General features: G+C 43.5%; 1 long non-coding RNA gene across 3 annotated transcripts; it reads left to right on the top strand.

The window, feature by feature from the left end:
- Positions 1-2,660: 2,660 nt before the first annotated feature.
- Positions 2,661-34,773, top strand: LOC114016898 (uncharacterized). Of its 3 annotated transcripts, none has more exons than XR_008732991.1 (4): positions 2,661-2,782; positions 2,866-3,180; positions 26,433-26,569; positions 34,038-34,773. It is a non-coding gene; the product is annotated as an uncharacterized LOC114016898 (long non-coding RNA). The 3 variants fall into 3 exon arrangements; XR_003561664.2 differs by having other exon boundaries at positions 2,678-2,770; XR_003561663.2 differs by having other exon boundaries at positions 2,678-2,770; positions 27,723-34,773.
- The last annotated feature ends 28,480 nt before the right edge of the window (positions 34,774-63,253 follow it).

The following is a 63,253-nucleotide window of genomic DNA, read 5'->3' as shown; positions in this document are numbered from 1 at the left end:
CATGTGAAGGCAAAGTCCTCATCTCTCTCCAGAGGCCTCATGAGCAAACTGAATGGCTACTAATAAGAGCAACTTCCTTCAGCACATTCTGTACTGGGTATTTAGCCTGGCTGTGTCTTAGCAATGTGTTTCCCTGCACAAGATTGTAAGGAGGTGGTCAGCATCAGTATGCTGCATATAGTAGAAAGCAGGTGGATTTACTTAGCTTTTTGGGTGGCAAAAAGTGGGAGCATGTTATATTGTCCAGGCAGGAGTTAATATTAATGTATTTTTCACTGTCTTCCTTTGCATGTATCACAAAATCAGTCTGTGCGAGGAGGAGCAGGGGGAGGAGGAGGGAGAGAGAGATATGTCTAGAGCCAGTGCAGACGGGAGGCATGGCTGAGTAGTGAAGAGTGAAAAATGCTGACCAGGCTTAGGCCACACACAGAGGGTTGGCTGCCCTTCCTGACCCTCCCTAGCCGTGGAGAAAGACAGACCTCAACAGGGCTGCAGCTGGAAGGGAGCATGCTCTTTTCTGCTCACATCCATACGGGGGTACTGTGAAACTGCGGGGTCGGTGCCATCTTCCAGAAGAAATCTCCTGTTGACAAGGAGAAGTGGGTTTTGTTTGGCCCTGTATATAGTTGCTGGGAGTGTTGTGCTCCCTCTGCGGAGTTAGAAAGTTGGGTGGAAAGTCTTCCAGCTGCTGGACACCCACTGCTGGAGTAGCTGCACCTCCCCTGCTCAAGAAACCAGCCTGTCTTGGGGGTCCAACCCATGGGTGGAGACAGGCTCTCGTGGGCTGAAAATGATTCCAAAGCCTAAGCAACTTCTGCTGTGCTGAGGTATTACTGCTTTGTACAATTCATTTTTGAGCTCTTATTGACAATTACCCTAAATTAAAATGAATATGCTGCTGGCTGCACATATGATGATGGGTGAGAGGAAGGCACAGAGATGCTGTGTCCTGACCCAGACATCACTCCTGCTGCTTAACCTGGGTCTGCAGCAAGGAGAGGGGACAGCAGCGCTGCCCACCAGTGCTGCTCTGGACATCTTCAGGGTCTTAGTTGCTGCCCTATACCTAGCCCCTGTGCAGCCCAGGAGAGGACTTGATGTCCATAGGGACATCCACCCATGCTGGCCAGAGCAGACAAGGTGGCTTCTCAGTGTGCTCAGTTTGGATCTGAAGTCTTCAAAACAGCTGCAGCAGGGTGGAGGACCTGGCTGTGCTGACCTGGCCCTGGGGTGGTGCTGGGCTGCTGAGCCTTATTGTCATGCACGCTGCAGCCCCAGCTGTGCCCTGGGCCTGGCCAGTTCTCACAGGCAGATGGCATGGGGCGGAGGCGGGGGACAGAAGTCCAGTGGGTCTGCCTGAGGGGGCCTCTCTCGCCTGCGCTGACTCACTGGGCTCCACGCTGGATGTCTGGCAGGGAGCCTGCTGCCGTTTAGGAGAGAGGTAGTCATCCTCACGTGCCCGCATCTCTCCGGTGTTTGCACAACCACCTCATCCCCAGGCTGGGGGAGGTGAAGGCTGGACAAATGTGCCTGGACAGAGCTGTGGCATCCTGAGCTCAGGGCTGTGCTCCCAGGGGAGCTGCTCCATACCGTACTATTTAGGCACTTTCCATTGCCTAATTGGAGTTGCCAGGGATCGTGTGTGTCATCCAGCAGTGCATGAAGCGATGTGACGACAACTGTCACTTGTCTCTGGTATTCCCTATTCTCCCTGAAAGAAGTCTGGACAGAAGAGTACCTGGGTTTGTCATCCCACAGAACAGCACGTGCCAACATGTGTGCGCACACCCTTGATGGCACATGCTTAGGGGAGACACGGTCAGAGCTGTGCCCCTTGCGTGCAGACCGGCAGCAGCCCCTCTCTGCGGGAAGAGCTCGGGCTTGGAGGCAGCTCCAGCTTCATCCTGTTCCCCTGTGCTCTGCAGCCGGTGAGAATGAACACAGGGCGTGTGAGAACACCCAGCACAGGCCAGCATTTATTTGGTTTGCATGGTGGATTTTCCTGTTTTCTGAGAGCGGGAATGCTGCTTGCTTGTCTGCCTCCCCTAGCACAGCTGCACCTCTCTGTCCCAGCCTCAGCTGCCACAGCTTAGCTTTGCTTCAAAACACATTCTTGTGCTGGGTGCAGTGCCTCTGCGCTCTCGGATGGAGATTGGCTTTTAGCTGCCTCTGCCTGCATGGCATCTGCTTCCCTTTGCCTTTTTAATCCTCTGCATTTTCCGTAACCTAAAATAAACCAGTAACAAATCTGGGATGCACTTCTCCAGCCAAGGGGACAAATCTGGGGCTGTGGTGTTTTGCACCTACTGTAATTTCTGCAACGGTCCCTCTTCCTTTTTCTTTTATCTTTTTTCTTTTCATTACACAGAAGAATTGTGAGAAATGTATTCTTATGTCAGTAACATTCAAGAGCTAAAAGAAAAACTGCCAGAGAACCTTAAAAGTCTGACATATTATCATTCAGAGGAGAATTTTCAGTAGAATTATGCTGGAATTTTTCCAATAAATAAATTCTGCAGACTTTAAGGGAGAGCTTTTAGATTAATGGAAATATTACTTAAATTAAAATTCATCCCATTAAGCCATCAATTCCATTGTCATTGCAGCATTATGTGTTTAATGTTAATGACACGCACAAATAAAAAGGAAGAAACCTATTTGTTTTATTGTGCCAAAAGCTATGTATGGTCTGTTATGGGAAGTTAAATACAAGCTGGAGTGGGCACAAGGCAAGATCAACAGAGACATGGTTAAAATGCACTTGCAGAAGGTATATTGCGAGGTACTGTGTACGGAAATGCAAAGAAATATGTTTGGGCTTGTATTTTCAATGAACTGATTTTTTTTTTTTGCTTGATCTCTTAGTGACTTCAGGAGAAGGCCTTCTGCAGCTAACAAGCTCTGTCCCTTTGCGTTTGGACTCTCACAGAGAGGAAAGTGGATCTCAGACTCCAGCTGGGACAGGTCCCAGGCTCGCTCTTCTTGCACCAAGGAAACAGTGGGCAGCTTGGAGGGGAGCTGGCGAATTCAAACCCTGTCTTGAGCTCTCTCACTTCCAACATGACCTCTTGCAAGACTAGGTTTCATGGCACCTGCATCAGGACCTTCTGCTTCCAACCAGGCTGGACAGCTTCAGGGACAGTGCTCTGAGCCTTCTGGAGCCTCCACTTCGAGGGACAAGTGAGTAAGCAAAGGGGAAGAGCTGTCTTCTATGTCGTCTGCCTTTTGGTATGATTTATGCTAGACTAGAAGTGGGGAAGGCAGCAGAGAAGATTTCTGTGTTTTCTGGTGTGTCCCTTGTCAGCAGGTGACAGGGTTCTTGCCTGGGATGGATGGGAGCTTGACTGATCTCCCACTATAGGGGTGTTTGTTTTGCGCCACCCACCGTGGTGCAGGTGTGTGTTCTTGGGGGACATCCCAAGTGTGGGGTCTGCTTCTGGTGCCCTGGGGAGGGTGGATGGAAGAAGCCTGGAGAGGCAGTGGGGCTCCAGCAGACATGGACTGTGTCCCTTTTGGAAAGGGTGGCTCCTAGTAGCAGGGCTGCGGGAAGCAAAGACAAATTGGGCTAGCCCATGTGAGAGCTGCTGCATCACAGCCACTGGTGCTGTGTTACATCCTCACCCCAAGAGTCTGCTTGGCCTTCTCATGACAGCTGTTGTGTTGTGGTGACCAGGATCTCTCAAGGCTCTTCCCCATGTTGCTGTGGAGAGCCCAGCTGTCCTGGCATCCAGATGCAGATAACATCAGGGATTTTCCCTGCATTCTTGTTGGAAAGCAGGTGAGCTGCATAGGAAGGGGACAAGAGTCTAGCATTTAAAGCACCTTTTATAAACACAACCTTCACGAAGTTCAAGTTTAAGGGCTTTACATGGGCTTGAGAAGGATTTGAAGGCAACATCTAAATGTATCTAACTGCAGTGAAGCTATTTAGTGACTCAGTTCAGGCTCCAGCCCATAGGCTGAGGCATGCTATTCAACAGAATAAGCCAGCACAGAGATTGAAAGGTGAGAGGGATCATTGCCCATTGGTATCTTCCGTACCCATGTCAACACCCAAGGTCAGAATAGCTCCAGTAACAGCAATCTAGGTGATAGGTACCTTCCACCTTTCAGAAGACAGACCAGCTGCTGTTATTGCAGATGGAGGAGCTGCATCTCAGGAAACGCTCTGTCCACCCTGTGGAAAGGAGCGAGCAGGTTTATCTGGCTCTCAGGGCAGGGCTCTCCTTGCTGCATTTATCCTTGACTGAAGGTGAAAGGGTCTTTGGGCTGGAGGGCCAGTTCTCAGCAGAAGGCTACAGGTAAGGCCTTATCCTCCCCCAGACCTGGGAAGGTTTGACCTGGAACTTGTTCCAGTGTTCCCAACTTCTTGGTCTGGGCAGCAACTTGTTGGGAAAAGTATTGGATCAGATTTCATACCCCATGGGGCTTGGGAATGTTTGTAGCAAATGGAGAAATGACTCAATTTGAAGCTTGAGGTGAGTTTAAGTGAACAGAAAACCAAAGCAGGTCACTAGCACATCCCTGAGTTTCTCATGCCCTCTTCTCAGGCTTTGCTATGCAAAATGAACAACACTTTCCTTGCTGAGGTTAAGAACGCCTTCCAGGCCAAGTTCCAAGGTCAAGCCACCCATTTGGCCTTCTCCATCTATAAGAATTAACTGTCTTCAGCATGAGTTTGAAACAGTTGAAATGCCTCGTTGTTAGAGCATGTTTTGAGAACAGCTTCAGGAGCCCTGAACAGATCATTACTTGTACAGAGGCAAGGTTGCCAGACATTTAACTGCAATTGCTATTTAGACTCAGTTACCGCAGTGGCTTCCCAGTATTTCTCTTCTCCCCACGTCCCTATCCATACTCCTTCACCACAGAACAAGTATTTTTCACCAGTAGCGCAAGATGTATTTCCCTTGGATTCCCTTGAGTGTTCCTTGCTTGTGGTCAGTAAAAGAGAAGTTCACAGCAAGTCTGAATGCTACATATTGTTACGGCTACTTTTCCATAGCTCCATTTCTCTTTCTGCTGAGGTAGGGGTGGGCTTTCACTCAGGGGCACTCCTGAGTGTCCTTTCATACAGGAACACTCCATGTTCACTGGGTTTTGTTTGTTTGGTTTTTTGGGGTTTTTTTGTTTGTTTTTTTTTTTTACTTTAGCAAAAGTCTAAAGGACCTTCTCCACATTCTTACGAAATTGTTCTTGCTTTCATCTTCACCTTCTGCTCCTCTAGAATCCTCAGACATGGTTCAAGGCGACCTTGTGCCAGCAAACTTCTTCACATCTGGTGCAAACCAGGGACAATTCACTCCCAGAGAAAGAATGGGCAGTTTGTGCATTCCCATCATCACCAAGGATGTCCTGCAATGGAAAATAGTTTCCAAGGCTCCCTTCTCCCACAATAAAATTAGCCTGTGGGCAGATGTACAATCAGAACATCTCTATTTTTCTTGGCCGTGAGCCCTCTGCAGCGAGTATTGTCTTCTTTGGGAAACCAGTGAATTGCTTTGTATTACGCTCCGCTTCCCTGCACTCGGGACTGCTTTGCAGGACCCTGTATGCTTAATGCAGTCCCAGGGTGAATTTAGTTCTTTCCATTTCAGCAGAGTCTTTTCTCCATATGACCCCACCTTTTTGGCAATGGTTGCCATTTGCCACAGCCGTAGCCAAAGGCCTCTTTATAGGCCTGTATTGGTACAGACAGACATTTGAGAAATGGGCATGGCAATTCTTCTTAGGGGAATTCTGAAGAAAATGTTAAATTATCCTGACCTCTGGTCTGTATGATTAGTATATGTGATAACTTCCTACTGTCAGCCAGGTAGATGTATGTAGCAAGGCAGTGTAGGGTGTTAAGATGGCCCTTTTAGCTGTGGGACAACTCATCATTAACAAATGCTCGGTGGTCACGTTGACCTGAGAGCAGGGGCAGACCTTGTGCTTTCCTGGTTTGCCAGGAACACCCGCACAGTTTGAGATCAGGAAAATCTCTCTTGGTGGTCATCCAGAGGTGTGAGGCTAACATCCCATGGGGGAAGAGTTCAGACACCATCCAGTACATCTATACAGCAGTCACTTGTAATCATTGCTAATCTGATCAGAGTAATAAGTAGTTATGGTCTCCTGCATGGATTTATTGGTCTGAGGGGATACCACTGGCAGAGATAAAGCAATGGACAATATTTACCAGAAATAAATGTTGACATTTATGGAAACCTAGAGTGTGTATTCACATCTATTTTGAATGTTTTCATGAGAGCTACCTGGGAAGCCTCTTTTATGGGTATTTTCCTAAAGGGTAATAAGTTTTTCTCTTAAGATAATATTCTAAAGGGATAGATTAAATTAAAGGTTCATTAAAAAACTATTTCTTTTCTCCTGAAAGGTGAATAATGTTTTTCACTTACACTGCTGCAGCCCATCATAATGTGTTTATTTGCATGTGTAATTTGGTTATCTGGTATTACTTCAAACTCAGTATCGTTCATTTCTGATGAGTAAAGAACAATTTGAGCCCTGGTCCATTACATTAATCTCACAAATTAATCCCACTGAATAAAATCTTGCCCCCATTGATGTTGACAGCAAAACTGCCATGGACATTATTGGAGCCAGAGTTTCACCTGCTACTTGTATGCTTAAACACACATCTAAGGGTTTGCAAAGTCCACATTCTACTGAGCTGCTGTATGCCAGGGGCTTGCCTTGTGTTCAGGCAGCAACTCCTTTCCTCCCATAGTGATATGGAGACCCCAGGAGGACAATTCTGTTGAAAAAAATCAAAGAAGTCCTGTTGCAAAAATCCTGACCTGCTTTTCATCTTCCAAGAGTTGAACAGGTCAAAGGAGTGGAATCTAGACTGTCCACACCATTTGCACGTGGTGGTTACTCAGGGTCAGCGTCTCCCTGTGCAGTCAGGCAGGGATTGATTTTTGTTTGTATAGGTCTGTCTTGCAGCAACAGAGAAGGACGTTATAAACATGGGAAAATCTGATGTGGAAAAGCTGGCAAGGGAAACTGTTCAGTCTTTAGGACTAATATATGTGCATGCAACTAATGAACGGTATATTATGCAGCCCAGAAAAAAAAAATATTGAAACATACAAGAAATATGAAGTGAAACATTGGGCTATGGATGGATGGTGCTTCCTGACTTAATAAATATCCTTTCTGGTTGGCTTGGGTTTATTTTATCTCTTTATTTTTCACTCTCACTATTCAGTAGGGGGTTTTGGGTTTCCTAGACTCTGCAGAGGATCAGTCATTTTTTCCCTGTGGCATTCTCAGTGGAACATCTTCATCCTGTGCATATTTACAGATGACTGGGTGCACTGAAGTGCTCTTATTCTTTTTTTTTCCTGAAAAGCTTAGTTTTAGAGAGGAAAATCAGAGGGTCAGCTAACTGAGAAGGTCCCCGTAGGGAACTCCAGGACCTTGCTTTTGTTGAAATTCCTTGGAACTTCATAATGTTAATCTTTTCCACCTGATAAGTTAACCAGATACTAGAGGTCATGGTTAGTTTTTACAAAAAGAAGAAAATGGTTGGTTTCTGGGGGGTTTGGTTGGTTTGTTGGCTATTAATGCAGGATGGGCTTCTTTGCAAAAACATACAAATCCTGACCACAGCCAGAAACAAAGTGCAAGTGACAGTGTCTTTGCACTCAGCTTTCTGCCAGCACTAACTGGCTGTTTGTCTGGATTTCTTTTTTTTTTTAATTTTCTGGGGGTTTTTTGTGTGTGTGTGTCCTGGGCATAAATTCCCAGTTCTTGTTTCCTTTTTTTATGTTCTCTGCTTCCCTGGACTATTGCCACTCTGCTGCAGACACAAAGCAATAAGCAGATAAGCTCTCCCCTTTGCACCTGCATTTACTTGCCTGCCTTTAGAATGGAAGCGGGAAGAGTCCTTCGCAAGGGCTGTGCGTGAAGGACAGCAACTGCATCTAAACGGCAAGAGTCTCTGCGCACAAAGAGGAGATTGTCTTTCCTCCGCTTCCAATAGCACCTGCCTACTCTGCAAATTAATCTTTGGATGCCTGAAGATGGGTACCCAGAAAATGAGGTACAGACAGTGGCAGTGTGTGACAAATTTAGATTAGGAGCAGTCTGTCACAGCCAGAGATGGTATCCATTTCTGAACTCACGGGCAAGAAATACTCATTGACATTAGTGGGAGCACAATGGGGGCCCAGCTCGCCCACAGTTACTATATTAAATGACCTGTAACTCCAAAGGTCTTGGATGAAATTTATTATTCTGCACCCAGCACATCAGTTTGCAGTGACATTTAGATCAAGACAAACTCTGAAGAAGTGATAAGCTAGTGGGAAGGAAGGGAGGAAAAAACCCCAAGAATAAATTTAATCTAGGTAATTTTATTAATGATTTTTCAGTTTAAATACCTGTGGCTAATTTTGTTCCAATCCACAGAAACAGCCCCCTTTTGCAGAAGGAATTGCAGATCCTACAGTGTTTCGAAAACAAACCAGGCACTAGGAAGATTTTATCATGGAAACTGTTTTCATTGTCAAGTAGAGAAATTTCCTCTTATTTCTCATCATTGATACAGGTCTTTGGCTGATCTGCCACGGTTTCCTACTAGTCTGTTGATCTGTTCATGGTGCTAATCAAGAATATTGCCCCTTGTGCTATCTACAGGTACATGTCTGTGTTGACATGTATGTGAAATGGCTTCTTCAAACACTGTTCTATTGCTTCTTCAGTTTGGGAATTAAAATGGAAAACACTTTCACTCCTTAATGTAGAAAGAAGAATGGAAATGTTATTTTAAAATATTTAAAGTGGTTAAAATAGCAATCAGCACAAAGTGAGTTTCGTCCATTTTTTTAAAAGCAGCCCCCCAATGGCAGGTGAATTGCAGGCTGTTGTACCTGGATAGAGTCTCCCTTCACATTTTGATGAGATTTCATGGCTCTTTCATTCATTTATGGTAATGCATCAAATTACGCTTCAAGAAAGTCAGAAATGAGGAAAAGAGATGCCACTTGTTTAAAAGTATTTTGCATAAATACAGTGACTTAATTTGGGGTAATGCCAGAGGTTAATAATGCAGTCTAGAAGTGAATAAAATGCTGGCATATCCTTTGCAAGGTTTTCTTCCATTGTTAGATATCCTTGCTGCCACGGATATGTGCATCTTTGTCTAGCTTTTTCCAGCTGTGTGCTGTAGTACAGAGCAATCATTTTATTTTGGGGGCAGATAGAAGTCCTGAATGTATAGGCCAGTAATTTGTTATACTTAAGAGCCTGATAGAGATTTCTGAATGTTATGTGGCTTTATCAGGACAGGGCAAAGAGATTTGGACAGTCTGATGATCAAAATCAACATGTATAAGAGCACTCATTGTGTAGCATTTTGGTGTTGTTTTCTGGCCTGAATGTAGCTAGCACTTCAGATGTGTCTATAAGTAATAACTAAGACATGCCTTCATAACTGCAGATGGCAACCCTGCAAGGATTGTGCTGCACTTTTGGCAAATGAAGTTTTCTCCGAAAACAGTTGTTTAGAAAAATAATAAATTATTTAACTTGTGCTTCTACAAACTAAGGACTTTGAAACGACTACTTTCTCTTTTCATTTTTGTGCTTTGTTTAGGAGCCTATTTTTTGTGATATTCCTCCTTTTAACTCGGTTTGGTAAGTGTGTTACAATACCCTCCGTTTGACAAGTCTTCTACAGTACCCTTCAGAGAAATGGTGGCTAAAAGGAGCCTGGGAAAGTACTCAGTGCTGTGGGAGTGTTCTTCTTATTTGCTGGGCCTGCTTATCATGAGGAGTCGGGACAACAGGGGAGATTTCTCTTCCCTGGTCCTCTGCTCGCAGGTACTTTGAGAGTGCAGACAGAAGTGCTGCTGAGCCAGAGCAAAACCCCATTGCACAGGGGGGCACTAGGACTGAATCTGTCTATTCCCATGTGAAGATGTGGCCCCAGAAGCCTTGGATCAGCTTTTCAGGGGACAGTGAGATAACAGCTCAGCAGGAGCAATGGTGATGGCCAGGTCTGCAGAGCTGTCACACTCTCCGGTGGCCTGGGAGGTGCACACTCCCTGAGCCCCCACAAAACACTAGACCCAGCCAGGTGGGTTGGGAGGTTGGATGATCAGCATTCATGAAGGCTGGGTGATCAACATTCAAGTGCTGCTGGTGATGAAATGCTGCAACACCTTGAGGTCAGACAGTGACCTTCCAACCAGCAATAAGCTGAAGGTCTTAATGTACCACAACAGGGGGCCAGAGTGCATACCAGTGATTAAAAGCAAGTGTGGCTTGTGGTAGCTCAAAAATGTAACACTCGGCATCTTGCCCCCTCCTGGTAGACCTAGATACTGGGCAGTTTTAACTTGATTTTAATACTGGTATATCTATGAATGAAATTGTAATATTTATGCAGGGTAGTTTTTTAAAAAGCTTACTGGATGTGAAAACAAGTTTGTGTGTTTTCCCTTTTCATGGAAGCAAGCTGAAGGTCAGATTTACAACGTTTCAAGATACATTCTGTGCTCATTTACACAGCTGTAATCTTGAGTTATGCCACCGAGGACAAGCAATTGCTCCAGACTTACAGGGCTATAACTGACAGCAGAATTTAGCTTGGGGTTGCCAAAGCGCGACAGGAAAGAAGCTGTAAGGGTGGAATTTGGTGTTTGTGGAGTAGCTTGTCTATATTCAAAGAATGCAAGAACCCACAGATTTATTAGTAGTGTTTTAGAGCATTATTGAAATTAGGCTTAATTATCTGTGTAATTTACTGGAACCAGCATTTTAGCATTTTTGATCAAGTATATGCCATTAATTTTAAAAAGAGATGTACCAGGCTGCTCTCAAAAAGTGAAATAAGAAGATTTCAAAAGAAAGCCCATAATTTCTAAACTGCATGTTTCAAAAGCTTCGAAGGTTTTCGTTGGTTGGTTCTCTCCCCTCACTTTGCAAACAAACAGCCTGTTCGCAGTTTATTCATATGGAAGAAAGCTCATGTCGCCCCAGAGGGTTATCCCAGCAAGCAGGGAAAGGAAATGCCTCCTCGTTCCCAGGCTTGCCAAGCTCTGCCATCCCTCTCCCTCCCGTCCTCGCTCCAGCCCCACGAATACACCTGGAAACAGTGCTGGCCACCCTTGGAGGAAGGAGCAGAAGACATGGAGCTGTGAGCAGTAACCCACATGCTCCTTTGCAGCGATGAAAGTGCAAGGCTCCTGTTCAGACCTGTACCTTGTCCTCTCCATTCAGACACACTCCACAGGTACCGCTTGGTTTGGAGGTATCAGCCCCATGCCTAAACATCTGTTTCTGCACTGTCTTCTTGCCAGCCCTCTGGTGAGGTGTTGCCTGAGCTCCTGGCAGAGGGACGTTCTTGTGCTGAAAACAGCAGCCGCGCCAAGGTGCAGTGGACCTTGCTTTTCTGCTGGTTTCTGTGGAAACTTTGGAGAAGGTCCTTTAGCCATGGTCATGTATTAAATAGCAATAAAGATGCTTCCCTCTTTCTGAAAGAGTGCTTTGAGGATACAGACATTAATATGTATGAATAGCTTCAATCTTGCATGAACACTGTAATGTTGAGGGCCAGAGGAATGCCAACACAGCCAGGTTATTAGCTGCTGTTTTGCCAAACCTCTGCCCAAGCAAGCCTTTGTTTTCGAGACAGCTGCTGAGTGGTGTTTTTCTGTGGTCAGCACCTCTCTAGTTCAGATTTTCACTTTTTTCCCTGTATACTTTCTCACCCCTGCTTCCTTGTAGGTCTCCAGCAGCACTGAGGTGGTCAGCATGTAATTTTGAGAGGCAAGCAGTAAATACAAAGTATAGGATGTTGTTATGGAAATGTTCTATGTTCTGGCTCCAACGGCAGAGAAACATCAGCTCAGACTTTCCCAGTGAATGATTAACTTTTGTTTGCACAGAGGACAGAGCCACAGTAAGAATGCAATTAATTACACTGGCAGTCCAGCCAGGCCAGCAGTCAGCAGCGCTCTCACTTGCAGCTTCTCGCTCTTCAGGTCTGATTTGAGAGTAACTAATTAAACGCAGGTGCAGGCTAGAAGACTTGTTGAATTAATGCACAGTGTCTTTTTTCCTGTGTTCCCAGGCATTTTGTAGCTCACAAGAAAAGAGCAGGCGCTTGATGCTGCAAATAATAATAGAGTGCTGATGACGGAGGTAATTAATCCTTTATTATTCTGGTGCGATAGGCTGCTGCTAGGGCTGTCATTCAAGTACTTCTCATGCAAAAACATGTCTCAAAGGTGAAAGAACATGGAGTAGGTGAAAAACTGAATCGTGTTTTAATGGACTTTCTGGTGTAATGGGCATAGATATGTCTTCCAAGTTTTTTGGCAAGATTATCAAGACCTGGTAGTTAAAACTCAAGGCTGGACATTCACTGCGTTAAGTCCTGGGTTCTGTCTGACTCACCAAGGCAATTTTAGCTGGCAGGAGCTTGAAGTGAAAAGTCATGCTGGTTCAAATGACACATGGACATGGAAGAGCAATGCAAAGCTATAACTGTGGCTCACTGTGGGTTTTCTTCGCTCTTTTACTGCCTCCTGGACATCCTCTGTTGGCCGCTGTCAGTAACAGGCTACTGACTTCAGCGGATCTTAGATTAATCCCAGCACTGTTCCTCCTGATGGTGCATAAGGGTGACTGTCTTCCAGCGGATGTCTAAGGAGCTGCAAAAATAGAAAATACTATTTTGGTTATTTATTACCAACAATGAATACTGCCAAATGGTGTTTGTTGCTAGTAATTTTCTGTTCCCCAGATAAGGTTCCTTACTGATTCATATCAACCTCCAGGACTCAAATATCTTTCCCGGTTAAAATTAAGGATAAATTATGAAAATGTTGGCCTTCTGCTCTCTCTGTTGTCATCTACTTGCTTGTAATACCCCTTCCTCCCAGACACTGGAAATGTGTGATTTTACGAGATGGCAAGGAGGAAATAACCTTCTGCAGTAGAAGCCCCACAGAGTGCCAGGCACTAGGGGATCAGCCTCTACACAAGGAAAAAACCCAAAACGTAATGTATGTGTTTATTTTAAAGGCAGTAGTGGTTTCTTGCTCTTCTTGTTACTTCATGATGAAAATGGTCCAAAGCTATTAGGAATGTTTATAGTGAGAAAATAATGCCGAGTCTAATCAATGGATTGGGTAGGACAGACCATGTTTTATTCAGTGTGGGAACCAAACACTGCCATATTGTACAGATTTGCTGATCTGGAAGAATTGTACTTGCTTTACGGAATGCAGCTCAAAAGCCGAGCGCATGAATATGACAGAATTTTAAGACAGAAACATTGCTTGGAGAGTTTTCTAAGGGATTGTAATCAACTTACGTAAGTTCAAGAAATCAACAGTAATTTATTATCCTGCCATATTTTCCAGTGGCTTTTGTTTTCCTTGCGTGACAATTCTTAACCCATTAGAGGCAATTTGCATTCAAGTATTTAGATGAGGATTGTACTCTGCTACAGATTTTAACACTTAACTCCATGTTAAGGGAATAGCTGAGGGCAGTTCTTAAGGTGAGGACAATTCTTTTTGATTCTTCTTCTTTTGCTCTTGGCTAGTTTCATGTGGACCTGTGGGAAATTTTATGTGGTAGAATGTTTGTCCTCATTGGGTGCATAAAAAGTTTGAAAAAATGCTTTCCTACCACTGTTTGTATTTTACAACAGCAAGAAACCTCACTGCACTCCTGGATGTGGGTCCTGATGGGAAAGAGCTTGGGGAAGGGTGAGGCCCTAAATTACTGCTCAGGTCACAGGAAATTTAGTTGTAGTGTATGTGTGTGCATAACCATCTGTTGTGCCTGTAACAAGTATGATTTTTTTTTTCTGAAGACCATGCTTCTGAAATTTCCAGGAAGCTGCTCTTTGCTGCTGACAGTTGCTACAGAGGCGATGGCAGCAGTGAGGTGGTTTTTGTTCATGTCTTCTTGTTTTCATTTAATTTCCAGTGTGTCATTTTAGCCAAACATATGCAGTTGCTATTAACATGTTCAAAAGCATGATGCTGGCTAGGCAGCTATTTACGTGACAGTAAATATTTGATGAAGAGTTGTGTTATTTTTAGCCACAATCACAACATCATATTGGGATTTATAGGCCTGAAATATGTCACCTAACACATGACCATTTGTTACCTTTACTGTTTCCTGAGAGTTTCTTTCCATTTTCCTTCATAACTTCAGCTGGAAAGGTGGCGATTCAGAGAGTGTTGGTATGAAGTGTTGCACCTAAGCTACATAGTAGGGGGAAACGTCACGCTTAAAATCCCAGGTCCCATACCGATGGGGAGTGCTGCAGCCACTGAAGCAATAAACCCAGAAAGGCTGTGCAAATACGTGGATGTACAAATGGATCTCAAAGCTGTGATTTTCATATTCCAGCAATCACTGCCGTAGGAGTGCATGACTGACAGCAGAAAGGGCTTAGATTTACTGTAGAGAGATGTAAATTGATAAGCCAGTAGACAGCCATCATTTTTCTTTTATTCTCTCTCTGTATCCCATGTCTTTCTCTGCTGGCATAATCAAAGCTGACATAGTGCATGCTATACCAAGTTATGTTTTTTGTAATTATAAGACAGTACATGAGATGTGAGGGTGTTACTCAGGAAATGGCACAAAGCTCACTGAAATACAGGTTTTCAGAGTGATACTCTGATAATATTGTTTTTCACATAGATTCTTGATACTCAGACACTACATCTGTGTCTTTAAGCTGTCTGGGTGCTTTAAGAAGGGATAAGGACAGTGGAAAAAATGAGAGAGCTTTTCCTTTTACATAGAAGAAAATGTACAAAGTGTGAGATATTAGTTTTCTTTCCCCTCACTTTCAGCTGATTCTGAAGCATTTTGCTGCACCATATATGTTTCTTAAAAAAGGGAATGGGGGGCCAACTTAGGGGGAAGAGGCAAAGAAGTCAGGAAATCAAAACGTAGAGATCATCTGGAAAGACCCATAAGAGCAATCAGCCTTCCCCTTAACACTAACTGGTGTGGCACACCTCTCGTGTCTTGAGGCTGAAGGATCCTTTTCCACTCATCCATCTCATTAGGCTCAATTGCCTCTGACTTGAGCTGCAACATTATTAGATCTAAAAAGAACAGGCTATGAGACACAATAGTGTTGTTATGATGCAGATGCACTTGGAAATCTCATTTTTCCTCAGGTCTGAGAAAGTATGGTAAAATCTGAACACCAATATTGCAGCTCTTTGACCTGAAATACATACACTGAAAATTCAGATCCCATCTGGATTCAGTGAATGTGCAGCTTAGAAGAAGGTAAATGAATGAAGCTTTCCTCACTCTGAAGCTCCAGCAGGGAGGTACTCCAGATCTTCAGGGCAAATCCCACAGCTGTGAGTAATTTTTCATGTACTTTCACTTTAAAATTCTGTAGAATTTTTATTTGTTTAATCAAAAGAGCAAAGAGAAAATAAAATGACATTTGGATTTTTTAATTTAGTCATATTACGTTGAAAATAGTAGAGAAAATGGGATTATTTCACTTGATAAGGAAGAGATTATTACCTTCCATTCAAACACTGTTGTCTTTTTCCATGTCAGCCTCCCTCAGACTCACTTGCATTTCCAGAAACAAACTGAGAAACCTATAGCTATACTTCATGGATGTTTATGTGCAGGCCTTGTCTGCTCACTGGTGCACGGGTTTGCCACATGGGCAGGAAAACATATGTCTGTACAGTACAGATGCGTAGGGGACAGGCCCTTAATGACAGAGCAAGTGGGATGAACTGTATACTTTGCATGTAAAATTTGATAGCGTAGCCTCATATTTAGCCACAATGCAGTTCAAGCACTTCCTCCTGCCTTTGCTAAATGTGAGCTGCCTTCTGTGCTTGTTTCGGTCCCCTCTACAAAGATGGGCAAAACCTCCCTGCATGACAGTGTGGGTTAATTTATTTATTGCTGTGAAGAATGCTATAGAGTCATCAGTAGATACCAAAGCAGAACAAGTCCTTGTTATTTGCACAAAGACTGATATTTCATTGTCCTACAGGCCCCTGCCCCTTTGCCTAAACGGATTCTCACAGACTACACCATTGGCTTTGCTCAGCGGGGCTCAGGCTCATAATATCTTAAGTCTTGCTTTGCCACGCAGTGACCATAAGGTAGAAAGCAAGGTATTTATCTCCCTTTCATCTTTAAAACAGGGATCTTGTTACATCCCATAGCTCCTCTGCTTAAATATAGCTAACAAGTAGTTTCAAAGAGGCAGATTTGATCAATTTTTATTTTTCTTTAAGCAATTAACTCAAGTGCCAAAATTAGGAGCACGTTTGTGCTAAATTGCCTCTGTAGTTGTTGGAGAAAGAGAAATGCTTCTGAAGGGAGATTTAGGTCTTAGAGGCCCTTTGGAAGTGCCTGGTTCCTGACACAGATGGTACCTGATTTCAGCGTCTCAGCTTTAAATCCTTCCAATTAAGCAGGATGAACCATGGTGTTGGGAGCTTGCTGAGAAGATGGAAGGAAAGGAACTGCTGGTCATGCACTCTTGTCAAAAGGCAGCTCCTTGTCTTATGGCAACTTATGGAGTTACAAAAGAAGGAAAGAAGTCCAAATGTTTTTGGCTAGAACTAGTGAATAAAGCAGCATGTTGAACTGCTAGTAACTTAAGTGAGAGTGGTTGTCTGAAATATTCTTAGAGATCAACCCCAACTGACTCACATCAATCCAAGTGCTGTTGAAATCATTCACTTGCATGCATTGATGCATTATTGCTCTTGTTGTAGGACTTTTCAATGGAAACTGGCTTGTTCGGGGATTATGGAGAGCACTTTGCAGAAGGACAGAAATTTCTCAATAATTCTTGCTGTGCAAACATAGCTCCATAAGAGCTGCAAAATGATTTTACACAGGTCACTGAAAAACTTTGCAATTGCTATGCTGACTTGCTATGAGCACAAATTAGTTTCAAACACAGGAAGAAAAGATGCGAAATCTTATTACCAATTTCCGAGGCCATCCAATTCACAGGACACCCATGCCAAAAACGTGTTTACTGGACTATTTTCTTAACAGGATCGTTATGTTTCCTTCAAGGTCGTTCTTAAAGAAAGGTTTTATTTCTTCTCAGTCTTTCTTGTATGTTTCTCTGGCAGGAATAGGCCTTTGGGAGCCTCTTAGGAGCGAAAGTGTAAGAAAAACCATCTTCCAAAGTGTAAGAAAAACCATCTTCCAGAATGTGTGCTGCATGCTTGTTGCTGCATATTCCTTCAGAATTTGCTTTTAAAATGTGTATTGGTTACAAAATAACCCCAAATGAGCCATTATACTCGGGTGTGTAATTATGTATTTAGGACACATACTACACATAGCTTTAAAAGAAATCTGTATGGAAACAAATTGCATTAGATTTACAATAGCTGAAGGTAGTTGAACAGCAACACCTCAAGCCTTTCAAAATACTAATTTACACCATTTTCTGAAGTAATTATCTCCCAAGCCTCAGATTCCAGTTTCAATGCCTTTGCTGCATAGCATCTGTAGAGGTCTCAATATAGCATAAAAGACCTGGACTTGGCTGTATAACAGCCCTGATATAGATTTAGTGCTCCTGCATCATGTACCATCTTGGAGCAGGATTGCTGGCCTTTGGGACAGAGCATAACATGGATCTAACAGTGCATTGAGAGTGAAGATATGTGCCAAGGAGAGAGGCACCCCCAGCTGCAAGGGTAAAACCCAACTTTCTGTCTCCCCAAAGATTAGCGAGGAGCAGGGCTGTAAGTCTTGGATGAATGGTTCTGGGATTTACCTGAGAGATGGGCGTACCTATACATCTGAGAAGATGGAAAGGCCTCTGGCTTCTTGTTTAAGGGATTCAAACTGCCACTGGAGCAGTGTAGCACATCTCCACAGCTTTGACAGTGTTGTACCACATATTCTTCTTCTTTAATTGGTACTTGGCAAAGTACCTGCCTCTTGAGGGGCCAGTCCTTGAAAATAACCATGTGTAACTGAAACGGCAGCAGGCATCTGTAAGGAAGCTGTGCGTCTGCCTGGGTCGATGGTATGAACAATATCAAGTGTGCTTCCCTGCCTTGAGACAGCAGTTCCTGCATTAAATCTACAAAATGCCTTTCTTTGCACAGTACAGTTGGAAATATTAAGTCACGCTTATTAACATTGGCACATATAAAGCAGAGCTGCAGTAAACGAGTTCAGTGTCCTGAGGATTTGAGGGTTGGGGTGTTGTTTTTCCTTTACTGGAGCTGAGCACTCAAGAGACTTTCATTAAACCTGGGTCTTTGCAGCTCCTCATGCTGATTCTGCCACTTATTTATTGTTTGGCCTCAGGCTAGACACTTAACCTCGTGCCGCCCTAATTTCCCCATCTGGAAAATTATATTTACTTACTTCTCCTGAGGATTGTGCAGGGCTTAATGAATGCCTGTAAGGGATTTGGAGATCCTCAGACCTGACATGATGCAGGACTGCAAAAGATTCACTGCACGTGCAAGGATGAGGGAGCGGGTGCCCAGACGGGAGAGTCTGCCTGCGTTCCTGGCCTGGAACGGAGTCCAAAAGTGTAACCAGCAAGGGAGGACCATACTGTCTATTTTTAGATGAACTCCTCTTCCTTGTGGCCTTTTCAGACTTGCTGGGAGAAAAAGGAGGCAAGTGAGTGAAGGGAGGGAAAGGAGGGCAGCCGAGGTTAACTGCTTTCTCCTGTTGGTCCCCTGGATCTTCTTGCCAGTGTGATAACAACTGGATCTCCCAGGAAGGTAATGATCTTCCCGGATACTTCATCTTGCTGCAGGCTATTAGTGAACCCAGGCAGTCCCTTTGCTGCCCATTTCTTTAGCAGGGAAAAATGAATCTCTGACCAAAAAAAAAAAAAAAATCCTCCATATAATTAAGCAGCATTAGAATGAGGCTTGTGCCTTTGCTGATGAACTTCAGTGAAAGCAGATGGTCACAATGGTATTAAAAACTAAAGACTTCAGTCAAGCTTTTAATTGAAAACAATTGGACCCTGCTGGATGGTAATTACCTTGGCTGCTTGCAAATAATATCACAGCACTGCTACCTATGAAGAAAGAACGGAAACTGAGTTAATAAGAACTGCTTGATCTGCATATAATAAACAAGGAGCATCTAAAACTATTTTCTCTGGTAGCTTCTCCCCTGCAAGATGCTTTCAAGTGGTTAGTAGTGTGAAAAGGAACACAAAAGTGGCAGAAATTGAAACATGTGAAGTGTTTGGTGGGTTCAAAACTTGAAGAGCTTGCCTTCCTGTATCTCCCTCCTTTTTTTAACAGCTGAAACCCCAGACAGGTCAGAGAAAAACAGCAAAACAAAATAAAAAGGAAAAGCTCTAGATTATCCAGCATTCCTCCTCTTTTGAATGACAATGATAATGGCAGGCTGCCTTTATCTCATTTTATCTGCTTTCTTCTTCCCTTGTCTGATGGACTGGAAGGCTGGGGCCTTCTAAGCATCCAGAGTTGTTTCCCCTGTTCTTAATTGGATTTTAATGATCATTAACTCAATATACCTCAATCTCTAACAAAGCAAAATGGTACGTGACATATTTTGCAGTGCTTCTTAAAGTGATCTGACAATTTTCTCACTCCTCCCCCTTTTCTGTGCCAGTATCAGGTGAGGTTTCGTGGGCTAGCCTACCTAAAGAGTTCCTAAATCCTGGTGTGTTATGTATTTGTTGACACAACACAACATTAAATACCACATTACAGTTTCTTTCCTGCCAGAGAAAATGACCTGTATTGCTGTGGATGTGTGGGTGGAAAAAACAATCCTAATATTGTCTCTTTCAAACACAGGTCCTGGCTGTGTATAAAATGAACCAAATCTTGTCACCTTTCACATAAACACCATTTTTCTTGTAGTGGTACTCTTGGGCATTGCTTTTTGTCCCCTTATGAGCAGGCAAGATATTCTGCTGCTCCAGAAGACCTCAGAGAGTAGCAGCTGCTGCAGTTTTGCAAAATTAATGAGTAGCTGTGAACTGCTAGTAAAAGTGATGCAATGATTTTCCATAACATATCATTTTAGAAGCAATGACTTTACCCGCTCTTTCTTTTCCTATCCAAATATTTGTCTTTTCAATGCACCAGCCAAGAGTTTGTCTTGTCTTGTCTGGCAGTGTGATGAAATGGACTTTTCCAGTATGTTTCATCTGGATTTGATGATTTAATGCCTGAAGTTAACTTTCATTCACTTAACTTGCCATGATTAACACAGAGAGTGAGGTCCTGGGCTTGTGGAAGTCAGTACAAGTTTGCACACTGTGTTCAGTAGGATTTTGCTTATTTTTATGGAATCAAAATATGCTTAAAGCTTTATTGATGTAATGCTTCTGAAACTGCTGGCTGAGCACAGTCACAAGACATGAGTGTATCTCATAGAATCATTAAAATTGATGGCTTTTTTTGCCCTACCATCTAACCTGGGGTATTCTCATTTGTGCTTAGGACTTCCTGGTAACCTTACCCTTGGCCTTGCCTCTGCTGCTGTGCTCTTGGAGGACAGCTCTGTATTTGATGAGGCAGGTGTCCTGCTCTGTCTCATGGCCCTTATGTTCCACCTGATGGCAGGGTCTGAGCAGAATTGTGCACACAGACTTTCCAGTCCCTCCTTTATCAAAGAACTTGGGACAAGTTTGCAACTAGGAAAGTCCACCTTTCAAAAGTGTCTTACACTAGTGGCTGCGATGATTTTGTCAATTTTATAACAGCTACTTACTTTTAACTCTGCAGAGTATGATCACTTACTGTAATTACTGCTTGCAGTTTCAAGGGAGCTGGTATAGAGTATACTATTTTAAAGGTATAAGTAAGGCATAAGCTCTATTGATCTAAAGTATTCTAAGCGATAAACAGCTGCTGGGTGTGATTAAAGCTGAAGGGAAGCAGAGGCATTTAATCAATCTCCAAAGCTGCTCCACGTATATTACAAAGCAATTGTGATTATTGCTATTATATGACAAGCTATAGCATACTAAAGAAAGAGGGATCATTTTTCTTGGAAGCACTTAGAAGTGTTGTGGTGCTTCTTCTCAGCCTGCCTGATGCTGTCACCTCTGACACTTGGCTAAGTGACAGAGCGTGCTAGCTCAAGCAGACTAATCCTGAAGTGAAAATGCAGGAGCAGGGCCTTTCAGCTCCCCAGAGCCTTCTCTTCCCTGTGCCTAACTGTGGCCGACAGCAAGTGCTTGGGGAAGGAGCAGAAGAAACAGGGCAAGTGTACAATAATGCTGGCCACACCATTACCCTCTCTGATCCTTGGATCCTGCACAGCTCGGGATGTTCTGTGGGATATGTTTGTGCCTGTCTAACAGCCCTGAAGGGACATTTCTTCCATTATTTTGTTTAATTGTTTCTTGAACCTTTGGACAGTCTTGGCCTTCACAACAGCCTGTGATGGTGCACTACACAGTGCTGTCACGTTGCTTTGTAAAACAGTGCTTTTTCGTTCTTGTTTTCCAACTTTCTGCCTGATGATTTCTTTCAGTTCTTTCTCACTCTTGTGTTAAGCAATGGGTAATAGCTGTTCACCTTTTCTATTTCATAAACATAGAGACGTCTGCCTCATCCTGCTCTGTTGTCTCCTTGTTTTCCGAGGCTTATTTAGTCTCACCTTTTCCAAAGCTGACCCATTCCTCTGATCATCCTTGTAATCTCTGCATCTGTCCCTTTCCTCATTTTGCTGCATGCTTTTCGAAAGGGCATAACCAGAATTTCATATATTACTTTAAGATGTGGGTTTTTCTGAGTTTATTATTTCTTCCTTTTTCAGGTGTTCAGTGATCTGTACTTATTACATAGCTTATAAGCAACATGAAGATATGGATATAAGAAGGATTTCTGAAAACTGAGAGCTACATGAAATAATCTTAGGTTTAAAATTTATCTTATGTCGTGTTTAAACTATAAAAATGGAAAGTCTATGAACAGAGTAGGACTTTCCCCTTAGAAAATTTAATATGAAAATAAATTAATAGATAAGTATATTAAAGATAATAAATTAATAGATAAGGTTATTAAACCTTGCCCTTGCTCTATTTGCAACAATGAAGTTATAGCACTTAAGCCTGAAGAGGATAGCATTTACAAAGGCTAACTTTTGCCGAGGGTGTTTTGTGTCAGTCCTCTCAGTTTCTTCAGTCTTTCTCCACTGAACATAGAGAAATATGAACTTCTGTGGGCCATAGTTGAATTGTCTCTCAAAATTCTAAAGTAAAGAATAAAACTTAAATGACTCATCTGATCTTTATTATTCACCTAGGGAGAAACACCAAAAGTAAATGGAGCTTACATAGTGATAAATTAGTTAGGACATTAGGCATAGATAAAGTAGAACGGCATTAAGAAGCAATAGGTTGTGCTTTTCTACCTATATTAATTTAAAATTGACATTGCTCTTCCGTGTTTTATTTCCTTTTGGAAGAAGGTGACTTTCACTGAATCCCTCTAGTCAACCGCAGCTTGCTAGCCAGCCCAAACCAGCCCAAACTGCCAGCTGTTGCTGGAGATGAACTCCTTTGAGTTAACGCTTTGAACTAATTTTGGAAAAGCAAAGGGAGAAGGACAAGCCTCCTGCCATCTTCTGTTTCTCAGTCTGTCTTGCTTTTACTCCTGCCTTTGGTGTAGTACATGCTGTGTAGAGGGATCTCCAAAGATATGTTGTTGGAAGCTTTGCTTTTGCTGAGTGAATCCCATACAAGCAAGTCAGACCCATTTGGTTTAGCAGGCAAATGCAATACATCTCTGCTTTTGTTTCTCTATTATGATAGCTCTTTTGAAACTTTAAAATATTTGAAGCTTCTCATGACCTTCATGTGAAACCCTATGCATGGCCCTAGTGTGCTGGAGGCTGAGCCTGGTGCAGTTATCTTTGTTGCATAAGATTCCTACTGCAACAACCATTAAATCTTCTTTATAGTGGTTTCACATGAGAGTCACAAGTCTTCCGGGAAACTTATCCTGAGTGTCACTTTCTAATGCTATGAGAGTCTTGTGAGTCTTGTGAATGCAGGTTTTTAAGTGAGAGTTTAGACCAGTAAATCAAATTTCAGTTGGGAAATGTTGAGGTCCTCCATGGATGGCTAGAGCTGGAACACTTGCCCTGTGAGGGGAAGGTGTGGGACATAGGCCAGCTCAGCCTGGAGAAGAGAGAGCTGCAGGGAAAACTAACAGCAGCTCAAGTGCTTGACTTCACTTGAGTATCATTGAGTGTGCTAGATGAGTTGGACAGTTGAAACTACAGACCTAGCTGACAGCCGTTTCCCATTGCAAAGTGGACCATAGCAGTCTATTGACAAGAGCCTTGCTTTCCTTAGGATGATTGCATCCTAAGGATTTCCTAAGGATGATTGAGAAGCATTTGCGTTCCTGTGTTGTTCACCCAGTGATGCCAGCAAAAGTCTGGTACGGCTACATAGCAAATCATCCCGAGAACCGGTTCAGGTTAAAAGTAGTCCTTTGTTGTTTGGTTTTAACCTGTTTTTTTGAAGTTGACTTCTCCCGTGGTTCCATGAAAATTCATCTTGGTGCAACTGAGGCATAGTGCAACAGCAGGAACAAGCAACAGGGCATGCTTCAGCTGGTGCTGGGTTTCAAAGAGGCACTTCTCAGACTGTGGCTGTACAGTCAGTTTTTAGGAGCCCCCTGGAAGTAGTTCCCATCTCCATGGCTCCATGAATCTCCAGCTGAAGATGACCACTTGTGAAACCAGATTTCAAGCCAAGTTTGTGGCAAAAATAGACTACAAAGAATGATCAAATCCAAATAAACACTGGTGCACAATACTTCACTTAAGCTGTTTTGCCATTTTTTTGGGTTGCAAACTAACCATTTGTTAATTGGCCCCGTCGTGCATTGCTACTGGGCACTGAGAATCACTGTAGGCCTATGAGATGATCAATGTCTCCTGAGCAGTTCAGGATGGGACCTTGCAGCTTTTCAGGTCCTGGTGCTGTGTTACATTGACTGTGCTGACACTGGCTAGCCTGGCTGCCGTTCTGTGTCCGATTGCCTCAACCTCATTGTCATTTTATACCCAGAGATTGTGTCTGGGCAGAAGGATGTGAAGGAATCACCCCCTTTCAAGAAAATGTGTTTGTGCCAAGGACGACAGGATTTTGAGGAGTGGCAGCTGTCAGCTAACCTCACCTGGAAACAACGTGCGATGCTTTGAGGGAGGTGGGCCTGATCCGGCACCTTACCATTCAACCTTGGCATCGCTTCTGCTGGGATCAGGGTAAATCCTGGCCAAACCAAGACCCACTTTTTTTATGTACCTTTCTAAAAATAATCACTCTTTTCTCCACTATGCATATTTCCACCTTTGTGCTAGTGAAAGCCCTGGATTGTTCCAGGGGATTGCATGGAAAATATCTGTGAGCTTTGGCCATCTCTCTGAAATACTACAGTCGATTTGATGTTTGCTTTGGCGCGTTGCTGTGAAAGATTGTAGAGTGCGTGTGTTTATACGTGTATGGGGAGAGAGGGCTCCTGCTCATTGTGCCTTAGTGAGGCTGCCAGACTGTCTGGCCCCATCTATTCTTCTGTAAGTGAAAAGGGCCTCACAGCACTTGCTGCGTGCTTGGACCAGGGCTCAGCTAGGCACTATACTTGGAAACCGTTCTGTCAGCTTGAAAAATTACCTTTCTGCCTGAAAATTGTTTACTCCCCACTGTTATAAGTAACATGTAAGATTACTTGTCAGTGGAGAAATTTCTTCTTATCCCCTTTGTTTCCTCTGCATACTGGGCAACTTTGTATACAGTACATTTTGGTGGCCCTCTTGTTCCAGGCAGACAGTTGCTCTTTAGGAACAGAGATCTTCCATACAGAAGAATGAGAAGTAACATGTGAAAATTGTTGGTAAGATGCAGGCCTGGCTGAAAGACCTAGACATCATTCTTGGCAAAGGATTTATTTTCCTCCTGTAGCTCATTGCTTTCTGAAGAAAGATGAGACAGGCTTTCAGGTGGAAGGTGTTTCTGTCCAGACTAGGATTTCTCTGCTCTGTGTAGAGCTGAAAAAAGCTGAAAGCTCCCACAGCACCCTTTGGGAAGACGAAGGATGACTCCAGCAGCCCATCGGTGAATTTTCCTGCCTGTAAGAAAACTCGTTCTAACATTTAATGAAATGTGTGAGCTCCTGCTGAAACATCATGGGCTGCAGAACCTGCACTTAACTAGTAATTATAAAGTACTTTGATATTGAACTTGGAGTCTGAACAACACTTAATAGAGCTCAGGTCTCCTTTCCTTTTTCTAGTGGCAACAAGCATTTACCTAAGATTCCCACTAAACGCACATTGATGGGAATTGCCAGGTACCTGGACCCAATCTGTAGCCCACCTAGCCTAAAGTCCTGTCTGTAGTTGCACTAAGTATCTGGAGGAAGATGCAAATATTGCTGGAATGGATGATTACAAACAACCTGCAAACATACTTGTCCACTGCTTCCTTGAGAGCCCTGTCTTAGCTTTTGTTTCAAGCAGCGGCTCTATTAATTTCAGCAGGGGAGGTACAGTAACTGATGCTTAACAATTAATTTTTTTTTGTTTCACCTGTCAAGGTTTGCTGGCCAATTTTGCTGTACAAAATCTGTAAGTAGGGAACATCGACGTATTCTTTTGTACTGAAGACATGAAGGAATTAAATGATTCAAGATTGTAAAGCCTTCATGAATAATTTAGGCTCTGTTTCCAACAAATATTCACTTTGCTACATATGCACTGATAACTGGGCTCAGCCATTTGTGGTATCAGCAACCGTGCCAAACCCCCATGAGCCAAAGGAAATAGGCTTTTATTCAGTGTCAGCCATCAATCTGTTTCCAGTCTTGAGGACATACTCTTGTCAGTTAGGGGCTTTTGTTTGAGAAACCTGGTCTGTTAACTGGCAAGAAAAATGGATGGGCCCAGACACGTTGCCTTTATGACCTCCTCTACAATAGGTTCTGCAGCCCAGCCAGCCTTGCTCTTCTCACTGCAGTGCTTCATGTTGCTCTTGTGAATATATATCGCTGCACATCTTAGGCCAATGTGCACAGTCATTCATTTTTTCCTGCTAAACTGACTGAACTGCCTGAGAGAAATGGCAAGAGATTTCTCAAGCCAAACCAGTCAGTGAGCTTCTCTGGGTCTTGGCCTGATGGTTTTGAGGGATCTTCTTGGTGTTATAAAGATTGAAGAAAGCCTGGGAATTTATATTTGAGAAGTAGCCTACGCCGGATTCTCTTAATCCTGCTGCTGCTGCAGTGTGAGACCTTTAGGCAAGGATTTTCCCAATTGAAGCTTTTTAGGTTGGGCTTTTTTATTGTTGTTGTTGGTTTTAGGTTTTTGGGGGATTTTTTTGGTGGGTTTTGGTTTTGTTTTTTTTTTAATATATGGAAATACTAAAAGCAAGCCCACTGTTCTTGCAGACATGTAAGCAAGCTTGCTTCATCAAGAAAGCACATTACAAACACTCTGTCTAGTGCAAGCGGATCCTCTAACTCAAGCGCTGAATACTCCATGCTTCAAAGCATTGACCACCCAGCTAGCATCAACAACCAGCAAGGTAAGGAATGGCCCGCAGACCCTCATTTTTCACTAGTGCTGAGATTAAACATTTGTTTCCTCTTCTTAAACCACTGTGTCTGAGTTCAAAATGGCACTGTGTCTGCATGCATCCCCTCTGCCAGGGCACAGGCACATGCTTCCGTAAAACTTGTCAGAGGTAAGGTGCTGCTGAGAGCTATGCATCATCAAGTGCAACCCTATGCATTCGTAAAGATTAATGAATTGGGAGGAAAAGCGCTTTTGCTGTGCTGCTGCTATTTCAATATGAAAGTGATACCCTGAAATGCTCTGTTCTACTTCAGTAGCTCTAAGAGGAGCCTTTCTCCAGAGGGTTTCAGTACCCAAATTAATTGAAGTAACTCCAAAGGGCTCTTTTAAATCTAATTCCCTCCCCCATGTTTGCAGTCTCTTCTTCCCCCTGCCCCCCCATGTTTGCAGTCTCTTCTTCCCCCTGCGCCCCCATGTTTGCAGTCTTTGCAGTCTCTTCCCCCCCGCCCCCTCCATGTCTACACCCTCTTCTGAACAAAAAGCTTTAAAATGCTTTTCTGGAAAGGACTAGAATGTAATTCAGATGAAGTTAATGTGAAGGCAAGGTTGATAGCTCATGTCCCTGAAGCCACTGGCAGTGGTTGAGCACCAGCGAGTGTGAGACAGGAGTTCAAACACAACTGTGAAACTCGTGAGTGAACTGAACAAAGAGAGGGCTGGAGGCTGGGGATCACTGCTCCCCCTCCTCCCTGTGTGGCTTTCTCAGCTTACGCTGAACCCTTTGATCACTGTCCAGCGCAGGGTTACAAGGCAGCCTGGGCCAGGGCCAGGGATGTATACACGGGTGGAGGCTGCTGTAACCTGCGGGTGGAGGCTGCTGTAATCTGCTCTTGATCCACCCTGTACCCTTATTTCCATAAACACTGATGCACATCACAGTGGGGTGCATCACTGCCGGTGCTCCTTCAGCTGAAACACAGGACTGTCCCTGCCAAGCACAGCTCCTTTTTCCAGAAAACTCTCTGATAACAACATTTCAGACAAATATGCCTGTATTTTGTAACCACCACTCTATTTTTGTCAGGTGCATTTGTATTTGATGCTGAAATCTAAGACTGTGAGTACAATAGTGCTATTGAGTGCACAGTGTTCCTGTCTTTCAGAAGTGGCTGCTCTGGGATGGCTGCATGGCTGAGCATGGCTAGCTTGGGAAGGTGATGCTCATGGCAAGAGCACTGCCAGGATCTCACCTCAGGAAGCACTTCCTCGAGACCACCTGCTTCAGGGCAGTATTTTAGCTCCATATTCCTCTAACAGGGATTCTAGGCCTGGGCTTAGTGGCTGTTGAGAACTCTTGAGTCCAAGAGTTCTTACAGATATGTTACCACTATCATTCATACTTAAATGTTGACATGGTAACATGCAAAATGAGCTGAAACTCTTGAAGACAAAGGCTAATTGGCTCTAAGGTAAAGTGGATGGGAATTAGCGGTGGAGGCGTAAGCTATGGCCCCTTGTGCTTTTCGGTTACATTTGTTTGTGGCCATTCCTCCAGCAGCAGGTGGAAAGAGGGACCTGGTTCCTCTTGTCTGCCTCTGCCATTGTGTCTTCTGAGAAGTTACCTCCAGCACAGTGGCAGAAGTAGACTTTTTGTGAATGAACACTGTCAGCAGCAGGCTGCATGTCAGCTCTTCTGAAAACCTCTGTTTTCTATTAAATCCTACAGCAAACCTGATATAGGTTCCACTCTATGATTTCTATGGGATGGTCAGAAGATCCTAGAGGAATTATACCATTCCCTATCAAAATCTCTCTGGCTAGCTCCTACAGTACAGTCTTGCATTACCCTCTTGTTAAATGACACCGGATTTTCCCAGACGGTAGATCGACTACCCCTAATATATTGCACAAAGGATGTTGCAACCCTGCTATTATTATTCTAGTGCAAATGCTGAAACTGGTTGAAGAGAATTTAGAAATCTGCCCTTCTCTCTTCAGTTCCCCCCCTCAAATTACTTCAAAGGTTGGTGAAATGAATTTTGCCCAGACAGATGAAAAGCAGTGTCACAGTGTCTTCTCATTCCTGCAGGTTTCTGCCGAACAGGGCTAAGGCAATACACAGGCAAGTGCCTGGAGCAGGACACTGCAAAACCACCACGAGCCTCCCGGTGCTGCAGCTCAGAGTCCAGCTGACACCACCGAGAGGGGCCAAGACATGTCAGGGCAATTACTCATGGCTTGGGCATGGGTAGTGGTGTGCCCTGTGTGGTGCTGGCAATGCAAAAAAGCTGGCCTGACTTGGTGGTAGAGCTGCTGTCTGGCACCCTGTGGGACCCCTCTCCTCCCTTCCTGCTGCCTGTGGCCAGGAGACAGCTGGGTGTGCTTGGCTCCTGCCCTGGGACAGCAGCACTGGATGCTGACTACCCTTCCAATGCATGCTCTGGTGTAGCTTGGTAGTTACAGTGACAAAAGTCCTCCCTTGGAGATGAAGGTAATCTATTTGGTGCTCAATCAAGAAATAATTAATCTCTTTGTATAGGGTAGAAGATGAAGCTGTAGGAGCCTGAGATACCTTTGTGCTTATTTACTTATTACTGGACCCACACCAGGGACTGGTGCCTCTGAGGCAGCATTAGGAGACAGGACAAATTCCCAGAGCTGCTCCCTGCAGAGTGCCCCAGCACTTGATGTCACCCCTGGCACAGCACCCAAATTGTTTAACAATGTCCATCAGCCCCAAAGATGTGAGAAGGATACGGTCCTTATCCTGAGCCTGAATTGCAGGACTGCCCTGAGGTGAGATGCTGTGGTGGGTACAGCTGGAGGGCAAAATGGATCTGGTTTAGGAAAGCTACCTGTCTTTAAGGTGATTTTAAATGTTCACATTTTTTATGCAGCATTTTGGAACGTTTCAGCTACTCCCATTTGGAATTCAGTTCCTCTCCCTGTTAATCAATAGCAGGCCTTAACAAAACAATATCTCACAGGAGACACAGGCACACAGTGCTGAACAAAGCAAAACAGCCACTGGCTTACAGCAACAATTGCTGCTACACAATGGGTTTTCAAAGCTCAGTATATATTTTGTCCCTAGTGGGAAAACCATAACAAGACTGAATTAGTGGCTAGGCTTGCCAAAGGGAGAAATTAAAGTGCGATGGCTTGTCTGACACCTTGAAGTAGTTTTATTTATTTCTGGAGGAGAGGACAGTGTGAGAAAGTAAGGGGCCGCTTAGGGAAAACTATTTTCTGTTGCTTTCCGAAGTGTGATGTGGTTCTTCATGCCTGAGGGCTTGGTCCACGTTGGGGATCAGTAGTACCTTCTGGTGAGAGGGCTCCTGAGAGGTGCTGGCGAGTATGGGGATGCTGCCTGCGGCGCTGGGGAGGCACCGGGGTGGAGGGAGGAGTGTGGCTTTCAAGGGGCGGATGGGCTGGGAGTCCCTTGTCCCTGCTGGGGGAAACTGGGGGCTGGTTTGCAGGTGGTTGGTTTCAGAAAGAAAAGGGAGAGACTATGTGAGAGCAAAGCAAATTCCCTTCCCTGCACATGGTCACCTCTGAGCTTGCAAACTTAACTGCTCATCTGTGGATCTTGACAGCTCCTTGCTCTAGCACTAATGGGTTTCAGGAGCTCCCAGTGAGCTGTAATCGCCTTGGTTCAGGGCTCAGCTTGCACCTTTACAAGCACCTTCACCCCTTGCTGTTAACCTGTGGTCTCCTTTATTCAGCAGCTAAGCTTGTAAATTCATGTAACCAAATAGCTAGCGCTGTTAACTGCCCACACGAAAGTGAACAACACATCCATCTTCCAGAGCCCAGCCAGCAGCCTAATGACACTCCTTGCCGTGCTCACAGGTACCCTTTCAGATGTAACTAGCTCTGGCCCTGCAAAAACAATTATTTCGGCGCTCGCATAGGACATGTGGCTCATCTGGGTGGAGGAGGGAGGTTGCCTGGGCAGAAGGCTTCCCACCAATGGTCCCCATGCACCACTGCCCTGTGCCATCATTGCCCCATGCTGTGGTCTGATAGCTGTCAAGGGAGACCACCCTGCAGGCGAGCTGTGTGTCATGCCCTGGAGCAGAAGCATGCTTGCAGTGGTTTTATTTTGGGTTGTGACCAATGTTTGAGAAGTCTTTTCGAAAAGCTGTGCCTCAGTTTCCCTGTCCATAAACTTGAGTGTAATTTCCTGAAATAAAGCACCACTGGGAGGACAGCTGCTAATGAAACACTAAGTGATGCTGAGGTGTCTGGCCTTTCTTGCCAAAGTCAGTGGCTTGAATCCTCTAGTCTTGAAATTAATCTCTGCAATAAGATTGTCTGGATGCAGATCTGGTTTCCTATGAAATGAGGCTCATGCAGTTGCTCTGTGTGTGGGGGGGAGTAGATGCATCAGACCCCTTCCAAGTTGTCCCTATCAGCTAATTGCAGCCCAGCAGGGCAGAGAGGTACAGTACTCATGGACAGTAAATCCTGTAAGCTCTGAGGAAATACTCATTGCAAGCTCTTTCTCCTGCTTCCAGCTCAAGGGAAGCTGGGTTGCAAGTTCACCCTTTACTAGAGACCCCACATGGGAGCTCAGCTGGGGACACTGCTCACAGGAAACAAGGCTTGGCTGCTTCTGCCGTTGCTTGTGTTACTACTTGTTATCAAAGGAGAAAAAGTGCAGCTTTCTGTCTGCAAATAACATAGACCTGCCATTGGCAGAGAACTAATATGTTCCCTTTCTCACCCCAAAGCAATCACAAGCAATCAAAGCTGGGCGTATGTGAGCTGGCAGGGGTTGAATGGACATTGCTTTTCTTTATTTGCTGGCTGCTTACCTGGTGCAACAGGCAGTCTGGGAGAATTTCTTAATTAAACAGGCTCTGGACTGGGTGGCACACATACGCTGCCAATGGGCATTATAAAAGAGCAGTTATTGCACTTCAGCTTGGGAAATGTGCTGGTGTAGTTGTATTGTTAAGAAAAGTCTTGGAGGAAGGGAGAGAAGGAACCTGGGCCCTGGTCTCCACTCCAAAGACTGTTTGTTGTGTTTATGTTAAACATCGCTGGATCTAACCTCAGTGGAGAGTGGGTGGAGGGCTAATTTGAGCTGCCTTTGAAAACAATTTTGAGCAATGCACAGCAAGATCTCAGGGAAACAATGTTTATAATCTATATCCTGCCTCAAACTGCATAGGCACTGCACTCTTGCCCCACTGCCAAAATTAGCAGCAGTCATCAGGAAGCAGCTGGTGTCTCAAGCATGAGCCCTTGTGTTCAGCCATCGCTTGGTAGCTTTTATATAGTTATATAGAGAGTTTTTCCTGGTTATTGAGCATCACCTACTCTTCACCTTTGCAGTGGCAGCAGGAAAACTCTCGTATGTGGAGCCTGATCCAGTGTCCTTAATCGTGCGTGGTTCCCGCTGATTTTAGCAGGAGACTTGCTTTGTGGTGCGTAGGAGAAATGTGTCCCTCAAGGAGTGGACTGTCTTCTGTCCTCCCTGAAAGAGGGTGGGGAATCCAGTGCTTTGCTGTCTGTCTGCCTGTACATCATCAAAAGCGTACAGGCTATGATACACAGTCCTTAGATTTAAATAGCATTAAAATTTAGATTTCAATATTAGGGATTTTGCCAAGCTAGGTAATACTGAGTTGAGAGTGTTTGTCAATTAGCCTTCCCAACCATTAAATCCAGGTTGCTTTCAGTTTTTAATTGACTCTGCATAAATTAGTGCACCCCTTCCTTTAGTCTTTTTGAAGATGAGTAGCCGCTTCTCGCTCCAGTCTGGGCTTGGGAATATTTGAGAAGTGGCAGTGTGTTAATTTCTGCCCCAGAAGAACTTTGCAGGAGAAACAGCTCTTTCAGTTGTTCGGTGGCCACAATACATTTGAAAGACTTGGTGTCAGGGTGTTTTGTAATGATTTAAAATATTAAATAACGCAAACTAACAGAAACAAGGCAAAATACGTAACTTGGGGGAGGGGTTGGAGGCAATCCTGTGCTGTCCCTTTAGCTCTTGCAGTTTTTACTCTGATAAACAAGCTTCGCTTTCCAGAAGGTTGAGACCTTTGTCCTGTCTTTGTGACTGTTTTACTCCCATTTTGTCCAGGGTAGGGAGGAATAAATAATTTTGGCTTTCCTGCTGTTTCTGCATCTCCGATGGCTTCTTCACCAGGAAAGAGGAGAGAAACAATGTGGAGACCCTGCTCATTCTTTACTATTTTCCCTTTTCTTTCTCATCACCAAAAGACAGAAGAGGGAAATGATGGCAGGCACTCAAATATCCACTCATCTTTTTCAATTCAGCTCTTTAACTGCTTTTGTTATCCAGTGGCACGATGGTCTTTGGCTCATTATGTACTGGCTTTTTAATTTAAATGTATCCCCATTAGGGAGCCAAAAGATCCAGTCTTAGAGTTCTTTCATATGATTTGTCTAACCACCCTCTAAATTATTTGTCATGGCTGTGAACCCTCTGGAGATTTTTTTTCTTTTTTCTTTTTTTTTTTTTTTTTTCTTTTAAGCACTATAATTTGATCCAAAACATCTGTAAGAAATCACAACTGACCTCCCATCTGGGCAACAGCTCAGCTGTGTCCTAAGGCTGGGTAGCGTCAAGTGTGTGAGCTCTGTTTCAAAAGCCTAAAGTTCCTGACATGGTGAAATTCCTTTCTTACATGTTTGTTGACAGAAGGCGGGCAGGGCAGGGAAGGGAAAGGAAGGGAAGGGAAAGGAAGGGAAGGCAGGATCAAGATGCTGTGCCGCTAGGCCAGAAGTGAGTGGAACATCTTGTTACGGAAATGGCCTCAGAAATGCTCCTCCCTGCATTAGAAAATTAGCTATTTAAAGCAGGATCGATTGCTAGTCTTCTTTGCCACTGTTGTCATTTGGCTCTGTCATGTGTAAATAATATTTTCTCATGAAAGAAAACTTCGAGTAATGACAGTGCTCCTCTGGCCACGTCCTGTTCCAAAAGGGAGGAATCAGCTCATCCCTGGAAATGGTGTCTCCCTCTGAAGAGAAAATCTAGGACCTGTGTTTTGTTTTTCTCTAAAACTTTAGATGAGTAAATTTCGAGCCCCAAATGCCATCAGAGTGGTACAAATGCATCCCAATATCTAAGATGCATTTGAGCACTGGAATTACATAGGACAGTACTCATGTGAAGGCAAAAATATGTGGAGAAAAACAAAAAAACTATGTGACTTAGAGCAAAACCCACTTTCCCACAAGATCTGTATCATCAAAGTAGCAATACGTGCTTTAAAGGAGTTCTTCAAAACAGATTGCTTTACTTTTACCAGTGTCAGTGAGCAAAAATCCTTTTATTCTTGGCTCATCATAGTTCCCAACCTCTCATAGGGTGAGGTCACATCTTTCAAAAAAACTGGAGTTATCAAACACACAGAAATGAAAACTCGCCCCTCTGTGTTTTGTTAGCTATGTTCTGCTTATGTTTTTTCCTTTCTCCCTCTTAATTTTTGATTTTCCAGGGAGATTAACCCACACCCGGCTTAAGCACCCTCAAACCTTCCTGAAGTTGAGATGCACATCTGGATCCCAGATCTACAGCTCAAGCCCATCGCTGTTTGTTATTGTTTGCATTGCTTCAGGCCCTGCTTAGGGATTGTACAAAGTGTTCTTTAAAAAAAAATAAATATTGAAATGTCCACACAGCATTTGAGAGAAGCACACTTCTGTAAGGTGCTGGTGCTTGATCGTTACAGAAGCACAGAAAAGAATCTCTGGGGGTCATGTAGGGCATTGGGGCTTCTGAAAATAAAATATTTTTACAATATTAGGGGCTTGGAGTCATCCACATTTCCATGAAAGCCCCTGTACCAAGTGAAGGGAGAGCCTCTGAAGAGTGTTCAAATGTCTTGTGTACGGAAAGTTAAAGAACTCACTTGGCACAGGGATTGGAGGAGATCTAGGCCAGCTGAACGTGGCTTTTAAAGGCTGGGATTTCTTCTCATGCTGACTAATAAGTCCTAACAGAGAAAGAATTGTTGAACAAACCTGTTGCTGATTCTTGAAGGTTGAGGAGAAGCAGTAGAGCTGCTGGAGATGCCAGAGGTACGGATCATCTTGTCTGTCTTATACTTATCCCCCTGCCCCCAAACTCCTTGTTTTATTTTTATTGGGATTTTTGTCTGATGAACCCTATTAAACACATCACTAGCATTGAGATTTGCCAATTCCAATAAACCCATCTGCTTTATTAACTAACTGCAGTCTCTGGAGTGTTTCTCACCGGCTGAGACATGAGCAGCCCTTTCTGCCATCTCCAGTGCTGTGTGTCAGCTCCGGGAACAATGGGAGGGGACCCAGGAGGTCGCAGGCAGGAAGCACCACTTCCCCTGGATAATTAACTGGCTGGGAGACTGAGGAATGAAGATAGCACATGAGACACACACAGTACAAACTGCTGAAACAATAAACAAACAAACCAACGACCAGCACTTCCTTTTCTTATATTGTTAAGGCTGCTTCCTTAGTTCAGGTTGCCTGAAACCCACCCCTCAAAAAGCAGCTTTTTAGGTTCACTAATTCTTAACCTCTTCGCTGCCAGTTCTTGCTGAAGGCACAAGTCAACATTTGCCAAAGTGATGGCCATCATAGGGCCTACTGCTCCTCCTCGGGGCTTGCTGGAGAAACTGGAAATCCCTGTTTCTGAAATGGTAAAAGCACTTCTACCAAAAATTCAGTGAAGGGAGAATTAGTTTGGCTGTAAGGCTGCATGGCTGTAACACCCTGGGACCAGGACGGCGCCCCAAGTAGGTACCAGCATCCGGCCTGGGAGGTAACTCAATCTAGCTCTTAGACCGTTGATTTCCAGAGAAACTGGCCTCAGAGCCAAGACCTGGAGGGAACCTGGATCAGGGCTTTGCGGCTCAAACCCAGCTCCTGTATCACCCTCCAGTGTGCCATTGTTTCACCATGTCTGTCAGAGGGGGGTCAGCTGCGGCACCGGTGCTCTCTGACCTCCACACCAGTAAATATCTGACTGCACACTTCCATTGGGATCCTCTTCTCTGACTCCAGGAAGGACTTCTTCCCACAGTTTCCTCCCTGTCCAAACCACTCTTTGCTGTTTAGTTGTTTCTGACCTGTTAACACCAGAATTATGAAAGCGGGAATCAGGCAACGGCAACCTCCTCTACCCCAGGTAATTTTTACAGATGTCACATTGAAGAGCAGCCAGGGACTATCCTTGGCTTTGTGTGCAGTGCATCATGTGTGTTTTATCCCAAGGAGGCTGGTGCTAGTGGCACTCAAGAGCTGAGGTGATGGCGTAGGCCTGCATCCATCATATACTGGTACTGGTTGGTGGATCTTGCTCCACCATGTCCTCAGCCAGCAAAACACACATGTGCAGCCACAGACAGTTGGGGAGAACTGGGCTGATCCCACTGGAGCTGGAAAATTGCTTTTCAAGAGAGATGCTGATGTTTCTCCCCATCAGCCTGCAGACTGGGAGCAAGGCAGGAGCAGGGGTGCTAGGGGGGGGCCATGGCCCATCCCTGGACTTGTCACCCCAGCAGCACCAGCAGAGGCTGTCCTGGGACAGGTCCTGCCTGCTTCTGAGTGCTCCCAACTGACAGCTTATTTGTTATTACTTTAAATACCCACTGTTTGTGTTAAGCACAGCAAGAAGTCTAGTAAACTGAAATGGTGACATTTAAAAAACGAAGTCGCTCAAGTAGATGTTTAATCTTTCTAATAAGAAAGTTATCTGCTAAATACCAAGTTTAACAGTTATGTAGTAAGTCCATATCAAAACACAGATAATGACTGGTGGAGTATGGTTTAGCAACTGGTATTTAATTAACCTATAAAGTCTTTCTTGCTTAATTGAAATTACACTTTTAGCCCACAGACTAAGGTGCAGAGCTGGCAGTTCTGTCAGTAAAACAGTTGCTTTAAGCACTGTGGCACCTGAGGCTATGTGGTGGCTGTAAGCACTGGGTGGCTTTCTGCATGGGGGTGCTGCTGAGGGACACTTTCAGGCTGGCTTAGGGTCTCTCTTCTCCCTTCTACCCTGCCCTTCCTGTCAGAGGAGCTGTGACTGCCATTATCCTGCCTGCCAGCTCCTCCAAAATCCCCCCTGGTGGCTTTGTCCCCTCACTGGAGCGTGGTTACAAAATCTGCTGCACCAAGCCATGCACTGGCTGCTGCCAGCTCCAGCACACAATAATGTGGATCAAGGCAGGCGTACAGTGGGAATCTCCAGGGCTTCCTGCACCTCTAGGTGCATAGAAGATGATGGTCATAGGGCACCACATGGAGGAATAATGAAAACCAATTACAGAGATTAGGCAGTGTGATAGGAAACCTGCCACAATTGTGCCTTGTCACAGAGATGAAGAAGATCCATGATCTGCCACAGACACCACTGGGTGCCCTTCAGCTTTACTCAGAGCTGGAGCCCCAGCAGTGCTCTGCAGTGTTCTCCACCATGATGGGCCACCTCAGCTCGGATCCTCTGCTGTCACGCAGGAAATGGGCACCTGAAGAAATGGTGAGTGGCATGAAAGGGCTGAGACAGCGGATCCTGCTGCTCTGTTGTGACTGGCATCTGCTGTGTGTTCATGGTGTGTTTTGTTGAGTGGGGTGGGAGTGGGTCCTTGGAGAACCGCTCTCCCTCTCCTTGGGGAAATCAGCCCCCCTCTAACTGAGAAATGCTTCTCTCCCTGGCAGGTTTCCACCCTTAGCGCCTGGTATATTTTGGCACATTTCAGGGCTCAGTGAAGTGTTTTTGAAGCTTTTCCTTTGCTGCTGCCAAAATCCCTCTGTGTCACAGTATGTGTCTCCACAGCACAGAGTCAAGTGGAGGCATGATGGATTTGCAACGTTCAGCCTTCAGTGAAAAGGACGAAATGTGGAACAAACACTTCCTAAGCACAAGTCCTTCCAAGGGGTTTCCAACACCCAGAGTCACTTGTATGGTGCCACTCCCCTGAAATCTGCAAAGTGATGCTGTGTTCAACCAACTGCTGAAAGCTGAGGTGGAAGAGTGGTGCTGTGAGAACAGCTTTGCAGGGAGCTGGGAAGGGGCAGGTGAGCTGGTATGTCAGGGAGGCACTGTACAAAACCCCATTCCTATTTTCATGTCATGAATCAAAACTTCCACCCAGATCTCCTTGATAACTGATTCATTACTGCACGTCATACTAACAGCAGGCCTCTGCTATATGCCTCTTTTCACAGTGTTAAACAAAAAGCCGTGGTTTACAGTTTAAATATCTTTATTTCTTGTGGAAAAGATGGGACATGTGCTTTTCAGGACTTGATGTATGGCATACGTGAACTGTGCGAGAGATGATGGAAACTTTTTTAGGCAGCGATAGCTCTCCTTTGCCCTTTTTGTAAAAGTGCGGTGATTCTGTACAACGAAGTTGCTTCGAGAGCCTTAAGGAACAGCGCAAGTAGAAATGTAAACCAGCTCCCTGTTCTCAGAAGACCAAAACACAATCCCTGCCTGGCTGTGGCAATGAAAATAACATCACAGCACTCTTCTGTAACGATCCCCTAGATCCTCAAAACCCTCTGTATGCTGTGCTTGAGAGACTCCTAAGAGCAGAGAAACTTCATTTGCAGTCACAGGATTGAAAAAGCAGGTTTCCTTCCTCTCTCTGTGTAGTCCTTGTCAGTTTAGTTAATATCCTGAGTCCATGTGAGGCAGCAAACGTCACTTGGGGAATTGCCAGGGTAAGGGCAGCATGCCTGCTCTGCTGTCAGTTTTTCCAGCCCTTGCACCTCCTACTGAAGAATGGAAAAGGCACCTGACTGTGTACATTGAAGGACATAATAACACAGGCTGGGCCAGTGGGGGAGCTTAGCTTGCATGATAGCTCTGACTGTAAACCTGGGTGGATGACTGAAGAAAAGGGAAGAATGCAGACTGGAAAATACAGGCAAGAGATGTATGTGATGACTTGCCTCCTTTCCAGCTTTGGGCAATGAGACTGTCCTGAGCAGCTGAAAGTAAACGTCAACTCATGTGTGGCATGCCAGAGTATTTTGAGACAGGCAGAACATAGTAACATAATTCTTGATTTATCTACTCTGTTTAAGGTCAATCTGGCCTTTTCATTACATGTCTGCAAAAGGAGAAACTCATTCATAAGTGGAGAAGCAATGCTGTCCTGGACAGCAACATGTCTGACTGAAATGTGGTAAACAGACAAAAAACCATCCTAACTGATGTGACTGTCCTGTACAGAAGAGGTTCATCTCCTTTTGTGCAACATATAGCATAAAAAAAGGCATTGTTCATTAAGTAGTCCCAAACTAAATTTTACTAACTATAATGCCTTGCACAACTTAATTTTGTGTTTTGTCGAGTCAGGCAAAAGAAAGGACCTGGCTGTGCAGCACTGATATGGAGGAACCCTCAGGACCAATATTCAGGTCCTACCATTGCCTGCATTATATGTAAGAATTAGTCTCATCTCAAATATTTAAGAAATAGTGTCATCTCAAAATGCAAAACAGCAGCTAAACAGCTAAATAACAAGGGGAGAGGACATACTGCAGTTGTGCTGGTGGTGGGTGGAGGCAGTGGTGCCCCCAACTCCTGCCTGTAACTGTGCCAATACGATGTCTGGGATGCACAAGGGATTTTGAAGCTCTGGGACCTTTGGCCTTCCCTTTCTCCCCCGATGGCAGGGCTTGCAGTGCTGGGTGGACAACAGAGGTTGGTGTTCATAGGTGCTGAGCAGCTGTTACACGATTGCCCCAGCTCCAAGGAATTGGCCTGGAGCTGCCTCTCCATCCTGTGCCCCAGTGATGGTGAGCATCAAGACCAGATGGTTGTGCCGGGGCTGGGACATAGGGGGTCACGCAGCCAGTGCAGCATGGGGAGTTTCGTACTCCTGAGAAAAATAGTTGTGCCCTGGTGCTCCTGGCCTCTCCCTAAACAGTGAATGGGTGGTCTTCTGCAGACTTCTGAAGCAGCTGGTGACACCCGCCTAAGGACCATGTGTATTTACAGTAATATATAGACACACACAGAATTTGCCAGAGCCAGTATGCCTGCAGATTGGGGTGCAGGTGAGCTGTCAGAGCTGTGAGTGCTGGAGGATGATTTCCACTGTTTTCTGCAGTGTGTATGACCACAGCATGATGGTGGGCAGCAGAGAGAGGAGGCAGAGGCTGGGGATGAACACTGACTGTGTCTTTCTAGCATTCTTCCCCATGAAGACACAGCTTGATTCAACTAATGGCAGTCATTAGGGATAATACTTTGGTGAGGATTCCAGAGCTCCTTTATAATTAACCCCAGGGAGCTTCTATTTTTTTCTACCTACAGTAACCTGTCATATGTGCCTTTTGCTTCAGGTTGGTTACCTTCACCCCCACCCTCTCCCCAGCCCCCCAATTCAAGATGAAATTTTACTTTCTCCATTCATACAGAAATGGGGCATCCCTGATGGAAATAGCTCTCCTGCCACCTCTTATATCTGTGAGCTGATAAAGATGAAGGGTGTTTTGGGATCCTGGCCAAGAGTGGCATCTATAAAGTTCTCTTAATAGCTGCTGTTCTAAAGGCGTGGGCCAAAAGTGGCATGAACATGTTAAGTGGCTTGGTGATACCTCTGCTAGAATCAGAAACACCTCAGGGATTTGATGTGGTTAGTCCTCAAAAGACATCCAAGAAAAAGGTATTTTTAGTTCCTGTTTTCCTGGTGGGGAGATTAGCTAAAGCAGAATTTAGTTTTAGATTTGGGTACTTCTGCCAATTAATTATTTGCTGAGATTTCTAGTTCCTTAACGGAATGAGCATTAATACACCCAAAGCTGAAATGAGACCCAGCCAGGGCTCTGCTCCTCCTTTGTTGTCTGTCTCTGGCCCTGACCTGCTCACACCAGTCACGTCCAGCAAGAAGGATATGTATGTTGTTAACAGATGTAAGTGGATGTCTGCTCAGTGGCTGTGTCTGTCCTTCTCCCAGGATATCCTGGGATAACCTGCAAGCTTATGATTTTCCTGAACTTTAGGTTCAGTCCACATTTTGTATTTAGCTTCAATTTGTGACTCTTGCCTATAAATTTTTATAATTAGCACTTGAATCTGCTTGTGCTTTTGGTCTTTGCACTATCCAGTGGCAATGAGTTCCACAGCTTAACTTGGTGCTGTCTGAAAATATACCTCTTTTGCTCCTTTTCAATCTGCAGCCTGATGATTTCTGTGACAACCCCCACATTTTGCATTTGCAAGGAATAGTGAGTAATATTCCCCGCTGAGTTTCTAAAAGCACTTCTTATAATCATTCTTGACATCCTGCATGATTTTCTTCAATCACATATCTCCTTTTCCAAGCTAAGGAGCCCTACACCATTTAATCTTTTCTTATATGCCAGCTCTATCACTGATGATAATTCCATACTTAATAAAATATCCAGGTACCACCAAGAATTAATAAATTGCCCAAACAGACCAAGTGAAGAATTTTGTTTTCTAACCTTGTCACACAGAAGCCACATTCAAGACACAAGGAGATGCAGCACGAAAGGTAACTGAAGTTTCTCTGGAAAATTACTGCCTTAGCATAGCATAATGTATTGCACTTTCTAGAAATCAGTTTTCACCACCAATTCAACAGCACAGAAATCTGAGCAACTGCCTTAAAGTTATTACCCAAATTAAATATGTCTTAGCACTGGCCTTTTAGTGATAAGATCTGAAATGAGAATATTTTTCAAGAGTTTCATATGATACATACTCATGAGAACAAATTACACGTGTTATACCTACAAATACCCATGGCCATGTATTTTTAATTTAACTCAGATACTGATGTCAGTAACCAGAAAGACAACACAGATGCTTTGGGTCTCAGACCCAGATGTTTTGGTCGCTGTAACAACACCTGTGCTGGCTCCTTTGGCAGCACTAGCAGCCCCAACACAACTACTGTTGCTGCACAGCCCTCAGAGGAGCAAACAAGCCTGGTCCTCCTGCAGGGGAGCCTGGGCAGCAGCCTGAGTGGGATGCAGAGGTTTTTAACTCCATTGCAAAGTTACCCCAGAAGCTCAAGGGAAAGCATGAGTGAAGTTGTTAATATTTTACTCCCTTTGTTCTCTGAAAAGCAGAAGAAAGAAGGACAGAGCTTGTTGTTGCTTAAAATAAAGCAGGTGGGTTTTTTTGGCTTTGGACTTTTTCTCTGTTTACATTAGGATTTGCAAAACGGGAAGGGTCAGAGATGTGAACACCCCTGTCAGGCACCTATGTCAAAGTGGGAAGAAATGGCAATGGCTCAAAAGTTTTGGCAACCAGCAATACAGGGAATTCATCTGAACTGTAACTTAATGAGTGGGCTCCCCTGCATAACCAAATCTCTCAGGGTCACTGGCATGTTTAATCTCAGTGGTTTCATTTCACACTTGTTAATAAGGTTAATAAGTTAGTCTTTCTTTCAATGACTTTGTAAGTATACCTTAAGAAAGGCAGGGTGAAGGTGGAGAAGCAGTTGATTAGAAGGGTGAAAGCCCAGCTAGAACTCAGGGTGGCCACTGCTGTAAAAGATAATAAATAATATCTTTACAAATACATCAGAAACAAAAGGAGGGCCAAGGATAATCTCCATCCTTTATTTGATGCAGGGGGAACTTTGCCACAAAGGTTCAGGAAAAGGCTGAGGTACTTAATTCTTTCTTTGCCTCAGTCTTTAATAGCAAGACCAGTTACCCTCAGGGTACTTGGCCCCCTGAACTGGAAGGCAGGGATGAGAAGGAGCAGGATGAGGTCCCTACAGTCCAGGAAGAAATGGTTAGTGACCTGCTACTCCACTTAGACATGCACAAGTGTATGGGCCGGATGGGATCCCCCCGAGGGTACTGAGGGAGCCGGCAGAGGAGTTTGCCAAGCCACTCTCCATTATTTATCAAATTCTGGCTAACCGGGAGGTTCCAGAAGACTGGAGGTTAGCCAATGTGACACCCATCTACAAGAAGGGCAGGAAGGAGGATGCTGGTTGACAGCTGGCTGAAAATGAGCCAGCAGTGTGCCCAGGTGGCCAAGAAAGCCAATAGCATCCTGGCCTGTGTCCGAAACAGTGTGGCCAGCAGGACAAGGGGAGCAATTGTCCCCCTGTGCCCAGCACTAGTGAGGCTGCACCTCGAACCTTGTGTTCAGGTTTGGGCCCCTCACTGCAAGGCAGACACTGAGGTGCTGGAGCGTGTCCAGAGACGGGCAACGGAGCTGGGGAAGGGTCTGGAGCACAAGTCTGATGGGGAGCGGCTGAGGGAGCTGGGGGTGTTTAGCCCAGAGAAAAGGACGCTCAGTGGAGACCTTATCACTGTCTACAACTATCTGAAAGCAGACTGTAGGCAGGGGAGTGTTGGTCTCTTCTCCCAGGTTACAAGTAATAGGGCAAGAAGAAATGGCCTCAAGTTGCGATGGAGGAGGTTTAGATTGGATGTCAGGAAAAAGAATTTCACTGAAAGGGTGGTGAAGCATTGGAACAGGCTGCCCAGGGAGGTGGTGGAATCACCATCCCTGGAGGTGTTTAAAAAATGTATAGATGTGGTGCTTAGTGACATGGTTTAGTGATGGACTTGACAGCCCTGGGTTAACAGTTGGACTTGATGATCTCAAAAGTTCTTTTGCAACCTAAATGATTCCATGATTCTATGAAATACACTAGTCATAGACCACTTCTTTTTATTTGTGTGTTAATATACATTATATTTCAGTCTCAATGCCTTATATCAGCATGAACACAGGTGCCAGGCAGTGTTTGTACATATCTTCCAGAGAGGAGCAGTGCTTAACGATTTGGCAAGACATCAGTGTTTTGTTAAAATTCTCCAGGTATAACCAGGGACTTTCCTGTAATCAAATGAGTAGGTAGAGGATACAGGGGCTTGTTTTCAGGATTTTTTTCCACAGGCAGATTGTTATTACTGCTGAGAAGATGGGAGATATAATACAAATGACAAAATCTAGGTGATGGCTGTATTACCAAGCAGAAAACACAATCAGATGGAAAAGAGAAGTACTAGGACAAGTGTCTTGACAAGGTCAGATTGCATGCCAAAGGAGCTGCTTGGCCAGTGTGATGCACCACACCCAAACAAATTAACAAGGCTATTTGAGTTTGAAAAATTCTTGTTTCACTTAAAATTTGACTGAAAGCATTTGAAGAAAGGTGACCATTAAAGATTAGCAACAGAGAACAGGAAGGAATACATAGGTATATATTTTCCTTGTCAGTAAAGTATTTTCCAGTCATAAGAGTGTCTTGTGCTGCATGCTGATCTCGCAGATGGTGCAGTAAATCAGGGCTAACTCTGAGTGTCAGTGGAATTATCTTTGTGTAAATGGTATCGGAACTGGTCCCTAGCTGTGAAAGACAGGGATTGCCTTGGGGCACAAGCACAAATAGGAGAACTACAGGGTTTGGATTTTTTTTTTTCTTTTTCTTCTTCTTCTTTTTTTTTTTTGCCTTGGAGTCTGACTCACTTTGTGACTTTGAGCATTTTGCATAATTCTTTTGCCTTGGTTTCCTCCCTGCGAAGTCAGCTGATAGTTCCAGAGGAGCTCTTGAGTGCAGAACTTTGATTATGGAAATTGCTATGGAAATGCTTGTTTATTACCATTAATGGAAGTAAAATACATTAGAAAATTTTAGCTCAGCCAAGGGACTTGGAGGGCAAAAGGCACCACAGATTCACCAGTAGCTGATTTTCGAAGTACCAGCTATTATTCCATATGATGAAGGAGAACTTTCAGCTTTAAAAGAAAGACGCCACCCAAGAGTGAAACAAAGAATACAATCCTGTGACTGCATGGATCAGACTTCAAAACTCAATACAAGTTCCTTGTGACTTGCATGTGAATTCAATGTCAGGCAGCAATGACCACAAGCCCTTCTTCTTTGATGTCTGCTCAGCTTGTATTAAATTTGGGGGTGTTCTGCAATATCTCTGTAGATGCATAGGATTTGGAGGTCTTCTAAGGAGACACTCTTCCCCCCCGCCCTCATTCCTCTTCCAAAAGATGCACCTAACTTTTGGTTAAAGATTGTGAGGAGTGGGGTCTCTGTTGGTTGTCTGTACAGTGTCAGGAATATTCATTAATGCATGTGGACATGTTACCACAATAATCTTATTTGAATTTGAGACAAAGGATGCTCACATACAAAACACCCTACCTGTGTGCTTCATAGGCACTGACGTGCTGCCAGAAGGGAGCAAGCTGGCAATTTAGTAGCAGTGATAGATCAAAGCCAGAGAGTGATGTTTTCCTAATGTCTCAAATAATCAAGGGCTAAGTAAAAGAAAAAAGAACTTCTGAATATACACACTTTCTGGAAATAAAAATTCAGAAGCTTGCTCACTATGAATGCATCCTTCAGCTTTCTAATAGAGGAGGCTGGGGTATACCGACAGCAGAAGATTCCCAGCATTTACTGTGACTCTGGACATTGAAGATAGGATTAATTGTGCATAAATGTGGCCAGGTGTCTGGCCTCCTCCTGCAATCAGTGGAGGAAAAGGTGATTTATCCAACCTCTCTCTGTCCCTGGGCTGTAGAGGGAACCTAGTTAGACCAGATACTAACTTGGAGACAGCTAAAATTAGCAAGATGAATTGCCCTTTTACTGCTTCATATGTTTAACAAATTGCACACTTTCCCTGCAATTGTGTATAAGGTCTCTGTTTTACGTGGAGAGAGAGAAGTGAGGCTGAGATGAACTGACTTCCCCAAAGACAGTCAGCAACAGAACTGCTATTCAAACACACGTGCATCTGATTCCAGCCCCCTTCTCCTACCTCCCCCGCTACCCCCTTCTTTCAGATTATACTGCCTGCCTAGGACAACAAAAAATAGTCTCTGTGCAGGAAACCATTTCCACTTCTCCTTATGGACATAAAGGAGGGTCAAAAAATATGGCTGAGTGGACCACCAACCAGCTCCATCAGGCATGTTCCGAGATTTAGGGTTGCTTGTGGGACATACAGGGCTCATTACCAAATTGCTCATTCCAGTTTCCTGAAGCTGGGTGGCAAGTTTCAGAAAATTTGACTTGTGAAGAAATATGCAGTGATTTACCTGCCTCGCCTGAGACAGCATTGCATCATTGCCGTTGCTGTCTTTGCTGAGCATATGGAAGCTGAGTGCTCCCTGGCTAGTATCCAGACATCCAAAAGTTAAATTGATAGAAATTGCCATGAGGGTTCTAGCTAATGGGAGACATAAAGAATGAAGCCTGTTTTATTTTTGCTTGTTTCTTTTCTTATGAGAGGTTTCTTCACAGAACAAACCTAGATACAACTGCATGCAGCGTATTTCTTCTGTCTCCCCCCTGGGGATGACTTACACCAAGTTGTGATCTGTTTTGTTGTTCCAGCCCATTGGGCTCATCAGTTTATTCAACTGACTTTTTAAATGACCCTATTTTTCTTGACTTTGGAAAAAGTGGCGAGAATCTAATTGCACTTCTGAGCACAGGGTATGATGTCAAGGCGGCGTGATGAAGGGAGGGGAGGGCTCTGCTTCGCAGGAGGGGAAGAGCTTGCTGGACAAGCCTGATGGGGTGGCTTGGGTGATTTGCACATCAGTCATCAGTATACAGGATACATTTTAAGCCACATAGCTGGTGTCTGCACAATCCGGTGCAGATGCTTAGTAGTTTCTTATCCACAGAGACAGATGTTACAGAGAAGCTTAGATATGCACCTGTAGTTAGATTAAACGTTCGAGGCCCTATCTTCTTCATGCCATTAGAGCTTGGGGTCCCTCTTCACAGGCTGCTGTATATGAACTCTCTGGACCAAACTGTAGATTAATAGCTCCACAGATGGAGAAATATTTTTTTTTTCCTAATTCACAGTTCTGTTTCATTTTATGTTCCTTGCTAGATTAAGTTTTAGAGCTCTCTGAGGTTGGTTTTTTGTTTTTTTTTTAATGCAAAGTGAGACTAGACATTTTTACTGTTGTACAGTTTTGAAAGCTTTTTTTTTCCTTTTTGCTATAAGCAAAACCCAGGAAATCAAAGGTGATTCATCTTTAAGCAGCAAGTGATTTAAACCAAACAATGCTTTTTGATTTATGATAATGAAAAAGATTGCAGACTGATGATGGGTCAGATGAAAACTCACACTGCACTGATTTTTATGATAAGTATCACTACATTCATGCACTCAGCTAATTCTTCGCTATCAGTTTTATTTGTGGGTTTTATTTATTTTAAAAGTTTTTGTTTAGGGAATTTATTGGCAGGGTGTGATTGGCAGCCTTGGAAAAAGAAGTCTGCTATTCGGAGAATGCATATAACATTTCCTTATGCAGCTCTGCCAGTGTGCCTCTACTTGTCAGGACCACAACAAGAGTAAAAGAACATAAGAACATCTTTCTGTGGTCAGATTAAAAGTCTGGCTTGGTATCACGCCTTCCACAGTGACTCTTAAGCAATGCCTGGGGGAAACCATGAAAGAAGAGGACACGCAGGGTGATACTTTCTCCCAAATATTCTACCAGCAACCAACAATTTGTGGCTCAGAGAGTTCCCGTGCTGGAGGCTAGCACATGAAGGCACACTCACAGCATTGCCACACACACACACACAGCATCCACAGCATCCTGTGGCAAGATGTACCACTTTCCTAATTAAATTTTTTTGTGACAAGACATTTTTTTGTTTTCTTTTTGGTTTTTTGTTTGTTTGTTTTGGGGCTTTTTTGGTCACCTGCTGCTTTCATTGGGTACTCCCCAGTTTTGGACTGGAAAAGGAATACCTATGTCCCTATCTCTTTGTCACTCACCGTGGGGGGACATTTGGTGTGTGAATCTTCCCTTCAGCAACACAATTTCCTTTTTTTTGCCAACTTAGATGATGACCATTAAAAACATTAAACATTAATGAACACTAAAAAATTGAGTCAGTCCCAATCATAAGGGTTTTGTTTAATCAACTGCTTTGTAATTTTTTAAGCTAAATCATGTATTTCTCTTGTGGATTTATAACTGCTGGAAGTATTTCTCTGTCGTGCTTTTAATCTGTTTTATTTTATTTTTTCCTGCACCATAAATTTAGACTGCTCTTTGCTTATTTAAGCTTACTGTTCATGAAATCTGCTTGACTCCAGGAGCCAGAGCTTTAAGAAATGGGTCAAGAACGGTGAGACTGAAGACGAAGCCATAAGAGCTTGCAGCATGAGGATTTTTTTGTTGTCATAGTTGTTTTGTTTTCATAAAACTCATTCAGGAAACATCTAAACCATGCTGTACTTAACACAGGCTGATCCAGAAAGTCACAGCTGGATTTTATGTTTAGGAGAGAGAATCAGCAAAACGTAGGTCTGGAAAGGGCCTGTTAATATCATCTGGATCATCCCCCTTTCTGAGACAGGATTCCTGTGTCATTTGCTTGTCCCATCTGGCCTTAAATTTCCTCCCATGACAGAGGATCAGTGGCTTTGCTAGATAACCTCTTCCAGTAAGGTTAGTTGAGTATCCTTATCACTAGAAAGTTTTCCTAATGTCTAAACGAAGTCTCTCTTGCTGCAGCCTAAGCTTGTTATTTGTTATCCTACCCTTTGTAGAGGTGAAAAATCTTTGCAGTGTTTTAGAACAACATTATCATGTTCTTCCTTGGTCCTCTCTTCCCTACACTAAACAACCACTACTCTCCTAGCTCTTCTCACAGGCTGCCATTTCTAGACTCTCTGACCACACACACACAAGGATTAAAGCTCCCTTGGCTTGGGATGTGTCTTTATTGAGGCACGAAAGTGGACCCGCTGTTTCTTTGGAGAGAACATAATGCCCGGGGCGGTGCTGGGGGGAGGAGGTGGACTATTTCTCGCTTCCTACTAACACAGCCTCTCTGCTCATCCCATGACAATGTTTTCCTTTTACCCACAGCAGCACCATGTTGTGTGCCCAAGCTGTGCCTGACAGCTGTGCTACCTCTGTGTCCAGCCCCTGGTGCAGAGCTGCTGCCCTGCCAGCCAGGCCCTCCCACCAACTCCTACCTAAGGGCAGCGTTTTGCACTTACCCCTACTGAATTAGGCCTTTGTGTGGATTGGAGCCCCACACCTGGGGACAGAGCTGTCTCACACCTCGACTGGGAGACCTTCAGGTTTCAGCTTGACTGCCCGGGGACAATGCAACGCAGTACACAGGGGTAGCAGAGATGTCTGACCACAATCACATCATTACTAAATGCAACTGAAAAATACAGGAGGCCCTGACCTCTCCCTGTACCTTATCTGTCTTGCACCTGGACAGTGCTACAGGATAAAATTTCTTGCTTCTCTGCCACAGGCCATGTTTCCAAGTAATGGTTGGTCACTTGCTTTTCTCACAACTACCTGTACTTTGGACTTGTTGGCCATACGTTCAGCCGTGAGGTTACAGCTCCCATTTCAGCCAAGCTTGTTCCACCTCTTCATTTGAACTCATCTGATAGTTAAGAGCACTGTCTCTGGACTGACTACTTGCCACCTTTTAGGGAAAATCCTCCAGTGTGCTCAGGAATTTTTTCTGGGCCAGCCTGTCTGGAGTGCACTATAATCATTGTCCTCACATATCCTGGACATGTGTCCAATATACCGTAAGGGCTGGAGTTCACTGATGGGTACCAACATATTTCACTCTTCACAGTAACTTCAATATGCTTGCCAATTTTTCACTTCATGCACAGTGGCTTTAAAAATGCATTGAAACAGCATTTAAATGATCTTAATGATAGTGTTGGCAATATCATGAACCTGTATTTGCTTCTTTCCTGTGCTGGTCAGATCTGCCCAGCCCACCGGTGTCTGACACACTTTTCAGCTTATAAAATTAAGACATTAAAAAGATTTATCTACAGGTCCTTTAAATGAAACAAGCTGGTTCTGGCAGTTAATGTTTTTTTGCCTCTGTCTGACTAGTGTTTCATGAGTAACTGCTCCATGCTGGTCTTGCACGATGGAGCATATGCCATACTCAGTACTCCTTGCTACTGTACAATCCAGATAGCTCTGGCAGTTGAGGAGTCACTTTGGTAGTACTTCTCCACACTGCCACAGCCTCCAGTTGTCAGAAGAGCCTCCTGGTAGAATGATATTTGGCATTTCTGACAAATCTGAAAGAATTAAGTGTTGACCTGTTATTACTGTCCATTGCCAGGACATCATCAAACTGACATGATCTCATTCCTACACAAGTACAGAGCCTGCAACTTAAGATCCAGGATTAAAGGCGATCCTGGAAAATTTGTGTATTACTGCTGTCTTGCCATTTCCTCCTTCTTACTCCTTCCAGCCCTCTCTCCTTAGCCACTCCTTCACCAAAGAAGGCAGGACATAGATGGGGAAGATCAGACCAAGTGATTGAAATGGCTTTTTGCAAGGCACCTGATAAACTCTATTCAGTTAAGCAGATAAATCTGCCCTTCATGAAAGGAGCATTACAAAGATCCACCAATATCAGGTATGTCGATCATTGTGATTTTTTGTTTGCTTGTTTTGTTTATTGCCAGGAAGAGCATAGACCTAGCACATGGATAACAGGCCAAAACAGGGGGAGAACGGAGGGTGGAGGGAGATATTTGGTTTTGGATAAGACTGCCTGGATATACAGGTTACAAGATTCATGATTTTCTGCTGTGATTGAGACTGAGCTGCCTGAGACAGCAGCTGTATTAGCTTCAACTAAACCCATCTCATTGACAGTTGTATTTGCAGGCCTGTCAATTGCTCAGGCTTGTCAAATTACAACATGTCATTTTTATTAGCTTGATATCTGGAGAGCTATCTCAACTATTAAAAAAGGTGGTTAAAACTATATCAAATGATTTATATATAACATAACATTGCTGTTGGGTTGCCGATCACTAGAAAACTTTCTGATGCTGCTTCCAGTGCCTCGCTTACTGCTGAGTAGTACCTTTTAATATAAAACAAAAGCCATTAGCAATGCAATGTGCTAAAGTGCTCAGAAACTGACCTTACTCATACTTTGTATGGTTGCCAATAGCTTTAATCAGTTACCTTTTCTGAGTCCTCGGCTTGACTAATACCCTTGTGAGGCCACCTAGAATAGACTTCCTCTGAAATAATTTGTTCTCTTCCCACTGAGCTACCTCTGATCCATAAAGGCAACTTTGGAAAATCCCTTTGGTCTTCCATTGTATCACAGTCTATGTCACATAAATAAGACAGGTAAGTAAAAATATTAGTGTGTTTCCTTGGGGACATCATTAAGTGTTCTGCTGAAAGGAGCGGTGTTTATCATTTCTGATGCAAAATAGAATGAATAAAATGACTTGTCCAAACTCTGAATCTGAAGCAGTGACAGAGCTGGGATTAGAATCTATTACCTGAATCCCAATACCAAGATTTATTCACTAAAAATAAATAATCCCAGCTTCTCTAAACCCATCACACTGAATTTTCAGATTCGGTCTAACTGGGAATATTGATATATCATTTTAAATATTCCACCCTATTTATACCTTCCCCCTGCCAGCACACCTCAGTTACCACGTTTCCGTGTGCATGGACCACATGTTAATTGTCAAAATGTTTTAATTCAGCGCAATTGTAGCTCACTCGTAGGTGTAGAAACAGAACAGGTGGATTACCAGACACCAACCTTTCCTTCAGAGTCAAAAGGAACATTCTTCAGAGTCACAATCCTTTCTGTCCTTGGCGCAGAGTGCAGTAGAAGCCTTTCCCTGCAGGTAGGCTATTTGGAGATTAAGGGTATTTTAGTGAACATTATTTTTGACTGGGTTCAGTTTCTCTGGAGGTAGTTTTTACATGCTAAACTCACATCAGTCCAGTAGATCTTGTTATAGATAGCCAAGGAATTTGTGTACCATGGTGGTTTCAGAATTTCTGATAGCAACCTAGGGATTTTAGTTTTAATCTTTTTATTGATCATGGTGAAAAGTTATCAGTGAGTACTGTGTCCTCACATGTCTAGTTGCCACGATACAAAAGTTACTCACACCTGTATGTGCAGCTGTGGTCTACTGGAGTCTTAGAAGATGCATTCCTATGTGCATAACAGCACAGTTTCACAAACCTTTATTTTAATGGGAGTATTTTGTTAAATAACTCTCTTCCTCACCTCTGTGCAGGTGCCAGCCAGTGCAACCCAGGGACTACTCAGGCTAAAAATCAGTTTTCTTGTGTACTGCTGTTTATTTAGCACACAGAGAAAATTATTTTTGTTGGATCGGCACATGGCCGCTGGGCGGCTGGGCAGCTAGGCAAGCAACGGGGAGGGGCTACGGGAGAGGGAAGACCAAGAGGAACCAGGAGCAGCAACAGAGAGGGACGGCATGGGGGAAAAGATTTCCGCGCTCACGAGAATGGTTAAAGATTTCCCATACTGGCACCTTGTGAACACATACATTAGAGCAGCTGCCTCCTGTTTTGTTTCAATATTTAAGTGATGTCAGTCACTGGAGACCATGGGTGCCTTTAGTCACCAGTAGCAGTGCAGCCTGGGAGACTGCCATGGTACCTGAGCCATGTAAACCAACATAGCATGCGGCCATGTTCATATCTAATTAAATAGTATCTGATCTAGGATTACCTAATTCCGCCTTCTATTTAATGAAATTCCTCTAGCAAGATCTGGGAAATTGTTTTTCTTTTCTTTTTTCTTTGTGTTTTAAGTCACCTTTATGCTTCCATATGGCTTGTGTGACTCAGGCTTTATCATTTATAGATTACAAAGTCACAATTTAAGTCCTAGATAAGACTAATGAGTTAAGCATGGCAGACAGAAACACTTTTTCCTTTTTTAATTAAAATTCTAACTAAATTTTCAATCTGCAAAGAAGGAATAAATTCGCAGTGCAGCTTGAATACAAAGAGTTAATTTGTCTGATGAGTCAATTCTGAAAAATTCTGCAATGCCTAACAAATGAAAGTTGCATGATTTGGTGTGATCATGTCCTTCTCCACCCTGTGCTCCATCATGCCATGAAAACTGCATTATTCTTCATAATGATGCTAAATGAATTTTTTAAGGACTTATTCTTTAAAGTGGAAGATTTTTTGGCTGTATTTTACCTGGATGCTTATATGCTGTTTATTCAGTTGTCATTCAGCACTTTCGTATTTTCCACGCTTGGTGGGAAATGTTCATCCAGCTCTGATTTGTTATTATTTGTGATAAAAATGCACCATTCTCCAGTAAAAGTATGTTTTCGCAATACTAATCTAAACCATGTTTTTCACTTTCATGTTAAACTTTCATTACCTGAGGTGAAATAACACTAACCAGGTGGTTATACTTGAGCACAGAATGAAAGGAGAGGAAAGGCTGCACTATGGCTGGGGGGTGAGGTACGTTCCTAATAACCTACTCTACCTTTTTGCGTTTGCTTGAACCAAGACATTTGGAGACTGTCAAATGTCTGTTCTCTTGCTTTTGTTAAATATAATTTTATTTATCTCAGCAGCAGCTCTCAGACTCCACACCAGCCCTTACTGAGTGGATGAATAGGCTTATTTGTTTGTTTATTTATTTATTTAGTTATTATTTTTTATTGCAGTGAGTATAGATTAGGACAGGGAGAAGGAAAACTCGTACCAAAGCTGGTGAAAATTCCTGTAGTGGAGAAGGTCCTGTGGTGCACAAAATCTTTGAATTCCTACATGTGCTGGGTTTTGGCTCCCCAGAACAACAAAAATCACTAATTTAATTTAAGATATGGGAAGGGGGACTACAAAAGGGCTAAAGACCTTCAGGAAAATGCATGTGTGTGACCCTCTGTACTACCAGTTAGAGGGAAGAGCTCTGCTCTTCGTGCAAGTGCAGGTCCTCCCCTGAGGTCTTGTGAATGCTCTGCACGATCCACGTGAGATCCACAAGAGCTGCTGAAATTTCGGTGCAAGTCTGACATTTTTCCTCCTTCAGGTAAGCATGTATTTGTTCAGGTTGCTTTAAATTGCTCTTCATTGATCCCGATATTTCATATTCAGTATATTTCAGCCTCAGGCTGTTTCACACTCAGGCTAAAATATAAAAAGGTCACATACAGTAATTAAAAATATATTCTCCTCATAAAAACTGAAGGGGAAATTTAAGCTTTAATTAAGTCAGAAAAAAAAATTGAAAAGCATAATTTTCTTATTCAACACCTTTTCCTTGAATGTACTTTGCTTTAGGACACACACTCAAGGATACAGTGGAGCATTTGTTTGCTTTGAAAAACTATTATTAAATATGTTACAGACTCTTTATCTCTGTGTGCAATCAGCAGAGCTTTCACTTTGTTCATCTTTGCAAAGTCGTCATTGCTGATAATGATATGTGAGCCTGGAGGAATTGTGGTAAGAAATTTTAAAATTGCTGTGATCTGAAGAGGGTGACACGTATTTCAAAAACTGTGTGTACATGGGTCAGCATAGGTCAGCAGAGAGATTTTAGCAGTAGGATGACTATAATATAGAAGTTTAAAAGCAAGTCCTCAGGTATTTAGTGTGCTCTGTAATTTCTTTATATAACTATATACTATGTGTCTCTCAGAAGTAGATGGCCTTAGATGATAAAGGGTCTCAGACAAGCATTCTGGAGTAAATTTAAAGAATTATTCTCCACTCACTCCTAAACCTCTATCTGAGACCATGTCTTCTACCTCTGACAACCTCCAAACACACTCCTCATTTCTGCAAAACCCAGCCCCAGACCTCACCCAGCCCCATTCCCCACCTGCCCTGTTTCACTAGCAGGATGCTAATGACTGTGCCCACACATTTTGTTTTAAGAAGTTCTGTTCATTTGCTTTGTCACATCCTTAGTTTCCACTGGAAAATGGAAAAATTTTGCCAAGATTCATCTGTGGGTAATTTCTGGTACTATCACTTCTTCTGTGCCTGTGACCCAGGGACAGCTGACTCCTTTTCCTTATCTAGGAACTGACTGAAGGGAATCTGTTGCTTTTACAGCTGTCAAGTGCATCTGACAATATTTGTCTTTGTATTCACATGCATGCTGCAGAAGGCTGCAGAAGGCAAATGCTTTATCCTTTTGTTTTCTTGGGTTAGGATCCCCAGAAGGTTAAAGAGAATTAAATGCAATGTATAAAAACTTTAGCATCAGAGCTTTCAATGTTGTTAAGGGATTTAATATATCATAATTGTTCAAGACTTTGCTGTTTCCTTGTGGGTCTGTTTTTCCCTCACTGTGATTAAGTTCATGGTGAAGTCTAGATAAATATGACATTTAATGCAATCCTATTCCTGCTGCTATGGAGACATGCCTTGTTGAGTGTGTCTACTTCACTTTGGTCTACCACAGCATGATAAGTTCAGCACGCTTCTGCCAGATCTTCCTAGCTCCCTGTCTTTGTTGTTAATAGCTTAACATGCATGTAAGTATACTACTTGGCAACTTAACACAACATTTGTCTTCATTAAAGTGCTTCACAGACCTCAGTTAATGAAGCCCTGTCAATGTGGGTTTAGGTGGGAAAGGCCTTTTACAATACAGGAAAAATGGTGAAATTGAGAGACAGGGACAATTCCAATGCACTTGGGTACCTAGGAGCTGGGTTTTACTTGCAGTCTCTCCAGTGGAAAAGCCATTTAAAATTTTTTCTGTCCCCTTTCACAGCTCTGTGGGCAGTTTGTCCTTCCCCTCAGCCACACCAGTTCTGTTATCTGGGGGGACCTTCTGGAAAGCAGATCAGTAGCACCTTGTTGGTAAAAGTATATCCTAGCCCCATCTCTTTAATAGAGGACTGACACCAACAGGAGTTTTTGCTTGTTAAAGATGGAAGCAAAATCAAACCAGGACTTCAGATTTTGCTCATGATGACGGGGTGATGGTCCCTTAGAAAAGAAGCATGTGCTCCTTGCTGTACATGCAAAGAGGGAGACAACTTTTCACTCTGCCTAAGGTGAAGAAATGTTTTGTAAAGGTAAAACAACACAAACAGCCTTTTCCATATTTCTGTGTGGTTTTGTGGTTTGATTTGGTTTGGTTGTTTTCTGGGGGGTTTGTTTCTTTTTTTAAAATCTGCATTTGTTCAATGACCTCTTTAAGCCATGACTTCACAAACAGAGACAGGGAAACGTAGGAATTAGTGCCTGAGATTGGAGGGAGGACAAGAACTTTATTAACCAGCATTTGCAATAAAGAGTGCATATTTTGTAATAATTTCCATGGAGATATATGGGAGCTTAGTACAGAAAAACTACAGGACTCTCAACCTAGACAATGTGCATGCAGCTCTGTCCATATCAGGTCAACATGAATACTAAAATCACTTTGTTCTCTAGCTGGTCGCAGTTCTCTGCTTAACAACTTAGCAAGATGGGATACGGGGTCCTGCCCTTGACTTGCTGCTTAAGATTTCAAATCCCAGTTCCCCCAGGAAAGCAAGGGCAAACTCCCATGGAGTCAGCATGTCACACTGCCTATACCATGGGTCCATGTGTGGTGTCAGCTTTATGCACTGTTTCTTGTCAATTTTATTTCTGCCCTCTCTGTATAGGTTTTAATAAAGGACATGCTAATGAGGACTGAATGGCATTTATTATCCAGACAGCGTATCATGGCCAGTTAACCTGATGGGTTGGTAAGAACATGTCTCAGCTCCATACCATTATTCAGCCCTTAATTAGGAATTTTTTCTTTAGTAAGGGCTGAACTGTGACACCATGCAAGGCTTTCAGATTTACTTCACATTGCTCATAAGGAGCAAGTGCCTTTTGTGCACACTCCTGAGGAGACAGTCTTCCACCAACATCTGTGAAGGGCTTTGCTTGACTTTCTCATTCAGCAGACTTTAGTGCGCAAGGGCTGTGTCTGCATGCAGGAGACCCAGACAGATATAGTTGCTCTAGTCCTTCAACTCCTAAAATTTTAAAATGTGTTAGAGGTACTTTATTTCTCCAAGTATGGAAATCAGGGCATGCTTGCGTTACTATTTGGGCTGTAGTACATACCCAGGGCTTACCTCTGTATGGGTTCATGCACTTTATATCTCTGGTCCTATTGATTGAGGTTTATTCCTTTTTACTGGACCAGCAAACCTCTAGCTGCAGGGTCAGAGACTTGCCAAACTGCTGTAAGAGCTGGGATCCCTGTTTTAATGGGGTATGAACAAGGTGCTTGACCTCCCAGAAAAACACTGTGGGCATCTCTGGCCAAAATTAAGCCCTGGTGGCATGGACAGTTACTGCACCAGGAAAAACCTCAAGAATATTTCTTTCCATGAGCAGGTGATGCAAAAGAACTGTAAAAGCAAACTGATAGCAACCACACCGTGCCTTCTGTCAAGTGATAGAAAAATGTACTTTGATCCTTTGGGAGATACACTTGAATGTAGCTAGTCATGGAATATTTAAAGGAGCCTTGGGGGGAACTTCTGGTGAGAGACTTACCTGTGGTAGCTGCAAACTGTCATGTTTATTTTTCTCTTCTGGGGAGAAAAAAACAATGCCTGTTTGCAGTGATGATGGGGGCTTGCCCTGTAAAACAACTTTCTCTATGGCTGTTGTGTAATATTTGTGGGGAGGGAAAACTGAGCAAATCAGGTTTGTTCGCAACAAATAGGACTTGCTCCTCGGAGGCTGTCGTGATGCAGCTTCCCCAGTTCAAAATGATGTTAATTGGCTCCCACCTAGCACCAAAGGGAGGCTCTGTGATTTCAGATGTCACCTGCTGGAAATGACTAGAAGACTGGAAATGTATTCAATTCCTCAGGGAGAGTTTTTTATCCTTTTAAATGAGTTTTTGTGTGAAGAGGTATTTGATAGAATATCCCCGGTGTAAGAGAAATAGTTTCCCTGAGTTCAGGACTAATTATCCTCAGGGACACAACAGAGTGAACAGCTAGATGAGCCAGAAATAAAATGGTATCTTGTGGCTATAGTGGGAAGTAGGCAGTTACACTCCTACCATACACGATTAGATGGCTATCGAGCTTGTTATTGTCAGTGAGAAAATGACTGGCTTTCTCATACAGAGCCTCCACAAATAACAGAGTACGTGTGCTGCAGCAGCCCTCTCTCTCTGTGTTGTGCATAGGGAGATGTACATCACTGGCAGCCTTCGCTGGCTGTAGGTATTTCAGACCAAGCAGGGTCCTTATGCAGTCAAAAGAGAACTTTTTGTGCATGTGTTATTACATGTAGTTTTCATGTTTACATAACATACATAGTCAAAATACACATCCCTTAGTGAAGGATGAGACAGCAGGCTTTTGTTGTTCCTTGCAAATCCAGGAATAAAATGAGGTTTTGTCATCTTTGCCCAGTGTTTGAGATCTTTTCCTGTTTTCTTTCTCTTTCCAATTTTTCTGATATTTTTCATTGACACTCGGTTCAACATTCAAAGCTCCAGGTTGTGACTGGAAGCAGAAGGGTAAATGCATGTTGAAAGTATTCTTGTAGTCTGAGCAAAACCGACCAGAAATCTCATGATAATTTCAGGAAAAAGTTAGATTTTTCAGCTTAGGGTTAAGGTGTTTTGTTTTTCCCTCCCCTCCTCAGCCAAAACTCCCATTAAAGCCAGCTGTAGTTTTGCCTGAATAAGGACCGCAAGATCTAGCCAGATTTTGCAGAATAAAAAGTTCATCTGCTCTTTAAACTCTGGATAAGCATCTGAACTCTGTGCCACATTCCTAAATTAGATCATTCCCAGCATGAGCCTTGCTCCAGCAGAAACCCCGCCAGGCTACACCACTGGGCTATGCTGGAGGAGGCTCCCGTGGGGCAAAGGTTTTGGACTGTGGGGCAAAGCGGGGGGCGTGGGGAGCACCAGCACCTTGCAGCAGGGGAGGGGGCAGAGGGGAAGGTGGGGGGAGAGGGCAAGGGGCAGAGCACTGGCCTAAGGCGCACGGTTCACTGTATTTGTTGGGAATTGTCACGTGTCCCATGGCCCACCAGTGCTGCAGTGTGCAGCCTGGAGGTGAGAAAAGCCCAGAGCGTGGCAGCGCCCGCCCCAGCTAGGAGGGATGGGTGCAATCTCTCGCCTGGCTGAGGGCACGTCTCGCTGAGGCTGCTATTTATATTTGGGGGAGACAGTATGACAGCACATGCAGCCTCTGCGACACTCACCCTAACTGTTTGAAGGGCAAATGCCTCCAGTGAAGAAGGCAGTTTCTCTCTTAGCTCTTTCCAAGGCGCCACTTGGAAACTGCCTTTTCTAACGAGACCTTGTTTGTATCCATCTGCTCAAACTGGGGCTTGTGCGAGAGCACAGCGCTGCAGGAGCAACTGCCAGCCCCAGTGGTCCTCCACCCCACCTCCTGGGGCAGAGCAAACACATCAGCCATGACTTCCTCTAAAGGACCATTTGGAAGTGTTTATTGCTGAAGATGCCCAACAGAGACATAAAAAGGAGAAAAGTCCCAGCTCTAGCCAGTGGATTTATGCTTAGCATGGTATTTTAACTAACTGTTGAGTCTGTGCACTCAACATGCCTTTGAGAGCAAGATGTGCATGGGGAAGTATGAAAACAGGGCTTGTCTGGCTGAAGAAGTAACCCTTTCATCATCGTCCCTTCCTGCAGGCTCTCCAGGTGACAACACTGGCAAGACTTGGGGTGCTGCCTCCCAGAATCTCAAGGATTCCTAAATTTTAAATGAGCATTGTCAATGTGAAGGCAGCATTCATAAATTACCATTCTCTAAACAGGGTACTTGCAACTTGTGCATTCACATATTGCAGTTGCAAAGCTATGAATTTTCTGATTTTTGTCACACTCTGATAAGATTAAAAAAACACAGTTATATTCGATCCTGCTGACTGAGTTGCAGAAGTAATTTCTCATTCAATTGAAATCTAAAACTTTGGATATTTCATGTCCACTGGGATGGAAAGTAATTTATCAATTCCCATTAACTTCGGCCAACAGTCAGGGAAGTTTTTCTTTTCATTTTAACAAAAAGGATAATGTATACCACCTACATTTTATACACTAACAGGAATTTCAGAAAGAAGGCAGCTAAAGCTGGGCTCTCTGCCTGCTTAGAAAAAAGCATCCTTTTTCTAAGAAAAAGAGAACTTTGTATTTGGTCTGCAACTTTTATGAGGAGGGGGATTCAAAAGTCAAAACCTGTATGTTTTGAGACTTGCCCACTTTGAGCAACTTTAAACAGCTTTGTGGGAGTCTGAGGGCCTTTCAAGCCCCTTATTTCTGTGTGTGCACATCTGCATTTTTTTAGGGTTTCTTTTGGGAGCTCTTCTAATACACAAACATTTATTAATGGTCTTACAACAACTGCAGATTGCATTTTTTCCAAGGCCTGCAGGCAGAAAAGGAGAGGCTGCCAATCTCTTACAAAAACAAGAACAGTGACATGAACTGTGTTCATTTCTTGTAAAGATAAATAAAACACAAGAAATGCAAAGAAGAGGCATTTAGAAGGTTGTTTTAATTCCTTGAAATTCCTGTGTTAGAACATTTGGAAGAAGAGACTTGCTATTAGTCAACTGTATTGATTTCTGCCACTAAGGAAAGTGGGAGAAAAAAATATTTACTGTGCTAAACTGCTGGAGCTTTCAAGCAGTTCATATTGAAAACTGTCTCCTGTGGTCTTCCCTCCCTGGCTTTCCCTCTGTGGAAAGGAAGACTGGAAGAGGCATCAGGAACAGAAATGAGAGGGAGCTGCTCTGTGCCCATCAGCCTCCTCAAGTGAAACAACTGCCGCCTTCTCACTGTTGCCGATGGGTCATGGAACAGTTTTCACCATCATGACAAATCAAGTACTGCTGTGATTAAAAAGCTGTCATTGTCAGTTTTTGATCTGGTTCCTCTACGGGGCCTTCTCAGGTGCTATGACTGCTTGCAAGCACAGTTGTTAAAATGGTCAAAAAAATACTTGTAGTTGATTTGTTTCTAGCTGCTTGATATTTAGGCTGATTTTCATGGGAAATTATGTGGGGGTTTTTGGGAAAACTGGAATAAGCTTCTTGGGTTTTAGTTGTTTGGTTTTTTTTTTTTCTGGAGATTTTTCCCGGTTTCATTTACAAACATTAAATGTTAAATTTTCACTCTTTGCTTTCTTAACAAAAGACAAGAAAAACAAGCTCAGCCATTTCACTAAACTCTTAAACGTGAAGGCTGATAGATAGATAGATGCATTTTATAGTATGGCTCTACTCAAGCAGCTGGGTAATGATGGTGTCTTCTTCCTCAGCGTGACTGCCACTTGTGTGCATTCAGTCAGATCTTCGACTTTATGACAGAAATAAGTCTTGACTGCTTTTCACTCCTCTTAGCCCTGCAGAGACTACATAGCTAAGCATCAAATAAAGGTAAGAGCTAACGACCAGATTTTTCAGTGGTAAGCATCGAAGCCTCAGCAGCTGAGACTTCAGCAGGCTATTGATTGCTCCTTACAACAAGGGAGTAGTAATTTCTGATCAATTGCATCTACACAAGTTCAATGAATACAGGGGACATGGACAGGTATAGGCAAAGGCCTGGTTGATCTGACAGATTGTAGTTTTATTTCTCATGGTATTTGAAATGGAAAAGACAAAGCTTCATTGCCGAAGTCCAGGTAGGACTGGAAGGACCAGGAATTGGAAGGTTTTCCTTGTAAACTTAGAGCATTTGAGCCCGAAAAACTGTAAGCATAGGACCTGACAGTATTTTCAGGACAGAAGGCACAATGCAAGCACACTGCCAAACAGGGGGCAAAACTTGATGGGAGAAAAAGTCATTCATATGTAGTAGGACTGATTTCTGCTAGGAGGAAAGAATGGCAATTACTAAAGATTAAAGGGATGTGGGTCAGCTAAGTGCTGGCAGGTATGAAAGATCCAAAAAGGCCCTAAAAGGTATACTAGCACTGTTGATAGAGTAATAAATGAGCAAAACTTCCATTTTTTGTTTCTTTTCTGAAGTTTCCAATGTATTTAAACATATAAATTTTATCAAGAAGAGTAGATCCTTGTAGATAGAATCAAACACAATTCCAGGATCCACATTTTTCTGTGCTGAAATAAAAGCTTACTTCACTCCACAAGTGTCCCTAATCTCAGGTTAAAAAGAAAAAAACAACCCAGCTGCAACGCTCAAAAGAAATGAACCCCAAATAAACCAAACAGACTGCCTGTGTACCTGAATTTTGAGTCTTAATACAATTCTAGGTCTGAGAAATCAAAATGAAACAGTAATGAAATAGAAGGCTGAACCTGAAAGATTAAAGTTAGGTTTACCTTTGCAGGGCTCTAGTTTAAGACATCATTTGTTTTCATCATGATTTTTTTTTTTGTTGTAGCTAATAGTTCTTTTAATATGAATTGGATTTCACATTGAAACTGAATAGACGCTATATTATATATAGTACTTCCTAGATTTCATTCTTAAGGTTTTGGCTGTAAGACTTCAATACTGAATCATTAGTGTTTGAAACTGCAGTACATGGTAAATCACCGTAATAGATTTTCTGTGATGTGCCTGAAATTAACATATGAATTTGTAAACTCCTTTCACATAACTGAAAATAACTACTGTGTAGAAATCTGAGATGGAGACTGTAAAGAAAATGTGATATTTTGTAATTTTTGAAAATTATGAAAAGTACAAATGGAGAACCTGGGGAAGCTGTAATGGGCGCTGCACCTGCTAAGTCCATTTTTCATTAAAGAAGTAATGAAGCAAATGTTAAGGGATGACAGCTGATGAGTAATAACACCTTTATGCATATATAAAATAATCTCTGACATACCAAATTGGTACCTATTTTTTTAAAAAAAGCACTGAACTTATAGCCAATGGTAATGATGGCACAACTAAAATGCAGCTATTTCTCAATATTATTAAGAATTTGGTACGATACCTCCAGCCCTGATCAATTATTTCTTAGCAACTTGGGTATAAGCATTGTCTCATGCATGGACAGAGTCTAAATAAATGGTGGTGATTTGCATCAACATATTGAATCCTGGGAGGTGCCCAAGTGAGGTGGTGCTGGGCAGTGTGATGTTAGATTTTGTTTATGGTGTTTATTAATGTTTTGCAAGAGAAGTGTAAACTGCACATTAATTATGTTCCACAGGGACTAACTGGGGAGGTGTAGCAGAGGATGGACTAATCACTTCATCACTTGCTGGGCACTCTGAACTGGTATAATTTAGTATAGTCCAACTAAAAGTGGGAATAAATTCTCCCTGATAGGAAATTTATTTCCTAGGCTTGTATTTAGATCTGTGTTTTATTCCTTTCAGACACTATATATCTATTCTTATATATGAAGGCTACTGGCTTTTCTCTTATTCTGGGTGTTGGGAATACTGAATGGTTCTTAAACTGCTTGTAGATGATAGAACTGCAAATAAAACAATTTTATTAATGATGAAAAGAGGAAGCAGATAAATACTGAGGATCATGAAATGATACAAAAAGGACCAGAAAAGATTGGCAGAGCAGGGACAGGCTGCTGCTGAACCAAACACGACTTTATTCTTTGGGTGCTGTATATTTACAGGGTGCACTCACCACCATCCTGTGGAGAATAAGGAGGCCAGAGCCATCCATGGAAAAGTGTCACACAAAGGATACAATATGATGCTGTGCTGATTTTTGCAGGAAAATTTCTCTAGTTCTTTTAATTCCATTTCTACCCTGGCAAGGACCCCCTGACCATGCACTGAGGACACGCTGCTCTTTCCTGGGATGAAGGAGGTGGACGGGGAAGACAGAAAATCCCCTGCGTGGGCGGGCCTCTGGAAGACACCAAGTTTTTGGTCTTGTGGGTGGACAAGTGTTTCTCAGCTGGAACCCTC

The sequence above is a fragment of the Falco cherrug genome, chromosome 6, assembly GCF_023634085.1.
Source record: "Falco cherrug isolate bFalChe1 chromosome 6, bFalChe1.pri, whole genome shotgun sequence".
Taxonomy (NCBI): Eukaryota; Metazoa; Chordata; class Aves; order Falconiformes; family Falconidae; genus Falco; species Falco cherrug.
The sequence above is the reverse complement of the archived record's forward strand: the minus strand, read 5'-3'. Positions and strand labels throughout refer to the sequence as shown.